Consider the following 54,756-nt stretch of genomic DNA (forward strand, 5'->3'; position numbering starts at 1 on the left):
ACTTTTTTGATGTGGGCTTTCAGACGCCCCATGAAGAACAAACAAATGCAAATTGGGACGCATCTTGTCCCCTTCGTCTCACAGTTCTGAAAGTGTGAAATTTAATCTTACATCACCTCTCAACTTAGAATATACAATAAGTTAATTAGCACTATAATTACTAAACAAAACCAAGCCTATAGGATTTTACAAACTGAAACCCATTAATCACTTTTAGTTAGTGTTTTACATTAAATTAATCATGTTTAATCACTCAAGTATTTTGCAGAAATAATGTCGAATTGAGTAGAATACTTAGAAGGTTTTGAGTTAGAAGTCTAATTGCATGTTTTATCCAGCCATATGTATTAATTACAATATTAAACAGTTTGTTCAGACTTGTCTTAAATTGGTTTACTTTTATTAATTGTGTAAGCTATAGACACGTGTGTGTGTGTGTTGGGGGAGGGGTATTGGATGTGTGGGTGTCAACTATTCCCAACAGGACAGATGAAGACATTTGGTGTTCTGTTGATGAGTGCACATGGGGCATGGTGGGACACGAAGGGTTAAATCGGTGGGGAGGGGAAGTGACAGCAAACCAAAAGAAAAGGGGGATATAAAAACACCAAAGGCTTCGTGGGCACGAGTCTGACTGTGTTTGTGCTGCTGGACTAAAGACACGGAACGACAGAAGGGAACACACGGACGCGCGCACACACACTAGTATTGAGCTGTGGTGTCGTGTGTTATTTGACAGCGCGTTTTAACGCAGAAGGTGTATGTGGATACTCTTGCGCAAGAGTAGCTCATACACCCTCTTGAGGAGGACAGCTCAGATGAGTTAGTCAGCGGAGGAACATTGGCTTATAGTGAACTACACTTCATCCCTAAAGACGCAGTGGCATTTGGAGAGGATGACAGCACTTTGCGCAACGCATAGGAGCGCAACAATGTACCCAAACCAGAAGTTTTATATTAGACGTGAAGGACAGACCACGAGAATTTGAAGTTGTTTGAACTGGGAGACTTTGTGTTTTTAAACATAAGAAGAATGCTTCAGGGTCTCAGACTTGTGTACTTGTGCCAGTGTACCTGATTTACCTGCGCACAAGTAAAAGTTTTTCCTCAATGAAAAAGTACAACTTTGTATCTCAACATCTGCTTGCTTTTCCAGTTTATACTAATGTTAAAGTAGAAAAGTAAATACCTCAATGGAATCGTACACACCTTTGGAGTTTGTGGAATTTACTTTTCAGTTTTTTAAAGGTAATTCAAGTTATTTCTGGATATCAGGATTATACCACATTTAAGAACAGGAGCTATAGATCCCTGGTCCGTTTTCAAACGTGGAGTGATTGGGCTTCTTTGAGATCATTTCTAGGCAGTTAATCTTTTTTTCCCGTGGGTATTGCTCTTCTGGACCCCGCGGTGGCTCCGCAGTGGTGTGGCGTCTCCTCGTCCGCGGCGGATCCGGAGATCGGATTATCTGCAGCGGCAGGAGGCGGCAGCGGAAGCCCGGCAGTGGCGGCGGTGGCGCAGAGTACTAAGAGCGCGCGAGTGAAGAGAATGCTGCGGCTCGCGGCGGAGCTGCTGTTGCTGTTGGTACTCATTCTTCTGACGTTACACATCACGGTGTTGCGAAGCAGCCCGCTGCAGCACGGAAATGACACTGTGAGCTCGGAGCAGGACTCGCGGTTGGCGGAGGTGAGTTAATACTAACTCAGTACGGGTTGAATTGTATGAAAACACGTCCAGATCATATGTCTCTCATATGATCTTGCATTAAGAAAGTAAAATCTATTTGCAAGACCATTAAGGTTTTTCAAATTTATTTATTTAATACCATAATTTGGGTTAATTTCAAGATAAATTCACAAAACAAAATAAAACACTCAAATAAATATCTAAATGTACTGTGTCGCCAGTACGAAAATATAATTTCATTTGACTGATTAGTTTATGTGCCTTACAGTAAATAAATGAAAAACATCACTTTTACAATCTCTGAATTGCATCACTGCATAGATAGATAGATAGACAGATAGATAGATAGATAGATAGATAGATAGATAGATATATAGATAGATAGATAGTAAATCAAACATAACATAATTATTGGTTATGTTGCACATTCATGCATTGTTTTTTTTTTTTTGTTATCTAGTTAGGTTTTGAAGCATATACTGTTGAAACTGAACCGGGGTTCAGACAAGGTCAGCGATGGTCTCTTTCTCTCTAGTTGACTAGCTGGAGGCTATCGTTTATCACCACTGGTCCATCAGTGTCACTCAAGCATCCTGTTATGTTCTTGCTTTAAACTGTGCATTTGCCAAGATTAAAAAAGGGGGAAAGCCAAATATAGATCCTACATGTTCAACGCATTTGGTGCACAGCATGATTGTGGCCCGATAAAACAGAGCAGGGTGACTTCAGAGCTACAGAAAATATTCTCAAATTTAGATTTGCTTTAATGCCGTTAGCCGAGATTAGACCTGGCTTTAATGAGTCTGTGCAGATTTCAGCTAAAAGAGCTCTGCCATCTGTTTACGGTGTAAGTGCAATTCTTCCAGAGGCCAGACCAACGGTCAAGAAGGCTTTGAGATCAACAGGGCTTTGTTAGGTGCATTAAAAACCCTGCGGATGGCTTTCTGATGTATTTTTAGCATGACACTGAGATGCTTTTGTCAGTCTGCAAACATTGGCATAACACCATGATGAATGTGTGTTTATCTATGGTGGCTCTCTTGAAGTGGAATATCAGCAGCAATGAGATTAAGCCGATCAGATAAATTATGTCTCTTTTATTATTATACAATTATTCAACAGCTGTCTGACTATTCAGAAGCTGAAACCCAAATGTTTGTATTTCAACAGTCTGTTCACTGGTTTTACTGAAGTCAGTGGCTGCTAAAGGAAGTGAATGAATCCCGAGCGAGTCTTCACAGTTTAGCCCCGGAGGTCAAGTGTGTGGTTTTGTGTGGAGTCTTGGGACAGAACTCACTTTTCTGGGAACACGTTTATGACATACACGGCTGTTGGAAATATGTCTGGAATGTACACAGACTCAAACATAACCAGGTCTGAGGAGAATTGGGGGGAGCAGTGAGGACCGGAGGCAGAAGAGTTTGGTGATGACCAATTAAGCCTCACTGTAGATTCTGATCTTGAAGAACATAATACACAGATGCAGTAAGAGAACCATCAGCAACAATGCAAATCTTTAAACAGTCGCCCTTTTTTAACTATTTAATCTATAGGATTTACAGTGTCATAGGCAATAATGTAATATTTGATGATAATATTTGGATTAAGAAAAAAAAAGATAATAATAATTACCAGAAATTAAATATATTGTATAGGCTAATAGATTAAATATTAATACCTTTTATTTTTATTTTTGCAAGATTTTTTGCACATCATTCATATTGAGGGAGACACGTCCTAATTAGTAGTCCTAATATTCACAGATCAGAGCAGGGTTTTCAATGACAATTTTTTTTTTAAACAAGAACCAAACTTGAAAATTGGGTTAAATAATTGTCTAGACAACAAGAAGGTGTGTATTTCCTCGCAGATGAAGTCAGAAAAACTAATATCTTACTACTTCATAAAGGTGTCGCATTGAAAAGCCAATGCAGTATGTGTTTAGCCTTCGTTTCCTGTCCAGTCTCCTGGGAAGACCTCCTGAGAAGCTCCTAATTGAAATGCTGTCATGCTCCTTAAGCAAGGGGAATGAAGAGGAAGCAGGTGGTGGAAGTAGTCTGCAATGTGACAGGGGCATCTGGATGTCAACCTTGTGTCTGTATTCCTAGTTAGAATCCCATGCGGTTTGAAGAATGGCGTGTAATGTCTTTGTAGGAACTGTAAAATGTTCTGTCATGACTACAGTTGTTCATGGTATCTTAGGTCCATTTATTCCCTTATATATAAAAATAATCTCCTGCAATCTGATATAACGGTATATATATATAATTTTTATTTGATCTTTTCAGTTGGATGGTTGTCTTATTTAGGCCACACACAACTGGCAAAGTTGCAAAAGCATTGCTTTAACAAGATGATTGATTAACGAAGTAGATGTTTTTTTAATGATATCTCGATGGCTTCTTGTTTTTTATATGTCTGGTAACCATCTAAACATAAATATTACATAAATGTCACTGACTTTCTTAGAACCAGCCCTTAATCCATTACCATCATGCTATTAAACACCAAGGGTATATTGTTCATTATTTAACACGAACATGCCCATGTTGTTTTGGCAAGTTTAGTTAAATGAACCAGTTTGGAGAGCGATTCAGGATTCAGGATTCAGATTTTTTTTTTTTTTTGACCTGAGAAGCTTTTTTTTCTATAGCTACTTTTTCAAAAGGGTGGCTTTACAGTAGTTAAACCACTTTAAAATCAAGTAGCTTGGAAAACAATAGTTTCAAAGTAGGTTCCCCAAAACTGTTGTACGATGTTTGTTTCCTTTACCTGAAGCGAAATGCATTCTACACTATACTACTGCTGTACACAGCACTCAGACAGCCAAATAAAATGGCTTGAGTGAAAAAGAGGGAGGAGAGAGAGACAAAAGATGGATGGTGCCCTTTGATCTTATTGTCTAGCTCAGTATGCATGATTACAAGCTACTTATAGCTGTCCAATTGTGGAGTAATTGCCCCCTCTGTGTGTATGTGACAGCAAACACATGCCTTGGCAGTCTGAAGGGAAAACAATTACAAACCTCTTTGACAGGGAAAAGCTTATTTTTTTTTCAGCCAGTGAGGCGCACAACAATTGTGCAATATGGGCTCCGCTCTATTTCTATTTCCAGACTAGAAGAGTGCTGGACTGCAGCCAGAACTCCTCTCTCGAGGGAAGACAGAAACTAGCCTTTGACATCTCTTCAAAACATACTAAAGAACTTTTTATTTTTTTACTTCATAAAACAGACAGGAATTTTAATTTTTGTTTGTTTGTTTTTTAGCCTCTGATCAGACAAGTGGCTGCACATATGAAACACAACAGAGGTCATGGGGGCAATATTATCTGTGGTTACAGCATTTATGTGGCCAATTGTAAATAGTTTACTTAATAATTAAAATTCTGTCAAAATTTACTGGTATTTTTTAATGTATATACATTTTTCAGGAAAGACACATTAAATTGATCCCAAGTGACAATTTATAAATTCTAAAGATTTACAAATGTTTCAAAAAGATTATTTCAAATAAATGCAGTTGAACTTACTATTTATTCCTCCAAGAAAAAAAAAAAGCATGGTTTCCAAATAAAATATTAAGCAGCACAACTGTTTGGATATTTCCATACTACAGGAGTAATAACAAAAAAGAAGCATAAAAATATCATGACAGTAATACTTACGATTCAAAGCCTTCTGAAGCAATACTCAAGCTGAACTCACAAAAAAATAAAAAAATAATAATAAAAACATTACAATTACAATAAATAATGATTTTTTTTTGTATATATTCTTTTAAGATACCAGGTCAGGCTTTTGGTGAATTGTCCCCCTGTAGACTTTAAATGGTGGGCTATTATCATGGTGCTCTCTCAAGAAAGTCTCTGTTGTGTGTGTTTATGTTATGGGGTGATAAGGAGCAATGTAGCACCTGTGGGTAATTAGGCCATTTGAGGTGAGATTGAGTGAGTGGAGCTGCTAATGTCTCTAATCTCTCTCAGTGTAAACAAACAGTTCTGAGCTGAGCTGGATCAAACCAGTATTGTTTCCCTTGATCTCTGTCTGTAAGGTCTCTTTTGTGAACATATGGCTGGTTAAAGGGGTGTTAAAGATAAAGTCTAGGTTGCAATCGCACCCTTCAGGTGGAAAGAAAACAAAGCTGGTGTTTAGGTAGTCATATGTAAAATAGTAAGTGTTTCTTGTCATTGTCGAAAAGTTTATATCTTAAAGTCCTTGATCTTCCTGTTGATTAACTTCCTGAACAGATTCAATGAACAAACCCTCCTGAAAAATAAAATAAAAATGTTGGTTAATTACTGGTCCAACGTTGTCTACCAGCACTAACCAGGGGTGCATTCCCCAAATGCAATTATGGTTGCAAACTCCGTCATTAACAATAGAGTTCAATGGAACTTGCGACCATAATAAGCCAATGATGCTTTTTGGGAAACGCTAAGGTTGGCCATGACTTTCAAAACCCAGCTTATGGTCAATTTTATAAAACATCTAGAGCAACTAATGATCATAGATGATTAGCTTGAACTAGCTTAAGAACACCATTGCATTCTAATGCACACCTTCTGTCAATGCAATCTGACTGAGGCTTGCGTGAATTGAGCATTAGCCACATTTAACCACCATCATCCATATTTACTCTATGTCGGGAAGGTGCTTTTTTTCTTGCTGGAAAGTTACACAGTGTAAATATACTTCTACTCTGAGTCTGACATCAATTGTAGAATTTCCCCTCAGGTCAGGGTGGAAACAAGCTGAAAATTGAGATTAATTTTTGAATCCGTGACAACAAAGAGTCAAGAATTATATACAGAGGGATGATTCACACTCAACAGCTTCCTTTGACATTTATCTTTGTTCAGAAAGTCTTTGATTATCTGCGACCCAGCTGGTGGGTCACACAAAAACTGGGTCACAGGTTTGTTCTGATACAGAAGGGAAGAACTAAATGCAAATAAAAACAATAAAATGCAACTTGCATATATAGTTAGCATGATAAAAATCATTCAAAATGTAAAATATATTTCTGAAATGTCGGGGGAAAAAACAATTGGTCTAATTTTTCTATGGTTTCTGTTATTGTTTTATGCAGAATAATGTCAATGCAGAAAGCAGTTCCTCAGTTAAGTTGGGACTGGGTGACAAACAGTCCCGGGTGCCTCATATTCCAGCGTCTCAGCCCTGGGTTCAGAGTCACGGGACAGGGGGCAGCCTGCAGAGAGATGGACCAGGGGCTTTTCTGCTGGACCTGCAGAAGTTCCCTGATCTTTCCAAAGCTGATATAAATGGGCAAAACCCCAATATTCAGGTAGGAAGATGCTCAGAATCCATGTGTTTTCCTTAGATTTACCGAATCACTTGCAATTTTCACACCTGTCCACATAATATAATATTTAGTGTTCATGTATTATACTTTTTTTCTCAGCACGTAATTAACACATTGTGTAGGTTCTGTGTATATTCTATATGTCTTGGTTAAAAAAAAAAAAAAAAAAAAAAACAGACCGTAAGACAGTAATAACAATAATATTGTGAAATATTTAAATTTAAAATAACATTACTCTATTTTCATATATTTTAAAATGTTTTTTTTTTTTGTGATGCAAAGCTGAATTTTCAGCATCATTACTGCAGTCTTCAGTCGCATGATCCTTCAGAAATTATTGTAATATGCTGATTTGCTAAAGAAACATTTCTTATCATTATCAGTGTTGAAAACATTTGCTGCATTATATTTTTATGTAAACTGTGATTCGCTGTCATTCAAAAGTATTCTTTTATTCAGCAAAGACACACTGAATGAAACAAAAGTGACAGTAAACAAACTGAAATGCTGTTCTTTCTATGAATTAAATAATTCTGAAAAAAAAAACGGATAACTTTTTTCAACATTGATTACAATAAAAATCATTATTAATAATCGAGCATCTATAATAATGGATAAAATCAGATTTTTTCCTATCCCATTGGCAAATAATTTTTAAGCACAAATCTAACAAAATAACTATTTGCAACTGAGGTAAGGAATAAACTTAGAATTTGGGTAAATTAAATGTATATAAAATTTAAGAAAACAAAATACTGAAAGATACTGTATATTCTCTAATTATTTTACACATTTTGCTTCTCAAAAAATATATCTAGGTTTTAACCATGGTTAGATTTTTAGATGTATTAGACAACAAGTTAAAAATAATTGTTAAGAAATGTTTTTTTTTTTTTTTTTTTTTTCTGTGGACAAACAGCGACTATTAAATGAGACATGGCTGACCAAGCACAAGTAAAATCTCAGCAAACAGAAAGTTTCAGAAAGCCCTGATGCACATCAGCACTTCTTTTCAAGAAGAGAGCCTTTTGGTCCCCCTGCTTTCTCTCTCTTTCTTTGCACACACACACAAACACACAACCTCTAGCATTCACCTAGCCGAGTCTTAGTAATCACATACACCTGCACAGCACTGGCTGCCACCTAATCCACCACAGGCCTGATCTACATCAGAAGTTAAAACGTGAATCGTAACCAGTAATGGTTAATATGTTTTAATATGGTTAATGTTTTAATATGGCCGTGTGTGTGTGCGAGAGAGAGAGTCTCGGGGGTGGGGGGTGAGGGTATGGGTATCTTTGATCCAAAGCATCATCTGGCTTTCATGGTCTTAAGGAGGCTGAGAGGCCCTTTGAACTTGATGTTTAGGTTGAGAGAGCGAGAGAAAGAGAGGCTATAGAGGGGAGCCCACCCCTTGCCCCAATCTGGGAGGCACATGTGTTATTGGTGGGGTGTTTGGTGGGGGGGTGTCACTGCAGAGTGGCTGCTTCTCAGAGCGAGTCACGGAGCATGACCATGACCTAAGCCAACGTCCATCTGGACCTCCAGAAGATCATACTACCCCTCACTGTTTGATGTTCCATAAAACCCTCTCTCAGAACAACAAACACCCTTGGTCTGTATGATTATTCTCAACATGTGCAAGTAAACAAATTAGATTCGCAATAAAAGGGACCGATGCAGACCGCAGTGTTTGATTTAGTTTTATAACACAGCATGAAATTACTGTTTTGAAATGTGTCTTACAAAAGGAAATTATTGGAGGTATGATAGAATCAAATGGTACTACCATAGTACTTTATGTATTTTATTTTTTTAAAATCTCTCAGTAAAGTAATTGTATACACTTGAACAGCCATGTGTATGAATGAATACATTTATTTAAATCAAAATTATATATATGAAAATATTATTAGACAAATCATAAATACAGTCAAATCAGTATTAATATTTCTCAGTTTTCTCTTATTTTCCTATGATGTAAAAGATGAATGTTCAGCATCATTACTCCAGAAATCATTCTGATATACTGTTAAAACTTCCTATTAAATGTTGAAAACAGCTGTGCTGCTCAATATTTTGGTGAAAACAGAGTTTCTTTTTTTTCAAGATTCCTTTACGAATAGAAAGTTCTAAAGAACAGCATATATTTGAAATATATATATATATTTTTTGTAGCATTATTGATGTCTTTACTGTCACTTCTAATCAATGTAATTTGTCCTTGATGAATAGAAGTATTCATTTGAATTAAGGATTATTTAAGTAGGCATGAATATCTTAATTCATATTATATATTTGAGGTTATAAATCCCTGCAATAATAATAATAATAGTAAGTGAAATTTGCCCCATTAAACATGTCTAATGATGGTATCCTTTAAAATCTTTAGGTTACCATAGAAGTGGTGGACAGCCTGGAACGTTTGGAGCCAGAAAAGGGAATACGCAAAGAAAACAAGCCTGGCAGGGCAACTCCTAACTGGAGGAACTGGTGGCAGCACTCGTCTTCTTCGTCCTCATCTTCCGCGTCCACCCCAAAAGGGCCCGACGAACAGGATTACCCCTACGAGAGCAACACGGAGGACAGCAACTTCGTCAAACCGCTTGGAGACTGGGAGCGCAGAGGGTCTGCTGGCACAGGGAGCAGATCCCAGACTGAATACGGTGCGTTGCAGACAAACATGTGTATTTCTTAATGAAGGGCTCTGCAAAGCATAAAAATGGGATGCAATCTGTAATTTGCTTGTCAGAAGATTTACGCTGTCACTAAAACAAGGACATTGCTTCTTAGGGAGTCAGTGATTGTAGGGTGCTTCCTGTAAGAGACAGATTCATGTGTGGAAGAGTCTGTCTCCATGACAGAAAACACTCCTGAACATCAAAGCAGGAGAGAGAGAGAATCCAGATCTTTCCTTCAGTCTAATAGCTGTTTTTTTGTCTTTTTTGTCAAAGTGGAGTTAAATGAGTGAATGTGTGTTGCTGTCAGAGACTGCACTTCCTTTCAAACGCATTCTTACCGTGTCACCACTTGCCTAAACACTTTTGCTTGAGAGGAACTCTCTTTGAATTATGTGTTAAGGTAAACCCAATCCAAAGTTAAAAATTCTCTATATAAATGTTCCTCATGACTAACACGTGGTCTTTTGTGGCCGTGACTCATTCTTGAGGGTTTGCCATATCTGCCCTTGACTGGTTCATTCGTTTCCATTAGCGGTGTGTGGGGAGCTGTGGCTCGTGTGGGTTTCAGACATGTTGTTGCATGTGAGTTGGCCCGCACTCGACTGTGACCATGCAGTTTAACGGTGCTGAAAGCAATGGTGTGTTTTTAAGACCAAAGGTCTTTGTTTTTCTCTCATCAAGGAATATAGATTGTGGTGGCTTGGTTGGTTTGTGTGTATATACACTACCAGAAAAGTTTGGAATTATGTAATGACCAAACGAAATGTTAAACAAATAAAAACTTCCTTATAATTTAGTCTTTTCAAAGTAGCCACCCTTGGTTTGTCTGCTTTTCTTTCATTATCTGATTGAAGAAAGAAAAAAGTAGTTTAAGAAGTTTAAAAAGTAGTTGGAAATTGGCTTGGCTTATTCATTCACCCACTCCCATGTGTATGAGTCAATTAGAGAGGTATGCTAATGGTATAGGCCAGCAGACAGAGTTTGAGTGTCTCAAGTATTTGAAACATAAGGTCTGTATTAGATCCTATGCAATGGGACAGTAGAAGATAACCTGTAATTGAAATCAGGTCATAACACTCAAGTATCAGTGAATGTGTGAAATGTAATATTTTTAATCGCGATTAATCGCACGATTGTCTGCGATTAATCACATTGTTTTGTCACAAAACTAATGCATGCAAAAGTAGTGTATTGTGCACTTCTTTCATTGAAAAGAAAGCCTACTGCTTTATGAACAAAAGAGCAATAACATTTGGTTTGCAAACACTACACAAATAAGGTGCTTTTTTACAGCAGTATTCCTTTTACATAGTAGCAGTTAAAATATTTAAATTCTTAACTTATAACATTACATTTAATATTAAAAAAAGCTATTTGTCACTGCCAGGACAGATTTTTTTTAGAAAATATTTTATAGTTTGTTATAGAAAAACAAGTTATGCCCAGAGTCCAGAGCCTTGATCATAACATCATAACAGGCACCTTCCTGTTAGAGACATACAGGATGTTTTTAAATGGTAAATGGACTGCATTTATATAGCGCTTTCAACAGACCACATGGCCATCCAAAGCGCTTTACAAGTTACCTCACATTCACCCATTCACACACTCATTAATACACACCCTGGTTCATTTAACTAATGTGATCGCTCTGTTTAGCGATCCCTGGCTCGGCTGGAAGAGGTGGGCAAGAGCACGGTTCAGTTATATCTAGATCAGTGAGTGTGAACGCTAATCGTGATCTTCTGATAAATGCTGCATGATTGCATGAATATTTCTGAGCGGTAAAAGCAATAGATGTGTAAAACAATATATTGTGAGAGGGCCGTGTGTTACCCAGCATCCCATACGACTCAAAATAATAAACCACAAAATACACTCCACTGTGCTGAGCAAGCTATTCTCTGATGACTTCACGTGCTGTCGGAAACTTCCTATTTCCAATTTATCAATTCGTGATTACAAGCTCTTTTGCATTCTTTTCTGTTAAAAATAACAGTGGACAGTGGTTTGTGAATGCTAATGTTTAGCCTAAATAATTTGATCCCCTCCTGTGATCCATGATTTGTCTGTATGTGTATACTGAGCCAGTGAGCAAAAGATTTCCATAATAATAACGCGTTAACTTGCCCAGCCCTAATATAAATATATTACCTCTATTATAGACTACATAGACGGGGACGGTGACTGGAGTGGTTGGGCGCCATGCAGCGTATCCTGCGGAAACGGCAACCAGAAGCGGACCAGATCATGCGGCTATGCCTGCACAGCCACAGAGTCACGGACATGTGACATGCCCAGCTGCCCAGGTAAGGAAGGCTTTCTTTGAACCATCCTTTGGAAGTTATACAAGCAAAGTTCTGTTCCCAGATAACCAAGTGGCATATGCAACCAAAACATACTTTGAAATAACCTCACTGAATGATCCACTTTCTTATGTACAGGTATTGAAGATGCTTTCAAGACAGCAGCGACAGAAGTCAGCCTTCTCGCTGGCACTGAAGAGTTTAATGCAACTGAGCTCTTTGGAGTTGGTAAGTTTTTTGTAACTTAACACCACCTGGGTAACCAGTCACTAAAAAGCAAGCAAAACAAGTTCCTAACTCTATAATTGTACCCTTTTAACCTCTATATTGTGCCAAATTCAGGCAGAGAGAAAGCAATACATATCAGCTTTCTAATACACCAATAAAACCTACTAGCTTACTATCCTAAATGTAGGAAAACCTATAATAAATAAGATTTCTTGAATTGGTAAATGCTTCTTACATACCACAATGTTGCTACTGCATCCACAGTTCTACTGTTGTAGTCTTGCTCGTCAACAAATGAGCCAAACAGCACAACTTGTGCAATTCATACATGAATATGACCTCACTAGTTGTACTGTATGGTTTTGATTCATTAAAAAAAAAAAAAAACTCATAAGATAGGTTCATTCAGGAATCTTAAAAATTGTATGTACTGTTTTAAGTCAATCAAAACCATAAAGCATGACTAATGTGTTCCAATTCCCAATCAAATAACTCTTTAAAGTGCCCCATTATGCAATTTTCAAGGTTCCTAATATTGTTTTGGGAGTCTCCTACAACAGGTTACATGCATGCAAGGTCAAAAAACACTAGTTTTCTCATAATATACATTTCAGTTCACCACATTTATCAATGATTCATAAACTATTTGCACAAAGCAGTTTCTAAGATTCAGCCTTTCTAAATCCCTCCTTTCTGTGAGCAAACTCTGCTCTAATTGGTCAGATAGCACAGTCCTTTGTTTTGGACTAGCCCATAGAGTGCTTGTCAGAAATGAAATGCCCATTGCCATAAATGAATGATAGCTCCAGAGAGAATATATAGAGAGAAAAGATGGTATCGATTTTACCTTTGAGCCCGAGTGTGATGATTAAACGTCTAGTTGACCAACCTGACACCGATTGGCATGGCACGACAGGAGCAGTTTGTGGTATTGTCATTGTCGTCATTTATATAGGTGCACATGTGGGGACTGTATCAGAATGGTGAAAACCTCTGGAGTGAACTACTGTGGTATTGTTGAAAAAAATTGTTAACCACTGATTTTTTGCAGCCTCATCATTCGGAAGTGAAAATAAAAAGTTTTGCATCGTAGTACAAAGCATCTTCTCGACATGATGTTAACCACATGGAAATCCTACACTATTTGAGTAGGGGGCCAAGTTGTTTGCGGCAGGCCAACGTAGAAACATAGGTGGGCATTAGGAAAATGTGTTACCCAACGACATGTTGCCCTTACAAAATTTCTATTCAAATTCCTGATTTCCGGATGACTGAAATTTTTGTTTTTGTTTGTTTAACATTTTTTTATTTACAGTGCATTATTGGCTTCACAACTTTAAAGATAGCTTACATTCACATACAGCTACATTATACACTGGATGAAAGGCAAAATTAAAAACGGCATTATAGGGGCACTTTAAGCACAAAACATACTTTGTTTTTGTATGCATATGCTAGCGGTTTGAGTCAACACATGTACTCACATGTACATCTTTGTCAAATGTAGCAAATGCAGTCTTTATAAGCTTTCCATTGAAAAACAGCGATCTGTCGTCGACGCTTGAGGCTTAGATCTTTATAATGATACATAGTTTGTCAAGATTCAATTTGTCCTGTTTCATTTAATCTATTCATAAACACTGACACGTGCGAGTTTAGGGGTTTTCAGGACGAGGGCGTCAGGGTGCTGGCTAAGAGGTTAAGCAAACTGATTTATTTCATCCTACAATAGTGTTGTAAAAGATGTCTGTGTTTTACCAAACTCTCTATAAAGAACTAATGTAATTATTGGCATTAAATATTTCTTCATCAAAAGTACTAAGCGAATAACCATCGGAACTATTATGGAATTAAAATTCCTTTTATCTCTAGCCATCGACAGTACTGTATATCTGTGATTCTGACTGAGATGTTGGATATCTTCCTCAGATACAGACAGTTGTGAACGTTGGATGAACTGCAAGAGTGAGTTCCTCAAGAAATACATGAGCAAAGTGGCCAACGACCTGCCCAGTTGCCCCTGCTTTTACCCAACAGAGGTGGCCTACAGCACCGCAGATCTCCACGACGCCACCACAAAGCGCAAGTTCCGCTGGAAGGACGCCAGCGGACCAAAGGAGAAGCTGGAGATCTACAAACCCACTGCTCGCTATTGCATCCGCTCCATGCTAACGCTGGAATCCACCACACTGGCAGCCCAGCACTGCTGCTACGACGACAGCATGAAGCTCATCACACGAGGCAAAGGAGCCGGAACGCCCAACCTCATCAGCACAGAGTTCTCCGCTGACCTGCATTACAAAGTGGACATCCTACCATGGATCATCTGCAAAGGTGACTGGAGCCGCTACAACCAGGCTCGAACTCCTAATAACGGACAGAAATGTGCAGAGAACCCTCAGGATGAGGACTACTACAAACAGTTTGAGGAGGCCAGAGAGTTTTGAGCTGATGATAGTATGAACTTTCTAAAACAGAAGCAGAACTCATTTTGAAAACTGGCTGTGTGATTAAACAGGACTTGCTATGAGAAACAGATGACACAGCCAACAACAAGCACAGAAGATCTTCATCCTCCAGAACCTATGGTTGGTCTTTTCAGGGTGTTTTCATGGAAATACTAATACCAAGTAAATAATTTGGTTCTCTTTGTATTGTTTATCTATAATACTTGGGTATCAGATTTTTTTATAAGGAATAAAAGGGGAGAAAACTAAATGGAAGTCATATCAGGAATCACCCAACCAATGATCAGCTGACAGCGAGAGAACATGCAGTGGGAAGCCCTCTCCTCAGGATTCTTGGACAGATTCAAGGATATCGCATACAGTATTAAGGTTCCTGTGTAAACATGCATATATTTGTCTAGTTGGATGAATAGAGTTTCTATATAATGTCCTGTTGTATCACTTTTCCTTTTTTGCTAAAAACAACAGTCCTGAATAATTCTTGCTAAATATTTATTGAGTCATAGTTATGTGTCAATGGTAGGGTTTGTGCATATAGATGTATGGACACATTTTGTGTGCTAAATAAATAGTCACATTAACCATCAAATGTCACAGACCCTCAATGTGTAAGACTTGCAGGAGATGATTCCATAGGAACTGCATAGGTTGAAGGGACCTTCTCTGACAGTCAAATAAGATCCGTCTTCAGATATTAAATACTAAGCCATTTCACAAGACTCTTGTTAGCTCTATCCAGAAACAGACCTAAGCTCCGCTTTTGATGTCGGATGCAAAATACCTACCCATTTAAACGGGAATCAAATTCTTTTTTGAAAGCATAATCATATTCTCATTTTTCTGACTATGATCAAGCAATCACATGAATAGAGGGCTGCAATCTCAGGGCCAATGCTGAAACTTCAGAACATCCCTTAAGATGTTTGTATCAATGTTTCACTCTTTTCTGCTGGACCAATCCTAGGTCAAAATTTGACCCGTACAGTGACATAATAATAGACATTTAGATTTACTTTGCCTTAAGGATTTATATATATATGCACTGATAAAACAAAAAGTGCATTGCTTGTTGGGTAATTTATATATATATAATTTATGTAATTTATATAATTATATATTTTTTTAATTATAATTTTTGTAAAAATATAAATATAAAAAGGAAACAAAAAAATTATATTATTTTAAATATAAACCTACATAATTGTGTATGTGTATAATATATATATATATATATATATATATATATATATATATATATATATATATATATATATATATATATATATAATATACATTTTTATTAGATTTACAAAAATATAATATGCAAAAAACATAAACTGTAAAATATAAAAGATGTAAATAATAATAATTAAATAAATAAAATCATACAGATATAATAAAATAATATTAATAAATTCATAAACACACATTTATGAATAAAGAAATCATGTTTCTGACATGTTTCTGATTTCACGTCCCTGCTTATGGTGCTTGGCAGGTATGGCTGAATTTTGATGCATGTTCACAGTAAGTCAAATTATTAAATGATGCATTAACAGGTCAATCTTCATCCCAGCAGCCCACATCAGGTGACATTGAGCACAACCGCGTCATGAGTGTCAGAAGACACGTTCAGCAGGATACAGATCAAGAGGGTTTGAAGTTATGTCTGCTGTTAGTATCAAGTGAATTCTCATGGTCTTCTCCCATCTCACCATAAAAGCACTTTGGAGTGAAGGCTAAGCTTACAGCAAGGAGTGGGATCAGCAGCAGTGATCTTTATTGAATCAGACCGTCTGCTACAGAGGCCCCTTAAACATCAAAGCCAACAGCCTGCTTTATTTTAAAACATCAGGCATGTGTTAGAGCGGTGGCAGATCCTGCTCCATACCAACTCTATCTCTCACACAATCCTCATGTCCTCCAAGAAGTTACACCACTTCTATTTACTTCTGCCTTTACAGGTGCTGCAGCTGGATGAAGTATTAGCACTTACAAATTGTAGGCATTATTTTAAACCATTAGAGAGAAAAGATGATGATATTACCATTATATGATATTACTGCTGTATATTGGACATTAGTAGACAAGAGTAATGGTTAGATAACTTTACAATTACAAGGAATGACACAACACTTAAAAGGCCTAAAATTTGAAATGCTCAATAAGACATGTATACTCTACAGTGAATGGGTGCTGTCAGAACTATTCTTTTCAATAAATACATAAAAATTTGGCAAATTGTGTATTTTGTACTCAGATCAAGCATGTAGAAATTTAAGCTCCAACTTGAAATTACTAATTTGTAGGCATGATTCTACCGTAAACCTATATTAGATATAATATGCATTGTGGAAAGCGCTATAAATGTAAACACAAATTGAACTGAATTATCAGTAAATATGTAATTATATTCAATGATTTACAATTTATATATTTATATTGTATCTAAAGTTTATTTTACTCCAAATGCTCAAAAATGTAAATGAATCATTCATTTGTTGAAAACTTTCAGTGGATAGATTCAGTGAATCAAGTTCAGAAAACCAGTGTGAATGATTAGTAAAAAAAAAAAATCACATTTAGTTTTCAATAAACTGGTCACAATTGTAAACAGCTCGCTAAAGTGGAAAATTATAAAAAGACACTATATAAAAATTGAGTTATTGTATGGTTTTAAATTATTTTTATGCATCTGAAGCTTGAAAGCCAAAAGTAATGGTTCACTCCACTATTGGAGACAAGTGGGAAAACACTCAGGCCTAAAACATTTTGCAATGATGCAGAACCACTATTTGGCTTTTATATAAGAAATCCCACAGTGCAGCTGACCACCCTCTTCTCATGTTATTCGCCCTCCTCTGGGTGAGAGGTGTAGAGTGGTGGTTTCAAGCGAGGCTGTTTTTAGAGCAAATCCACTTTGCTTTTGCACTCTTTCTCTCAGCTCTGGCACTTTATGGGCGGTGTAGCACATTTCAGGAAGTGTCTGGCCCGCAATGCCGCAAGGGCCGCGGCTGCTTGGCGGGCTTAATTAGAAGGCAGTCTGTGCTGCGTGGAACCTGGAATAGCTGATCTGGACTGCCAGGTCGCTGTTTGGCAAGGAGTAGCTTGAATGCCTGGGCTCATAGGGAGAATGCTGCAGTCAGTGGCGTATTATCTGGCCCGGTGCCTGACCTAGAGATGGCTTGTTGGCACAGGGTGCACAAAAACTGGGGGATGGTTTGGGAATGAAGGGCATGCAGCTGAACAAACAGGTCAAGTAGCTGACAAACACCTCAAAAGGCTCTAGGGCTCTGATTAACCCTTGCAAGGGCTTACTCGTATAAGAATGGCTGAAAATGCACACATGACCTTATGACACTAGCCGTGACCTTAACCTTTCAGCTCACAAGTGAGCAGCCTTGCAGATAACAGGACACAAATATGGAAAAAAATATATATATTTAGCAGATTTGGGTTTTCTGCTAAAACAAAAAAACATATTTAAAATATTTAAACCTGTGCTAATAATAACTAGAATTTCGATTGATTATATGAATGCAAATGATTTAATCACTGCAAATACAATTAATCAGAAGCATCAATATTTGTTGAGAAATATCCTCAAATAGAGAATACAAAAGGCATTATGATGAACAAAAGCTCTAAATAGGTAAAAAGTAGCTTTTGATGACAATATTTTATGTTTTATTTTCATACAAGGCAAGACACTACAGGTGAATAGGGTAAAGAAAAAAAGATGTTTGCATTACAGTTTCCAAAATGTTACGCTGAAATATGCAAATGTTATCTAATTAAATATGCACTCATTTGTCTACATCTATAATCTAAAAATTACATAAAGCCAGACTCAAAATGTTTTCTTCATTTTGTTGACATATTAAAAAGTTTTTACATAAGCGATTTTTAATACGACTTTTTTATCACTCCATAAATCTGAAAATACGGTCAACAACTAGAAAATAAAATATTCTTTCATCAAAGAAATGAACTTATTTGCTTACTTTACTAGTCATTTACAGGTAATTTGTGAGTGCAAATTGTTTCACCCCAACTATTTTTCAGTGCATGTTGGCTCTGAAATTAGACATTGTTTCAACCACCGACAATATAGTAAATTAGTCACAGAATAAAAGTTACGCCAAGTTCCCTAAACTTCTGTCTGTCTGCTATTTCCAGCACAGAATGTCCTTGACGAGTGAGGCTCTTTGAATGTGACTTTGTCTCTATACACACACTTCAGATATGGAGCAATAATATAGTGTTCTTGGTGGCGGAGAGCAGTAGTGTGAGTTGCTATGTTCAGAAAGACAGGCCACATGGCAGCGATTCATTCTGTCAGGAGAGCTCAGCATGTGTAGACAGCAGGCCGTGCTGGGGCCACGGCAACGGCCGCACTCTTTGATCTTCGCTTGCACTGCCGTCTGTTTCGCATTTTAGATACACCTTGAATGTCGAGGGGCACTAACTTCTGTGCCTTGCCACCTCTTAAAGACCAAGTATCTCTTTTCAAAGCTGAAGGGGCCCTCTGCAACCCCACAAATAACATTACGCTGTGCAAGCCATAAAAGTGCCACTGAACTGGAGGACTGAAATGGAAAGTGACACAAGGTATATGCTTGTGTTAAGTGTTCAAGGTGAGCTGTATTATTGAGTAATATGTTTATGCTCATGCTGTGAAAAGCAACAGGTGGAGGACGTCTTCAATAACAAAAATGCAGACATATTCTTTTGTACACTTTCATTCATGACTTCTACCATTCTTTGAATGCTTGAGTGACATAACTTATTTTTAATCAAATTCACAATAAAAATGTATCAAAGCGCCCCCATAAGGGAGCTCAATTGTATAGTGTTTTAAAAGGCTTTATTACACGGCTCTGTGGAATATTTGATTCTGGAACTGACTCGAAAGAACCCATGTTATTCATGTGGGGACTCTGTCATTGCAGTGCAGAATCTATATTTGCATACTTGATTGACAAGCAGTTTTTTTAAGAAAACTGATTTATCTAATCCTACAATAGTGTTGTAAAAGATGTCAGTATTATACCAAACACTCTATAAAAGACTAATGTAATTATTGTCATTACTGGAAACAGCACAAATTACTCAGTGTCAGCCAATGAAAAAAAAAAAAAAACATCACTCAAAGACAGTGAAAGAAACCAAATGTCAATGTGGCACTGACCACAAACACATTGGGATGACTATAAATCCAGACACCCTGTAGGACAAATTTCAAGACAACATATGGGATAGCCACAGAATTGTTACTTATGGATCTTAAAGGAAAGCGCCATTAACCCAAATCTTTCAAACACTAACCATAAAACACTATCAATCCATGATTTGACATCAAACAAACAGTTGTGAGTCCTTTCATTTTCCAGACTCTCTAGAGAGCTTCTATTTTCACCCCTGGGTTATTGTCGAGTGTGTAACTTATTTCTAGACTGTAAATCTTGGGCAACCCAGAGTTAAGATTAGAAGAAGTGGGGAGTAGAAAAGGCAGGGGGAAGACAAGATAAACTTTTGCTGTCTGCTAGAGCCTCAAATACAAATAGAGCAGTGTTTCTGTCTGGATAACAAGGGTTCATGGGAGATAGAGACTAGAGTGAAAACAGTAGGCCCCCAGATAAAGAGAACACAACAAACTGTAGACAAAAAAATTTAGCCAAAGAAAAAAAATTACATTATCTCTAACACAGGAAGCATTCAAATGGTTCAGCATTCAAACCTCACAGTTAAGGGAAATGGATCAAAAAGAGATAAGTTGCCTTTTAGTGCTCTTCAAGAGCATTGTAAAGTAATGTCTTGGTTTCGGTTATATATCCTTCATTCCCTGAAGGAGGGAACGGAGAAGTTACATTGACACTGAGGTTAGGGGTCTCACTTGGGCGCACCAATCACCTCTGAGCATTACGTGAAATGGCCAGTGATAATTGGTGAGTGGAATTTGCATGCCGAGGCACTTCCTGTACTTCCAGGTATATAATATGGAGGCGTGCATTCACTCATTAAGGTTCGTGCTAAGGAGCCGAGGAAGCATGCCATTTAGCACAGTTCACGGTTGTGTCATGAGGGACATAACGTCTCCCTTGCTAGGGAAGACACAGGTTTAACAAAGGAAACCGTACCGTGGAAAATATACAGGATTACCAATGTAATCTCATGTATGGCACCAAGTCCAGTAAAAGGGGGTGACTAATGGCATGCAACCCGAATACAGCAATAGACTCCTCCGCTTAGTCTGAATGCCAAAAGGGTTTTGGAGGAGTCGACCAGGATTCACCAGACAGGGAACTTACTGGAAGAACAGAAGCGCTCGTATTCTAGCCAGAGGAATGGCGCCGCAAGCAAGACACTGAGCCAGAGCTCCTGCATATTACCTGTTTGTACCCAACACATGGGCAGAAACTGACTCTACCCAGAGATTATAGAACCTCGCATAAGTATTAGGTGTTGACCAGCCCGTAGTTCTGCAGATATCTGCTAGAGAGGTGCTGTACACCAAAGCCCAGGAGGAGGTTACGCCAAGGCGATGGCATCCACTAGCCAGTGGGCCAACCTCTGCTTGGAGAGTGCCTTCCCCTTCTGCTGTCCTCCAAAACAAACAAAGAGCTGCTCGGAGCGTTCACAAAGTGAACAGCTCTTAAGCAAAGATGAATGAGTGTATGCACGCCTCCATTTTATTTACCCATATGTACGGGGAGTGATTTGGCATGCAAATTCCTCTCGCCAATTGTCAATGACCATTCCTTATAATGCTCAGAAACTGATGGGGATCCCAAGCGAGACCACTAACATCAGTTCCGATATAACGTTGAATGTAACTGACTGAAAGGGAACCATTTTTTTTTATTTTATTTACCTATGTTGATGTAGATCTTATTGAAATAGTAAGTTTGGGCGGGACATACAGAGGTACCAATGAATATGGTTTAGTTACATCACAGTCGTGGAGCATGATTTGCTATTTGCTCCTCTGGAGCAGGTGGTGTTTGAGGGAGGGACATAGCTGGACAAAAAATCTGTAGTGCAGGATGAATCATCTATATTTTTCAACTGATCTCTCAGATGACAATCTTAAATGTATATCTTTTTTCTTTCTCTGGCTTTGTTAGTCTTCATAATCAATAAGGCTGTCTTAGGTTCACTGTTGCCCCCACATGTCCTGAAGAGACAATTACATTAACATGTTTTTTCCAAAACTAACACTCCCACAAAAAAATCAGAGCTCAAGGTAAATTTAGCTTATGTTTGTGTTTATTTGCTGAAATTTCAAAAAACAAACAAACAAATAAACAAAAACAGGATAATGCGATGAAACTCATTATGACAATAATAGGGAGACCCATTTTTTTTTCATGCCATTGATATGACTTGAGCAGTCTCATCAATCATGAGACTGCACATTATTGTTAAAATATTAGTACTATTAATGTTGTTGTGCACAATATCTAAAAAATGTATAAGGAGGTTAAGAGGCAGTCAATGAACAAATAAATCAGCACTTACAACTGCACACCATTTCTCAGTTTTATTAAGCATTACAATAGCAAGACGTTAATAAAATCTGCTGTTGGAAACATTTACAGACATTTCATAAATGCACGGTCATGTAAAATAAAATATATATATATATATAACATTTTTATATTACTGCATGAGTTTTAACTAAAGAAAAAAATCTAAAATGCATAACTTAAAATATTAGCCCTGCCAAAAAAACATTATCAATGTAATAACCTTCATTTTATTCAGTGTAATTTATAAATACGTTTTCGAGATCCTCTCATTTTTTTCTGCCATTATAAAATACAGACCTAAAATATATTTAGCTTTTTCAAAGATGGACTAACAGTCATTTTTTAGCTTGCTTTTTCGGGTATCATCTACTGAGCACTATACATGGCATTAGAAAACACACAAAGCTGTTCATCTGTTATTACAGCTCAACCACAGAAGTGCATGATGCAGCTTTCAAACAAGGACAAGTAAACTCATAGTACACAAAAGTAATGCATACTTGGATTATGTAACATGCGCCATGTTCTTAGTACACTTACGAGCAGTGCAGGTTGTCAAAGTAGTGCACTTATTTTGTAAGACGCTGGGCAAAAGTGCGTGTGCATCTAGTCTCGTTAGAAGATCTTTCTGAGATCCTACTGCCATCTACTTTGTTTTGAAGGTCTAACATCCATGAATTAACTTATTTTCAACAGTGCATATCATTAGATTTGAGAATAATCTCACTTTTTTAAGGTATAGTTCACCTACAAATTACTCGCACTCATGTCATTCAAATCTGCACAAATATTTTCATTAAAAAAAAAAGAATTTTTCCATGCAATTTCAAAAAAATGGGGACTGAATATTTCAAACTATAAAAAGGACACAAAAGCATCCGTCATGTGACCTGTATGCAAGTTCAGTATGAGTTCTGAAGAATATAGTGCACAAGTCATGTGGATATTTTTCTCATACTTTGGTTCTTTTTAATTGTTTTAAAGCTTATTGTTTGAAAAATAAAAGCCTGAATACTCTTAACGAAATCAAGTTCTTCTGTACAGAAGAATGTTAGTTGAATGTTAGTTTGGAATGACATGACAATGTGTAAATGACAAAAAAATATATATTGGGTGAACTATTCATCCAACTGAAATGCTATTAAAGCTTAAAAAAAGTCAAATGAAAAGCCAATTATTGTAATTTCAAAAAGTATTTTATCCTGTGTACCACACAGTGTATGCATTGCAACTCAACCAGACTCACTGCAAGCACACGTGTCAAATCAGACCTTTTTTCTAAATCACTAAACTGAAATTTTGCACAAAACAAGCATCTTGGCTATATATAAAAACATAATAGTAGAAGTAATATTACATATATATATATATAAGTCAAGTAAGCAAAAAAAATCAATAAGCCATTTATGTCAATGGCCACCCTGTTTCAACAACCCTTAGCTTATTTACAATGATAAGGACGGTGCATATTGTTTCAAAGAGGAATAGAAATGAAGCATCAAGTCTTGTCCAGCACATATTAAAAGGTGAGTTTCTTGGAAGCCCACTAAAACCAGAGCAGCACACTAGTCCTGAAGGTCACTTGGCATGTTCTTTTCTTAGCAGATGCCTTAGGCAAATTACCCTTCTAACCATGTACCCCCCACCCTTCAAGTAACAGTAAAACAGTCTATGTGAACAGCGTGAAAGTTTTGCAAAATTATTGATTAAATAATAAGATTGGGAGTAATTGTGAATAAATGAGTAAATGTGTTTATAACTGTGTAATAAAGAAAAAGATGGAAGAAAAGTCATATTGCAACATTTTTGTCCCTTCATGTTTGTGTCCTAGAATGACACAATGTCAAGCTCTTGCTATAAAGATCCCGGCACTGGCATATTGCTGCAGAAATAGAGGGTGATTTCACCCCACTTTAGTCACTGACAGTCCCGAGTCGACAAACTCCACCCTCGATTGCCAGTGACTGTCCGGCCACTGCCCCAGGAGGAAGTCTGGATATGTGAGTCTGGCAAACAGAGAGAGAGAGAGAAGTGTGTTTATAGGGTAAACAGTGAGTGTGGTGGGAAAGCACACAGCTGCTGGACGGTGGGAGTGAGGTGTCCTCTTTGCAAACAAAGGCAACTGCCGCCCGCCTATGGCACACGCCCTGGACGCATTCTCTGATGGGCTATGATAAGCGGCCCTTGGGGAACCAAAACCAGACTGTTTCCTGTCTATGAGTGAGGAGAATGAAAGCCCTGGTATCATCCCAGAGTGTCCCAGGCCACCTGTCACTAACACTGGTCCATGACAGGAGGACACGCATACAGTAAAAGTCAGTGTAAATCTGTGACCCCTCTTGGCACATCCATGTGTGTCAGTTATACTACCATAAAGATCCATATCTCACTCTCACACTCTGCGTGACTTGCTAGCACAGGCTCAGGCAGATTATTGTAGCTAGGAGACCTCAAAACTAAATAAAAGAACTAAATAAATAACAGAATACCACACAAACACAAGTAAAAATCTACTCTGAGAAAAGAAAATGAGTTATAAAAGCATCAGGAAAAAAAAAGAGAATAATAAAATTTGAAAATAAATGTAAATATAAATAAAAAGTATGATATAAATAAAATATCAGGCAAAATTAATTCTGCAATTCTGAAAACATGGAAGGAACCATGGATTCCAGTAATAAAAATGGAATTTACAGTAAACGGTAACAGAATTTGGCAAATTTTGGATGAATAAATCAAGAAAAGAAAAAAACAGCAGGAAAAAAATACATTCAGAAAGATTAAATGAAATGGATTTTCATAAAAACCCTAAAAATATTAATATGGTCAGTTGAACAAATATTTTAAAATCTAGATAAAGTACTACAAAACTAACTCAGTTAAGTTTCTGCTAACCACAAACACAACCATGTAATGATAAACACATTCACATTTGGAGAATGTAATGCATTAATTGGCAATTTGCACGGACGGTTCTTTAAAACCTTGATAAGCCGGCTAGTAAACTTCCAGTGAAGCGTCATTTGATGTTGTGGTATATATAGGTGAAGACTCTTGAGACCCTCACAGAAACTTATCCTGCCTCATAACTGTCAGAAAATGAGAAATAAAATAATTGCAAGACCATAAATAATGATAGCGGCATTAACATACAGTTTCATGTTACTTAACAAAATATATTTTTATATGCCGAGGCTGGTAATCCCAGGAGAGTACATAGACACATAATTGTACATTGAATTGCTGACAACTAAACACTATCATAACGGTTATGGCTAATGTTAGCTAGTTAGCGATGCGATCTCGTTAATGACATGTCGTGGTTAGAAAGCTTGGTTGAGCGCATCAGACAAGATGACGACGCAGAAGAAGTGCTGCTGCAGAGATGGGGTGAATTCCAATCGGCTTTTTTGCGCCCTTCAAGTGCACTTCGGGTAGAGGACGCCATTTGTAGAGATTATTACAAATTAAAACGAGCACTGAATCCCTTCACAAAGTCTGTTAGCGAAGGGAACATGTGACGGTCACTTCACGGAAGTGATTTCTGTTTTTGATCATGTGATTTTCAGTTATGAGCTCTTTAAAGCGAAGTTGGGGTTGATGTAGACTTCACATAAAAACTAAGTAGAATAGGCTGGAGAAATGTGTCTATTTTAATGGGATACAAAATATTTTTGTCAGTAATAGAAATATGATTTAAGATGGTAGTGTAAGCATGTTTAATTTGAAAGAGTTTAATAGTAAATAAGACACAGTGAGGCAATATATAAAATGATAATAATGAGAAGAATTTTTTTTGCAACAACTGATGGAGTGCAGAATGCTGCATGCACGCTCTGTGTTGTCAAGGTAATTTTTGGTCAGTCATCCCTTCACCAAGGGAGTTCCAAATGCTTATATGAGACAGTAATGCCCTACACCCTTAAAAGAACACAGGGATGCTCACTTCTGTTTGGAATTAGCCCTTAGAGCATCAGAGAAAATGAAGAAGAACTGCTGTAGGGTCAATTTTTCAGCATGTCTGAAAAGTCGGTCACACACGATAATATATAATATATTATAACCCCAATTTTCTATCGCATTTTACTGAGGACAGTTTCCACAACATGAGGGAGTACAGTGCCGCCAAAAAGAACTGAAACACAGTCTAAGCTGTTCACCAATCACAATGCACTGGGGCAGCTAACCAATCACAACATTTCGTTCTTCCGAAGGCAGGCCTTCATCAAACTGACCGGAACTAATCAAGCCGTTTGTGCCAGACTGGGGAGAAAGGTACTTTAATAATATTAATTATGTGAAAGATAATGCATTTTTTTGAACCACCAAGCATAAGAGCATGTTCTACTACACCCCCAAAAGAGCATAATAGGACCCCTTTAAAGATTATATTTTTAATCATAAAGATTACATGAAACAATGTTCCAAAAATGTCTCCTGGCTGAAAAAATTAAGATGAAATTGACATGAAAATATCATTATAACTATTAGATGACAGCAGAGTATCACTCAGGTCCCATTTAAATTCTTTTTGTCCACCTCCATATCTTGCTTTTGGATTTATTATGAAATGACTATTATAAAATGTATATATGTAGTGTACTGAAGTATAAAGTATAGTAAGTGCAGGAAGTCACAAAGTATCATGTCATTTAAAAAAAAAAAAAATAGATAAACCCTGACACCAACAGCCTAGAAGGGTTAATTATTTAAATACTTAACTAGTTGACTACAAATTAAATAAGTTAATTATCAATGGTACAACAACTAAATAATAATGCATTTCATATTTTGAAATACTTTTAGATTGTTTTATACTTTTAAGTTTTATCTTTAACTGTAGAAGCTGCAAAATACATTCAGTCAACAGACTTGTTGCTGCTGTAGTTCTGTTACTCTGAATTTAGTCTGAATCACTTCCCACACAGCTTTATTTTTGACATCAGCTAGTCAGCTGTAGCATAACTTTTATTTTTCCCTACACTTGCAACCCCATGGAATGTTGTTTCATTGCTGATTCTACACACAGATATTTTCCGATAAAATGTTCCATTACACTGAATAATTACATGGCCCAGATATTCTGGACTGTAGAGTTCCGTGATTTTTGCATCAGCATTCTTTTTTTTTTTTCTGTGAAATAAATTTATCTGATACATTCACATTCTGAAAGCTCAAAACATTCATGTATTCCTCTAGAAAGGCTCTTAAGTAGATTCTCCACCACAATACTAGTGGTGGTTGTGACAGTGAGTTTCTAATGTTTTCTGAGTGATTTTTAGCACTACTATGTGGTTACCAGTGTGTTCTGGATGGTCACTTATTGGTCCAAATCTCCATGATATTGTGATCCTTGACTACATGGCTTCAACAGACATCTATGCCCCCCCCCACCCTTTCTTTCTTTTATCAATCTAAATTTTTTTTCCAGTGGCTTAAAAAAGTAACTGGGATTCATATTCAAAATAAGTAATAGCAAGTAAAAAAATATATATTAAAATAATAAAAACAAAAATTCCTACTGAGATCATGCTACATAAAACATGACAGTAGATTTATTGTGTTGTCAGTTGAACATACCTTGAATGAGGAAATGTAAATTCACCTCCAATCATCAAGTCTAAATCACACTGATTCTTCTTATAAATGACAACAGTGTTTTAAAGTTGAACACATTTTAATCTACCCGATGGTGTTTTATCTGGAATGGTTCCCATGTGGTTGGAATCACCGCTGCTGGAAATAATTATGAAGTCTTAATGCAACCTGGAGATTAGACACAATTCTGTGTGGCAAACCAGAGATTCACTTACTTCGATGGACATCAAGACTCAGCCAAAAGTTTAAGCAGTTGGAAATAATCAAAAAATGGCTTTATTTGGGAGACCAAAAATATGCCATTAAAATTCTTTCTTAATTGCCATGTAAAAAATGTGTGTATGATGTGTTAAAGAGCTGAAAAACAGAATACTGGGCCGCAGTGTAAAAACAGATCCATGACAATGACCGTGCTTCAGCTGCGGTTTTCACATACAATTTTGTTCTTAACCACAATGTGCCTTTCCTCGTTTCGAGAGGCTAAATGGAAGAATTGAAAAGCGAGCAGTGGCACAGATTAGTAAAAAACCAGAGCAAAAAGCATAGGACACAAGAAGTCTAGTTATTCTTCAACAGCATTGATGAGTGTGGATTTGAGAATTTAGCTGGAAGGTTTCAAATCTTACCATTCCATTGCTCTAGCAGAAAAAAAAAAAAAAACATGTAATCCACCTTCCAGACTACCGTATTTTCCAGACTATAAGTCACACTTTTTTTCACAGTTTGGCTGGTCCTGCGACTTATAGGCAGGTGCGACTCATTTATCAAAATTAATTTGACATGAACCGAGAGAAATGAACCAAGAGAAAACATTACTGTGTATAGCCTACACTAAGCAGCATATAGCGCCCTCTCGCGGCTGTAGACGATAATGTTTTCTCTTGGTTCTAAATAAATGGGACTTTTATATGTTTTTTTTCCTCGTCATGATGTATTTTTGGACTGGTGTGACTTATAGTCCGAAAAATACGGTATCTTTTGGATAACATGTTTTTCTGTATCCTATGTGTACACAATTTTATGGCCAGAAATATTCTGTAAACATCAATCATTTTATTAAGTTATAGGTTTTATGAAGTCTTGGATCGGATGGGCATCTTACATAATTTTTTTGAATTTATGGATTACAAATTAAATTAAATTAAATTACTTTTATTATAAAGTGAAAGGAAACAACTGAAAGAAAAACGGATGCTTGTCTGTACATTTAATGTGTGCAGCTCTGAAAGTGACAGCAGACTAATTGTAGTAAACATGCTGCCGGTTGTCATTAAAGGGATAGATTTAAACATTTGAAACAATATGTACATTTGTAAACATTTCCACACTTCGAAACGCAATGAACGAAACAACTTGGTTGTTTGACATGTTTGACATGTCTGTCAAATGGCCTCATGGGTGGGCCTTGGCCAATGAAAGCTAGGTCCCCACTGACTTGCATAGTGTTTTTTTATTTTATTTCTCCATACTATGGAATTCAATGGGGACCAGCAACTGAAGGTGAACTATCACTTTAATCTGTTCATTTGGTTTTCATAATTAGATACCGAGATGTATCATTAAAGGATTGTCTAGCAATATATCAATTAAAGCATAATTGCTGTATTGGGGTATTATTGGTACCATGAGCCATGTTCTGTGTATCATATTAATGTCTTATTGTGAGGTACCCGTGATTCCCACCCCTACTTGTTAGTGTAAGAGATTCATCAATGCCAGGTATGAAAAGCATGAAGTAACAGAGAGCCACCACTTCCGACAAGCCTGTGCCAACAATAGTCTGGATAAAGAGTACACTTGTTCCTGCAAGAACTGACTAGAGCCCCTGTTCAAAACACAAACCCAACAAAGGCTATTCTAAATTGGGTCAATGCACACTTCCAGAATCGCTCTGAGCTACTAGCATGAATAGAAATGGTTAAAACGGCACATACTCCAAGAGCTCGCTGAGCTGCCAATCAGTTCTGGCCTTTCATCTCATCAGACACACACACATACGCAGCAGCACAATGCATGCAGGAATGATAGGAATGTTTCTGGAATGGTACAGGAAAGAGCTGGTGTCTTTTTTTCTGCAAGGTTTCTTTAAAGTCATCGGAAGAAATAGTCGTCATAATTCAGCAATTCAACTTAATTTTATAAGTACCTGCTACCAATTATATACCAGAAACACATAGACTAAGCAGTTAAAAATATAAAAGACATATTAGTGGACATTTTCTGTGTTCTTACCACTTCTTGGACATGAGGACTACCTAAGATAACTTTTTCTAACTGACTGCCAAAGCTGAGTGCCAATTTGAGTTTTGGTAATACTTGAATAATACATTTGAGTAATAATACTAACAAACATTAATAATGATGACTGTTAAGTCAAGCATCACTATTAGTATTGCTCACACTTGAACAAACCCTTTACCCTAAAGATGCATTCACAAAAAAGGTCCATTGTTAACAGTGTAGCAATGAAAAGCCTATAACAAGGGAGATCAGATGGAAGAACTTCTTACCCTGGCTTTACTGTCCTGGGCAGACATGTATCCCACACACATGCTCTCTGTTGTATGGCTCCATAGAAACTCCACTGTGAATAAAAGAGAGACACAATGACTGTGAAATCCAGCTATTAAAAAAGTCCTTACAATATTACACTTTCTATAAACCTAAAAGAGAATTAGAACACCTCCAGGAATTTCAAACAGATTTTTTTTTTTTTTTTAAATAGATTTTTTACAATTTGAATAAAATGCTCTGTTTGTATAGTTTAAAGAAAGTGAGTGACGGCTAAGTATGAATTTGTTCTGTCTGTTTACTATAAACTCATTAATACAATTAGATACTTGTTATACACACAATAAGTAATGAACAATGCTTATTTTACTCATTTCTGTAAAACAACTATTCTAAAAATTCTATTTAAAATTCCAAAGAGAACCCATGGCGAATTAACCTTCTGAGTTGGCCTGCAAATTGAAATCAAGATTGAACAGTTGATCAACACAACAGACAAAGATTGATAATGAAAAAGCACATTTCATATCAGTCTCAGATGTTTTCTTCCATTGAGTGTCGGCCATAATCATAACAGTGCCTTTATTCTCTGAGGCCAGACCACACTTTCAGACCGGTTTATTCTGTTATTTGTGAATGCAGGGAGCTGCCATGTTTATCCCTGAATGTTTAAAAAAAAAGATGCCTGTAAAAATAGTCAGCATCTTTAGACAAGAATGTGAGGCATCCATCCATCCATCCACCATCCATCTATCTATGGGGACAAATAACTGGAAAAAAAGTATATAACTTTATATTATTCCTTTCCATTAATTCTTGTTATTTTTATTTAACTTATTATAGCCTGACTGAGGATTGCTGCATTCACTTCCATTCTTTCTGAATGTTTTAGACACAATCCAATCGTCTTGATTTGAGATGTATTTGATTGAAGTTATGGCAGGACAGAGGAGCACGTACCCAGCAGAGCCTGGATGTCTCCAGAGCGCTGGGCTTCTCCACATGTGCAGCACCTCAGAACGATCACCCCACCCAGAACACAGTCTTCGCCAGCAAGGAACGGCGAACCTTAAACACAAACAAGCCAACTGCATTTCAACCATGACCCTCTTTCTGATGTGAAGTAGAAATTAAAGCATGTTTGAGGCATCTAAGAAAATCCAGCGATTCATTCGGTCAATGATTTATTAGTTCTGTTCTGTTCTGAGAAGTTAATGAAATGAGCGGAAAAGCCATACATTTCTGTACTTTCCCCTGCCAACCTAAACAACTGAAAACAATTATTCTTTCCAATGGTTTTGTTTTATTAACCAAATGAGAGAAATTGGGAGCAGAGCCACTTTTCGCTACTAAATAGGTTAATGATGGAATGAGTTATTTCTGTAACCCCTCACGCAGTCCTGAAAAAGAGACTCTGTTGAGAAAGCATGAATCTGCTCATACTTTTCCAAAGAGGGAAAAAAAACGATTTTGAGCTTCGAAACAGGCTTCAAGTTCATTCAAATGATCGCATTGCAAAATTGGCCGCAGAAGAGGTCTGAAGCACTGAAGCATAACATCAGTCCACAGGAGGAAAGAGTTTAAATTTCACCTCAGAGAGATGCTCGATTTCATTAAAGCCGCACTGATAATATGATATGTGATTTAAATATCATGTTGTGTTCAGCTTGTTTACACAGATCTTTTTCTGACACCTCTCAATTAAAACCTGGATGGCCTTCACACAGAACATGGTCTTAAAACCACACTTCAAAATACACCTTAAAACAGATCTTTATCAAGTATTCCATTAAAAAGCCTTTTTTGAGCATGCTGACTGGTTGAGTTCATGCAACATTGTGACTTCAACTCGCAAAGTCTGAACTACCGAGGATGCTGTCCTAAATTTGCGTACTTGTATTGAGAAACGTGTGCAGACCTGCATCACCAGACTATTTGCCCAATCTTCACGGTACTTTAGACCGGGGTGGAAATGCAGAAAGCAACAGGTCTGGGGGGAAAATAGTTATTGGGAAAAAAAATTCCAGGTAATTTTGGTGGAAAGATCCACATTTTCTGCCTAAGAAATGTCTGATATTTAATCAATAAATACAATTGGAATATTAAGACTTTTTATTGAGTGGTTACCAATCAAATGAAATCACTAATAATAAAATTAATCTTTGAGCTGCAGAAGTGGCACAGTCTTAATTACACAGGAATTATAGATATATGATGAAAGGTGGCTGGCTGCAAATCACTTAATGAGCGAGTCACTGAATCTTTCGTTCAAAGCAGCTGATTCATTCAGTAACGAATTCCAGTTGCCTGGAATGACAACAGTTCTGCTATTGGTTTGTTTGAAACCGTTTTCACTGGCGAAATAACAAAAACTTGTAAAATTGTGGCAAAAATTTAATTGATTTAATATTATCTTGTTTGTTGAACTTTTGCATTAAATCAATATCATGTTTGCAATTGTGGTCATATTCATGAAAACAGTTCTCTTGCTCGTGATATTGCTAAATTACATGTCAATTATATTATATAATATAAAAACAAGATCTCATAAGAGTACTTTTTGCAATCATATCTTGAAATTTGGGGGTATTTGTATTAATTTTGGTAAAAGTTTTGACAATTTCTTTTTTTTTTTATCCTTTATTTTTCGAGGAAACTCCCAGTGACATTAAATAAATATCTTCTAACAGGGAGACCTGGCCAAGATGACCACAAAAAAAATTCACATAAAATGTCACAAACATACAACTCACATAACAAAATTATATAGAAACAAAGCAAAGCAATAATCATAAATCAGTAAATTAATTAAAACAACAGTTCATTTGCTAAACACTGCACTAAATTTAAAAAAATATATTCAAAGAAGGAATTGTTTCTAATTGTTTCACAGTTTGAATTTCATTCCACAACCGCAGAGCATAAGTAAGAGAAAGCTGATTTGCCATGCTCTGAATATAACCCGGGTATTTCTAATTGAATCCTATTTGATGATCTGGTGATATAATTGCCTTTTAAGTTCTGACAGGGCACAGCAGTATCACATTAAGTTATTTATTGCATATGAAGCGTTTGAGACGCATACAAGACCTTAAATTCTTTTTCTTAAGACCAAGACCTGTCTTAAGTACTACAACACTAGTATAAACATGGTGGCACTCCACAGTCTCTTTCATCTTTCAATTTAAGTTGTTAATAATTTTGTTGTTCAGTTTTTAACCGATATTGCTTAATGGTCCGGTACTTTAACGGTATTCTTATCTGTACTTTTTGTTGTGTTATTTTGTGTTGTGTTAGGCAGTCAAAAACGTTGCATTTCTCTGTCTGCACATAATGCACTTTTGAAAGATGCTTTGACAGATTGCTTGTGTTTCCGTCCCCTTACATGCAAAAGTTTTGTTGCACTTATGACAACCATACGTTGTCTGCATACACTCTAGTGAAGTATAACCACACTTTGAAACGTTTTACAGTCTCCGCCATCATCACTCTTTGTTTTAAGCAGGAGTTTTCTTACTGTAAGGGGCCGTTCATCACTTCATCACATATCACGTCTAAAAACGCTAGGCGCGCCGCTTTCTGATTTTTTTCCCCCAAAGCCTTCGGACACTTGCGCTCCTGAGGAGTCTGCCGTTGCTAAGTAACCATGACCTGTTCTCTCCATGAAGACGCGGAAATTTCAGCAATGAATAAATGGATTTGCAGCACAAAAAACTACTAGCAGAAGCTCTGCTACTAAATTAATTTAAAAATCCACATACATCTATCAGCTGTTCCTTCATCTTGGCTGAGCTTTCAAAGTTGTTACGGAAAAAGTGAGGAAGTTACATGACCTGGGGTGCGCTTGCGGCATTCTGAAAAGTTGAGATGTGTCTGCGGTGCGTCCCTTCCATTATGAGCGCGCATACCCCACGCCTACATTTGAAATAACGAACTTGAGTGCGCAAAAGACGCGATATGTGTACGGCCCCTTATGTGTGTGTGTGCGCCGCGCTCGTTCTTGTTGTGTGTGTGACTGACAGACAGCCTCCACTGCGCGCATGAGAGATCTTGCAGATTTCACAGACAAACGTCTTATTAATATAGCGCAAATTAGAAATGTTTGGTAAGATAAAATGTGAACGATAACATTATTAAGCAAATCTCTTCGCCATCGTTACTCTTTATTATTAAGCAGGAGTTTTCGTAATGTGTGCATGCACCGCGCCCGTTGTGGTGTGTATGTGTGTGTGTGTGTGTGTGACTGACAGACAGCCTCCGTGGCATACATGAGCGATCTCGCAAATCTCACAGACAAACGTCTTAATATGATCGCACATTAGAAATGTTTGGTGAGATAAAATGTGCACAATAACATTATTAAGCAAAAATATTTCCCCTCCAGTACAGAAAGCAGAACTGATACCGTCAGATCTTACTGATACTACGGTCTTTCATAATTTAGCCCCGGGGCCATTTTAATACCGGGTTTCGGTACCCATCCCTAACTCTTACTCACACATATTGTGGTAAAGTGACGCTAGCCTGCTGGAAGAGAGAGCAAGGGGAAAAAAAACTAAACATCAAAACAGTGACAGGGAGGGAAAGAGAGTCCCTAAGAATCACTCACTGATGAATTTGTTTTGCATAGCCTCCAGTAGGGCCTGGTGTGTGTTTTCAGCCTGCATGGCAGTAGAGCACTCTCTGGCCAACATGGTGCGAATCAGATGCTCTCCAGAGCCTGCAATAGTACACAAAAGACCCACATTCAATTATTCAGAATTATTTATCTGACAAAAAAAAAAAGAAAAAATCTGAATATGATTAACATAATCTGATTTATTAGTCCAAAATCACTAAGACAATTTCATGGTTCTGTGTTCATGGTTTTCCATAAAATGCTTCATACTAAATTGCAACTGACATGTATTAGCATATTAAATTGCAAGTGCCGTTTCTTCATTTGCATGCTAAATTGATATTGATCTTCCAATCTCAGTGTGAAAGTCTCTGTCACTTTTGACCAATTTAATGCATCACTGATGAATAAAAGTATTAATTTCTTAAAAATAAAAACGAAGTCTTATTGACTCAAAACCTTTGAATGGTAGTGTGCAAATTCATATAGCATATATATTAAATGGATTAGTCAGAGTGATTTAACCCCAAGTAGAGTTTATGAATTATCTTGAAAAATTTATTAAATGATAGTGACGTGACATTCAGCCAAGTATGGTGACCCATACTCAGAATTTGTGCTCTGCATTTAACCCATCCGAAGTGCACACACACACACACACACTGTGAACACACACCCGGAGCAGTGGGCAGCCATTTATGCTGTGGCGCCCGGGGAGCAGTTGGGGGTTCAGTGCCTTGCTCAAGGGCACCTAAGTCGTGGTATTGAAGGTGGAGAGAGATCTGTACATGCACTCCCCCCACCCACAATTCCTGCCGGCCCGAGACTAGAACTCACAACCTTTCGATTGCCAGTCCGACTCTCTAACCATTGGGCCATTTTACATTTTAAACAAACCTTTTCCTATAAGATTGGCTTTAATATGCTAAACTGACAAAACAATCAATCTTTTGAGAGGTTTGACAGGTCACGTGTGCCCACATGAACTAGGTTCAAAGAAAATGTATAACAACAGTTAATCTCACTGTCAAGACACTAAAGACTTTCGCAGTCATTTGCCTTTCAAAGGCAAACATGTATAGCAGCCAGTTTTTAAAAGGGAGTGTAAAGAAATGCCTTGAACACAAAATGTCTGGCAGCCATTCAATCCTAAGAAACCATAAAGCCTAAAGAAAATAGCCGTGTTGTTTCTGTGAACCTCGTAAAATATCAGGTAACTACAACAAAACTCTGTGTGGGTTTGTTGCCATGAAAATTAGATGCTAATTTCTTTTCTTTTGTTCTTTTTCGTTGTTTTAACAAAAGTTTGAACGAACGAACAAACGACTGGCTCCACCGTTGGCTCACTATTTTCAAGTTACCGTAAACCCTCTCGTTTTCTCTCTCGAGAAATGGATGTTACTGGCAACAATACCACATCTTAACAGTTAATTTAACAAGCAAACAGTGCCATGACAGTGCAAACTCAATTTCCAGTGGAAAGTAAATAAAACACAACAAACCAAAGATGACAAGAAACATGCAAATGTAGTGAAAGGAATCAACACTAACTCGCCTTTCGCCCTAAGCGAAACCACAGCGAGCGCTGCACAGACTAACAGGGTTGACCTGAGAGAAAGTGAGCTCTTTGTGTCAGTTTGAAGCTAGAGTGATTGTTTTTCTCCTCCTTTTGATAGGGACGCCTTTTAAGTTGGGAAATGAAAAGCAGGTGCACTGCTGGAGTGCACACTCAAGCTGCCTGTCCTTACCGCCATGCGTTTTCAATTTTGAGAAGGATGAAAGAAAAATGCAAGCTGAAATGGCCATGGGGGGAGAAGGTGATAAAATGTGTGATTCTGCTTTTGTTTTTAAAATGGCGGACGATCAAAAAGGCGCAAAACACAATGCGAGTTTCGTGCCTATTGCACAGGAGTTTGTATTATTACAAAGTAAAAATGTTAACAGGGAGCACACATGCAAAACAGCGCTTAATAAACCAGTCAAGAAAATGTCTGGGTAATATTTTCTATCAAAATCAAGAAAAAAAATATTTATTGGTGGTGGAGGGGAGCCTGTTTTAGGTAAATTTAGGATCAGAGCTCAGGTCATTCAAACATTTAACAGGACAGGTGTCCCCATGGTTTAAAAATACTTCATGACATATAAAACAGCGTTTGTAATATATCAGACCTGTTGAATTAGGCAGTAGGGTATATCTCAAAAAATGTGTCAAGAAAATGTCTGGGTAATATTTCCTATTAAAATGAAATGAAAACAAAATTAAATATTGCATTTAAAAAGCCTGTTTTAGGACCAATTAGGATCTTAAGCTTTGTCGCATAATGGTTTCATCTACATGACAAAAACATATATAAATGTGCTCCTTTATAATATTAATTATAATCCTTCACATAAAAAAAAAACATTTAAAACTTTTTATTTTATTACAGTGATTAGAACATTTGGATAATTGTTTTTTTTTTAATCTAATATATATATATATAAAAAAAAAAACTGTGTGTGTGTGTGAGTGTATATATATATATATATATATATATATATATATATATATATATATATATATATATATATATATATATATACACACACACTCACACACACACAGTTTTTTTTTTTTTTTTTTTTTACTGAAGATACCATGGTACCATTAAAAAACTCAAGCCACTGTGCAATAAATCAACACACAAACAAAAAAAACATTTAGGCTACAAAGGACTGAGAAAAATCTCTTAAAAATCATGTGACCGACAGCACCGATTTATTTTCTTTTTTTTTTTTACCAGAGGAAGCCATACATGCTGCACCCCTCTGCAACATGCCAAGCTTGAATGAATCCCAGTCCCTCTTCAATGGGCCAGGTGTGTGTTCACTGCTGGACTCAGGTCAGGCCAAAGGTGCTTTCACACAATGCTGCCGCAGGACAAATGATGAAGGAGAAGAAAATAAATATGGCCTTCAACATAGTGTAACACTCTTTAGAAGTTGTGTAAGTGATTATGGCACAGGGAAGCATATTAACAGAGGCTACAGTTTGACAATTCAAAGCCAAGCAGAGCTTTTTACAAGCTGTCTGGTTGTTAAAAGCAATGTTGTGCCTTGTGAAATATTACAATAAAGTTACAGGTGCAGTTATGCTGAAAAAGTAATTGTACCATGTCGTGTGGTTACCTAAGTAAGTGCAAGTTAACTGGACCAAGTAGGGAAGTTAGAATAAATTAAACGTTAAATACATGCAACATCAATGTAAAGCACAATAAAAGACAGTTAATATAACCATGGTATAATAACCATCACTGTTTAAAAGTGATGTCAGTAAGATTTAGCTTTGGTGATGACTTCTTTCAAAAAAACTAAAAGTAAGTAAAAAATACTAATGTTGTAATATATTATTGCAATATTAAACAACTAAATTCCATTTTCATATATTTTAAAATGTAATTCGTTCTTGTTTTGGCAAAGCGGAAATCTTCCACTCTTCAGTGTCACATGATGCTTCAAAATTCATTCTAATATGACATTTCAGTGCTCAAGAAACATTTATTCTTTTTTTTTTTTTATGTTGTGCTGCTTAATATAGAATGGAAACAGAAATCTTTTATGACATTATTATGTCTTTGTCACTTTCACCCATTTAATGCATCCTTGCAGAAAAATACATTTTAATTTCTGACCAAAAACTTTTGAAGGGCAGTACATAACCTAAATAATATTTAATAATACATTTTTGTCTGAAATTGTATTTGTAAATCAATCACCCCTAAACATGCTTAAGATTAAATCCTGCCCAATTTGCAAAGAAACTAAAGCATGTCTGACCAAATCTTCCTATTAGTAGCTCAAAGAATATTCATATCCAAAAAACATATACTTTACTCACATCAAAAATAGTGACATGTTGTGATGTGACGTATAAAGCCAAATACAGATTTAATCTATTCTTTAATCCTGACCTGAAGAGCTCTTATAGTATTCTATTCAAACACAGTCATCTTGTCCTCTTCCATGTCTAGCCATGAATAAAAATCTGTCTTTCATCATGACTGCTTTAAGAAATCCAGACATCCTCTATGTGCACAATGGACATGCGTGCTTGTATGTGCTGTATGGAGATGTGAATCATGTCTGTGGCCCACTAACTTGGGCACACAACAATATAAGTGAGAACATCTCGTTTTATTCATGTGACAGAAAGCATTAGTTTTAAAAATGAATAGCACAGCCTTGGGTCCCACTCACAGCAGGCATCCCAAGTAAAGCAGAAAATCTCCTTTTATTTGCTCTTTAAATATGTCTCTACTAAGCAGCTAGCTAATGGCATTCAAATGTTGGAGGAATGGATTGACATCTACATCAGGGCCAAAGAAAGGACAGAAATTGCAAAAGTTTCAAGCTACAAATTCGATTTTCATTCGCACTGTATTTGTGCAGTTTTTTTTTTTTTTTTTACAATTAATGGCTGACAGAACCTGTGCGAAACCTGTCAAAAAGAAGTAAATGTACAGTGACTTCACACTAGTATGACTCCGGTGGTTTTGATACCTGAGGTACTCGCAGCTGTAGAGTAAAGACTGATGTCACGGGCGTTTTCAGCCCAGCAGCCACAACCATAGTGAGCAGCCTGAGACAGAAACATGTATTAAAAAAAAAAAAAAAACCTTTTAAATCAGAATATATGCTTCTGCGGTTATAAATAAAAATGTTTAATATAAAGCATGATGGTAAGATAGAATATGACTTAAGACTTAAGAGAAAATCAAAGGTCACCTGTCCTACCCGACCCGGGTGTTTCATGGCCAGACCTCCACTGGAAACTGCAGCCGCCACATTCCCTTCCCGATCCAATACAACCGCACCAACGGTGTCCAGAGACGGCAAGTTATTCTCCTCACCTTCCACCATGATGTCTCCTACAGGCTCCAAGCAGCCAAAATCATTCTCCTGAACACAAAATTGCCATTCAATTAGAATTTCCTATTGCTCACAAAGAAATTAACCTGCACTTTCATACAGTCTAACATCCTGAGTTCATTAACACAGTGAAATCAAAAATAAATGTACGAGTCTATGCATCTTCATGCTAAACCATGAGCCAAAAAAACAGGAACAAAGAGGCTGTGGTTATTGGCAACAGCTAAAAAGCCACATTTCCAGCCCAGAATAATACTAGAATAAAACACATTGAACATTGCTTCTTTTGTAATGTTTTTTTCTTGTCTGTGAAGTTGGCTTTCAGACCCAGCTGGCTACCATAACCAAACTTGAACTTTCTGACAAACCTGGGAACTGTAATATGTGTCGCTATCGAACTTGGGCAAATAAAGTCCAAATTCATATCAGCAGCTGAAAAATGATCCTCATGCTCTCATTTATAATGAGTAAAGTGGTCATTTCTAAAGGACTGTTTTCATTTGCTGATTGCTGTGTACTTTGGAAAGAACATTGATGTGGATCGAAAGAAAGTGGTTTGATAAATTGGCCTTTTCTGAGAAACTGCGGAAGGGGACAGGATGACTTAGAATTTATTATTCCATCTTCTCATGAACAGTGTCACTACTGGGCCATAGATCTTCAGACCTCAGCTGATTATTAGGTGCAATAACCTTCTAATATATGAGCAAACAGGCTAAAACTGAATGTTATTATTACTGATCTCACCATCAGCGATAAATCTGTCAAAATCAACTCCAGTACAACATCTGCTCACAGACCTTTTCCAGAGACGAGCATCAATTTTCCTCATCTCTATGGGTAGCTGTTTATATAACCTTTATACCGTAATTATGATTCTGCTTTGTCTCTATTTTGGTGTGTCATGAAAGTAAGTTTTAATAAGTCTGCAATTAAGCTGAAATGTTTCCATCATTTTCTGTATAAAAAAAACGAGTTGGTCACACATTTTTTTTTTCATTTTATGGAGACTTTGAGCTAATAATTGTATAATACATTGTTGATTTTTAACAAAACTTATCATTTACAGTATATATTAAGACTTCATAAATAAATTCCATGATACTTCCAAGCCTGAAAACATGGGGGGCACCAGGTCCAGGTTTCCGGGGCAAATGCCCTGAATAGATTTAGTCAACCCCCAAATGTTATTAATCACAATGTTATTAATCAAGTTTATGCCAGGCATTTGAGGTTTTTGCAAAACTATTCTAAGACACAAACCTTACCATGAACCTTTCAAACCTCTGCAAATCCAGTAAATTTTTTTTCAAAAGCCCTCATCGGGGAAACTTCTATAAATCAAAACTACACTTAAAAACTCCAGGCAAGATGATGATATAAAACACTTAATTCTAAAATTCCCTAATATTCCCAAGTTTCCTAAAACTGTGGGAAACTTTCAATGCTATAAATCACGTGTGCACCCACCCACATAACAGAAGTTACAGAAAGATCTTAGCTCTGCAAAGCTCTTAAATGCATTACAAATGAACAAGAACCCATAGACCCCAGGCTATCCATGCCATACTAATGCATTTCATCCACAGTAAAACATTAAATATGGCACTTATAAAATCAAACAAACCACAGGCCACTTGAGAAGAGACTGGGGGTTATATTGTTATCTTAATGACCTTTTAATGCATAGCTCTGGAGAAAAGTCTTTACTGAACTAAACTGAAGGAAGAAAGACCATGTGGCATCCCAGAGGCACAGATCATTCATGCAGACAGCGCAAATGGCAATGGCTTACTTCAAACTGATGTTATCTTAAAAAAAAAAAAAAGAAACTTACAAGGTTCGAACACTGAACAAGAGTACCACATATACCAAACCAAGTTGGACCGCAGCGTATTTGTCTTTCCTGTCCAATAACATTTTTGCCCACATTTTCAGACACTGTAATTTGCAACTAATGACCCAGGAGTGACCCACGTTTCGCTTTCTCTTCGGGACCACACAAGCATCACATCGCGGACGGATTTGCGCTGGAACCCATTTTCCCTCACCACCTGCATTCCATGTGTACCTGTCAAATCGCTTCCTTGAAAATCTCCCAAAAAAGTAGGAGAGATGCTAACATGTTCAAGCACATTACAGGAAATAATTCGGTGAAATAACTTCAAGATGTAGGCGCGGGAGATCGGGCGGCAGGGTGGAGATGGTCTTATGTCGCATCAACGATTGTAACCAAGACTTTAAAATAAGATGACTTGTCCATGCAGGGTTATTGTAGTTGCCTAAAACTGAAAATAAACTAAACATAAAATAAACATTTCTCATTTTAATTCAGTTTAACTTGATGTACTAAAATAACTAAACTGACATAAAAATTAATATAAACTACCGTATTTTTCAGACTATAAGTCACACCTGAGTATAAGTCGCATCAGTCCAAAAATATGTCATAATGAGGAAAAAAACATATAAGTCGCACTGGACTAGAAGTCGTATTTATTTAGAACCAAGAGAAAACATTACAGTCTACAGCCGCCAGAGGGCGCTCTATGTTTTCAGCACCCTCTCGCAGCTGTAGACGGTAATGTTTTCTATTGGTTCATTTCTCTTGGTTTATTTCTCTCGGTTCATGTCAAATTAATTTTGATAAATAAGTCGCACCTGACTATAAGTCGCAGGACCAGCCAAACTATGAAAAAAAGTGTGACTTATAGTCCGGAAAATACGGTATATACTACAAATGACTAACAAAACAAGAAAATTAATAAAACTTTAAAATGAAAATATAAAACTATTAATTTTATTACTGTAAAATTCAAAGTAGCATAATAATTTTAAATATTAATAAAAACAGCAACAGTATCTTAATGAACTAAATTATGCATTTGAAACTACCCCAGATTAAATGGATAAAAAGACCATTTCAAGTTGCCATTTTTATGTCTACCTGCTGAACTCATGCTTTTCAGGGCAGCAGCAAGAAGCTACAAAAGAGCATCACAGGACTGTGTCACCCAAGTCAAATTCCTTGTGTGCAGTGCTATGTCAGCAGTGCAGTAAGTATACGCATGTGTGTTTCCTGTGATTCTGAGTATTTGAGGTCTACACCCCCCCTCCAAGGTCGTCATTACCGATGGTTTCCTTCTCTGGGTATATGTGGCTGTTTAAATTAGAGGACTGAACAGATCCAGATCCTGTTATCAGTAGAGTAATAATGTCAGAGCAATGCCTCCACTGCACTGTGTTTAAGCCTAATTAAATGTGTTAAACTGAATGGAAGGGTGGAAACTTATACATCAGGGAGAATTTATAGAAGGAAGTTGCATATTTAGTTCAGTCTTTTTTTAATCAGGGGGTTTAAAGAATGCCAATGCCAAAAATCAATGGCATATCCTGAATGTTAAAGTTGTCTGTTTTAAGAAACTCTCAACATCAAATCTGAAACATATCTGACAATGATTGGTTTCTATTGGTTTCTATTTCTGAATTTCAAGATTTAATTTTTTTGTGGTAAGTGAATTTTTCCCAACCAGCATACATTTTTATGTTTCTGTCTGCATGACAATTAGATCACTTATTGTAATATAAATAGTTAATAATTCATCCCAATATATGTGACCCTGGACCACAAAATATATTATTTGTAGCAATAGCCAAAAAAACATGTATGGGTCAAAATGAATGATTTTTCTTTTATGCCAAAAACCATTAGGATATTAAGTAAAGATCATTTACCATGAAGGTATTTTGCTAATTTCCTACTTTAAATATATGAAAACCTAATTTTTGATTAGAAATATGCATTGCCAAGAACTCATTTGGACAAATTTAAAAGCATTATTCTCAATATTTTGATTTTTTTTCACGTTAATTTTAGTGTTGTCAAAAGACGCTGTACTTCGGTACCAAGTCGATACTAAAAATATTTTAATGTGACGGTACCAGGTTTCTTTAAATACCGGTAGTACCGAGGTCCCGTTCAAACCCGGTTCAGCGGTATGATTTCCGCGAAGCAGAAAACGAGGACGGTATCTCAAAATCCAGTCATGAAAATGAAACATACATTTTAATATGGACAGTCATGGAATTTGTCAAAGTTAGCATAAAAACAAATCAAATCTCCATATTGACCAGTATCTGTAAATGTTAAGCCGCAAAAGTTGTTTGAAATTTGAATCAGTGTTCTGCGCATCTCTGTGTGAATTAATGAATGGCAGAGACGTGCTGGTTTGTTTACTACATGGACTGAAGCGCATGACGCTTGCATTAATTTCAGCATCTGAGCTTCAGAGTTCTTTCTCCATCAAGCGATCTGAACTTTTCAGTTCATCTCAATGGACGCACATCGCACCTGTATTTTGATGCTCTGTAAACTCTTTGGGAAGGCGCATGACTCACCGTCGCTTTACTGATAGCGCTGTTTCTCACACATGCAAGGAGAGAGAGAGCGAGAGTCTTACCACGCTGAATCGACACAATACATGTAAACTATTCTTTGTTGTCTTCTCCTATCAAAACAATGGAGTTCATTTAGAATTATTCATATTCATTTTCGAACAAGCAGAAGACATACTGGTTTCTCCGGTAGTGAGCGGAGCTAAGGCGCAAATGGCAATTTCATTGACTGGCACTGATAGTTTTCAGCGCATCAATTCATAGTGCATTGTATATACATTAGTATGATAGTAGAATTAGTAGTAGTATTATCTTTTAATAATAATAATTAATAATTAAGTTCAGTTAAAATGACAAATATGCATTCATTAGGCCTAAAAGTTAATTTTTACATAAAGGCATTGTGGTAGAAATATTACTATTATTTAGTAAAATGTATGTGATACTGCTACTACTGTTAAAAAAATTTATAAAACTTAATTTTTTAAAGAAATAAATCACAATATTTCTTCCATGTTTTAATTTTAATAGCAAATCCCCTCTATTTACCCAAAATAAAATGTTTTTAAATTTCATAAATTAAAAGAAAAAGAAAATTTGGGTGAAAGTTGTTTACGGTTTTTCATAAGTATGTAACTTGTAGAAAAACTTTCAACACAATTGTAAATAAGTATAAAGAATGGCATTGGTTTTATTTTTAGTGCTAAAAAAGTGTTTTTCTTTTTAAATTAGCATATTTTTGTGTTTTGCTTTGGTACCGAGAACCGTGGATTTTCACTGGTATCGGTACCGAATACTGAAATTTTGGTACCGTGACAACACTAGTTCATTTATAAGCTGATGTGCCACGAAAGCCAGTCAATTTGTGTGCAGGTGAAGAGGAGGATGAAGATGACTATAAGAAAGAGAGCAAAGTTTTTTAAAGGGGTCATATGTGATGCACAAAACTCAGAATCAAAGTCAGAAATACCTCCTCTCATAGATTCACGAAAAGGTCATCATATGACCCCTTTAAATATTTACAGTAGGATCCCTTAAGTTTAGCTTGTATAGCGCTGTCAGTGTAATACGCAATAAAATAACACCACACGGTCTCTCCGCTGACTGCCTCCGCCAAGACCTTCCGCCATGTAAAATCATTGAACTTGCTCCTGTCAGTGCGGAATAATGACGAATGTCAATCTAGAATGATGTAAAAGTTGACTGAATTCCGATTATGACTGTTCAGACTGTGGTCGCATTGCAAAACATTCAATTCTACAGACCACAAGCGCTGTAATTGGTCTGCTAGAACCTCTCTCTCCCTCCCTATGCACTTGATTTTTATGTGCGTTTACGTGCACTTTCATATATTTTAATGTTACACCTTCTTATATAAAATAAAACAAAGCAAACAACAAGTGTCTTATCGTTTATTATACTACATAGCATTATACATCAATAGTTGTCTGCGACAAACAATGTTGATCTGCCATGGTACAAGTGTAGATGGAAAGAATGCCATCTTCTGCTCCGTTGTCTCCTTTTTTTGTTTTAAATAATGATTTGCCTTATAAATCAGGCTTTAGATTCACTCACATGTTCACGTGGTGGTCTTTTCCTCTTCGTCTCAACCTGCTCCGCCAGCTCCATCTTCCTCTTGTTCCTCTTGTAGCCTGACAAACTGAACTCTGTGAAGTGTTGAAAAAAAGGTGTGCCAGTCAATAAAAGATATTACTCTACTGCCTATCAAAAAAACTCTGGGTGTGTGCCAGGGCCCACTAAATGCTGACAACTGTTTTGCTTCTGTAGCCTTATTGCTTTGAATATTATTATTATTATTATTATTCATGACTGCATAGTGCAGCAAGGGTGTGCGTTTGGTGGGGGAGCCTTTATTCACATAATAAATCAGTCTGTTGGAGGAAATGTGGTTGAAATCCTCAAAGTCTTCCTTAAATAATGGGACATGTGTTGGAGTGAGGTCATGGTTTTGGCATCAGATCGTTTCCAACACTGACAACACACACTCTATCTCTGTCTGACACACACTGGGAGTCGGCATGGGGCCCTCTATTAAAGTATAGAAGCCATTGTTTACACTGCATTCCACTACTGTAAATTTCTTTATCAAAGAAAATGAATCAATGAAATGGGCACAATTAAGTCATTTTGCTTAATTTAATGGAATGCAATTAGAGCTGGTAAAAATAACACTCAGTCAGTGAATTAAAAATACTCCAGCAGATGAGATCACATGCCTTCCTGCCAATCACTATTCAATAAAATGATTACATGCCATCAACCTACAACTGACATAAAAGGCAGTGGTTTTGGTAAAAGTCTGAACATAGAAAGCTTTCAAGCTATTACTCATCTAGTATATTTCAATAAAAACTGTAACCCGATTTTAATAACCTAAAGGAAAATATAGGAGCTTGCAATAAAACGCTGTATCATATCACGTTGTTACTGTCACTGAGAATTAGTGGGTGTCTTGTTTTTAGTTAGCTGCACTTAAGACTCAACATGTGGCTAAATTTTTAAATATAAAAAAGGACAGAAATCAATTCAGTTATGCAAACTAGTGCTTGAAATAAGACAAATCACATTTCAGCATTCAATTTTCACAGTTGCATCATTGCAGCCAGTAACAATTTCATTGCTGAACAATTACAACAATTGCTGCTGTTCATAATGTACATACAATCCCTACATTGCATTCCTATTTATATTCTGTATTTACTCTGCTGAATACTGTATATAGCAACTCCACTGTACATTCTGTATACCATAGCTGCACTTACTCTGCATTTTTATGTATATAAAAACACTATATTCTTGCACTTCTGATTAGATGCTAACTGCATTTCATTTTCTCTGTACTTGTACTCTGCATAATGACAAATAAAGTTGAATCTAATCTAATATACAACAATTGTAGACTTTTAAGAATAAAGTTAACACAAAACCAAAACAGATAGCACACATAAGGCTATAATTTAGGCTGAATAAAATGTAGAATTGTTATAGGTAAAATTAAGCAATACAATTATTTTAAACAATATAAATGCTGGATATTTTAAAACAGAACAATCTTAAATGTGGATGTTGGCAAGTATTCTACATAATTATGAAACAAATTTCACTTCCAGTGTACATCTAAATATTCGTTCCTCCTTGAGATGGTTCTGTTCATCCAAACACACCATGCGACCACTGTCATTGAACGTTTCATGCAATAACTGGAAATGTTTTAAAACAATGACAGTATGACACTTTATCCATATTTAGCATCTGCTTAAAAACAGTGATTTTCTTTCATCTTTAGCATTATGTGACAGAAATAAGACAGCAGGAAAAAAAAAAAACAAGTTGCATACACTAAGAAATATCTCACTAGCACAAAAAAAAAAAACTCCTCAGTATAAACACATTTCGTGTATAATAATTATATATTAATATAATTAATAATTGAGAATAATATTAGTGTGCATTAAAACTGATTTCAGTAATAGAGTACACAGAAGAAAGCAAAAAAAAAGTAGTTACTGTGAAAGTGAAAGCTTTTGAAGTTGTCCAAATGAATTCTTAGCAATGCATGTTACAAATCAGAAATTAAGTTTTGATGCATTATAACTAAGAAATGAGAATATAAGAAAAAATAAGAAATTTACAAAATATCTTCACAGAAAATGACCTTTACTTAATATCCTAATGATTTTTGGCATAAAAGAAAAATCTATCATTTTGACCCATACAATGTTTATTTGGCTAATGCTAAAAATACACCCCAGTGACTTCAGACTGGTTTTGTGGTCCAGGGTCACAGATAATGGGATTTCTTTTACCAATCTCCAAAGACATGTCCTGATTTTATTAATGCAGAGAAATCAAATAAAAAAAAAAAACACTGCAGTCAAGCATGCAGCTGCAGCTGAGAGGGGATTCTGGGTGGTCTGATACTCACTGGTGGTCATCTTCTCTGTAGGGCATGCCGGAATACCATGGCTGATGGCCCACTGTTCTGCTCCTTTGCCCACTAAAAAACTGACAAAGAAGAGATGTGATTTACATGGAAAAACAGCTTCATCACAGTACAAATCATTGTACTTTCATGACTGTTTCCTGCCTTATGTTTGAATCGTATAAACATGCACACTACTCTATAAACCCAATTTCTTTCTTTAAAATAAATTAAAAATTGTATTCAGCAAAGATGCATTAGATTGATCAAAGACATCAAAGACTTTTACATCATTACACAATTCTATTTCAAATAAATGCTGTTCTTCTTCAAATAACACTAAAAAAAATACATGAATTCCTCAAAAATATTAAGTAACACAAGTATATATATATATATATATATATATATATATATATGCTAATAATAAGAAATCAGCATATAAGAATGATTTCTGAAGGTTCATATAATATTGAACACTGGAGTAATGTCTGCTGAAAAATCAGCTTTGCCATCACATTAATACATTACACTTTAAAATGTTTAAAAATAGAAAATTATTTTAAATGCAGCCTTGGTGCCCATCAATGCTGCATGAGTAAACACTTTTTTTGTACTACTGCAATCTACAGAAAATGTCTTATTTTAGGAATGGCACTTATTTCCTATAGCTTACAGAATACATTTGCAACATTTGTCAGAATGCCAGAATGTTTTGTCATGCACCAAGTTTGTTCAGTTTTGCTGCATTACATTCATGTATAATAGTGTATTCTCTGTATACTGCAATTGAGATGTCGATGTTACTTGTTTTACAGATGTATTTCCCCTTAAGGAAATACTGGCAAAAATGTTATAACCTGAATGCACTGTAAGTCTTTTTGGATAAAAGCATCAGCCAAATGCATAAATGTAAATGTAAATGTTAAGTTTCAATAAAGTATGTCAGTCCATCTTTATGTCTAAGCTGATAGCCAGGAAGCCAACATCAGAGAGCTTGGCTCACCAGGGAGGGATCCTGCCAGCCGAAAGCTTCCCCTTCTGACTTTCACTTAATAGTCTTCTGGCCACCAACACCGGGTTCTTGATTCCTGATAGAAAGAGCAGCATTAGTATCACTTTCACTCAAGACAGCTTTGAATACAGTATAAGAAACCATTTGGCATTTTCATGCACTTCTGTTGAAGGATAATGCAGTTCATTGGAGTTCAGATGCAGTACATTTATTATCTAAAGTCAACCTGTGTTTTAGACTTGCATTTTTGTATTCTTGCATGCACAAAAAGCATTTAGCCACATTCTCATAAAAGCCTGTGGAGGATGGAAGTTGCCTTTATTTGTTATTTGTGCCTTTACCACATGATGAAAAGCTCCAACCAGCCTTGCCAGAGTTTGTAAGAGCACTCACCACTCAAGGCTCCAACAGCTCCGTAGTTTAAGGACTTCCCATCCATGATGCTGGCATCACACTCAATCTCACCTGAGAGGTTCAGGTTGGAACCGGTACCCGCATTGGTAAACGGGGAATCCTGTAAATAAGCATCAACCTTAAAGACAAATTTCTGTGAGCTCAACAAAAAGTTAAACAGGAAAATTGGTGTTATATAGATCTCGCTTTCCTATACTAGGTTAATGGAAATTGCCATGTTTGAGCGGTCTGACACATAAACTAATGGCATTTTAGTGCCAGAAAACACTGGAAAAAATACTAGAAATGTGTGTAGACTTTCTGTCCTAGATCTTAGTCAGGTGAACTACAGTACACATTGAATTTTACACAGACTAAAACAAGGCTGTGAAGTACAGTGCAGACTTTACGATGGCAATCACTGTATAAAGGTCCAACATCAAAAGTCATTTTTCACAATTCTAAACTTACAAAATTTGATTATTTATTTATTTATTTGGTCTACTGAAGGTTTTTTGGAAAGATGTTTCTTCAGCAGAAAAAAAACTCACATCAGCGATATGACTGTTCACTAAACTAAAAAACTGCTTTCATGATTGAAATAAAGCTTAAATTAAATATACAATTAGATGAAGCACTTAAATTTAAAAACCTGATGAAAAATGAAAATAAGTGACAACTATGAAAACTAACTGAAAAACTTCAAGTAGTAAAAATGACTAGTAAAGACTATACAAAAAACAAAAAGACATACAATTATTAAAACCAAGCTAAACTTTAAAAAGTGAAAAAGCAAATTCAAAATATTTGTTGTAGATTGTTGAATTTGATTTCCTTGCTATCCCATTAATATCGGTTAAATTTACTAGTATGTTTTCTATGTATATTTTCTCTATGCAGCCATAACCAGAGTTGAATGTGTGGTTGTTGTGATCTACTATCACCTCTAGCTCAATAAGAGCTGCTGTCACGGCCTCCAGCGCCATTCCTCCAGCTCTGAGCCTGTCCACAGCCTGAAACACATTCAATCACAACTGATGACAGCAACCCCACTTCAACTCAATGTGCATTCAGTGTTTATTTTCTTCTACTTAGGATTCAGAATCTTTATGAAGAAAAGACACACTAAAATAATCTAGAAAATTATATCATTGAATTGCCATCTTGTCTACGTGACCTTCGGCAGAGCTATCCTAAGGTTACAGTTCAAAGCAGAAGAATCTTACATTTTGAATGAATAATCACATGCAACTCACTCTCTGGCAAGCTCTCTTGCACACATGTTTGTATTCCTTGGCTTTGGATTCTGAATGATACCCTGCTCCTGAGGAGGTAAAAATCATCAAATATTAAAGAGATGCATTTAGTTTGTTTCTTACAATGAGTTTTTGCCTGTCTTACGAAAACCTTTTTATAAGCTATTTTCTTACAGTTAACGCGACTTATATAAATGAAAAGTCTTTATGATCCACGAAATTTCCCTTTAAAGATTAAAAAACGGTCATATACTGACTTACGTTTGTGTAGTCTTCAGAAGCTATACAATAGGACGTTATTGACAAAAATAGTCAAAGCTCTAAAATTTCATTCATCAGGATTGACGTCTTTAATGTCAAAGGCCAATGTTTCTCATGTGTGTTATAACTAAAGGTGGCAAGCTGGGTTGAATATGCAGACTGATGAAGAATGACATCTGAGAGCAGCAGCAGATGGAAAATTATCAGTGAATAAGAGTTTAAATTTCTGCCTGTTAAGCTTTTGTGGGGCTAATTCTATTCCAAAACACATTTATGCAGAAATGGATAAAGGTAAAGTGCTTTTTCATCATTTACTAAGGCACACATATTCACCTGCATGCACCAGCACAAACCCCATAGCTTTGCCATCACAACGGGAGACAGTGCTGTTCAGTAAAGACCCTGAATTGTTTAGTGAAGACACAGTCTCCTTGCAATCTGTCGAATTTTCTAGATTTTCCATGACCCGTATTCAGTGTAGCTTGCATTTTTACCCATCATTCAACTCCAAAACATTTCTCCAAGTCCTGAAAGCCAAGAAAGAGTCAAGTTAAAGTTAGAGTTATCATACCTTCAGAATTTACCTTAAAGACAGTGAGTTATTATAACTTCAGAATTCAACTTACACATAAAGACAATTATATTATATCTAACTCAAATTAGTAATAATGACACATTTTGACATTTACAACAATGACAGATTCGTTGTATTTTAATGCACCCCTTTACATCTCTCACTTTGAAAAGTAATACTCAGATCAAAAACATAATTAACCAAGTAACTAACTGTTCGTAACTGTTGTAATGCTATTTTTACATGCATCAACTAACTTACTGACAATTGCAGTCCTCTAAAAAAACAAATGAAAGGGTAAAGATTGCAAAACTCACTCGAGAGAAGATTTCAGGTGCAGAGCGCACATCTCCACAATCATATGCATGGCTCAGCATCTCTACTGATAATACACACGTGCAGGTTAATCTAAATTACGAGTGTAGTAGAGTGCTTGCTGCATGATTGTGATATGATGTGATGATAAGCGGCGCATGTGCTCGCGTCACGCCAAAACACTTCCTGGTTCAGTGACACACGTGACCGTGTGACTGCAGCAGCGGCCCCCAGCGGCAGAGCCATGCACTGCGTTTCCTCGTATATTAAAACAAGGGAAAAGGACAACACACGGATAAACGTAAAAATGAATATTAGTATAAATATGAATTTATAATATTTTTAAAAATACAGAACTGTATAGTATAATGTAATATAGTATAGTATAGATTTTCCAAAGAGGAAATACTTACCTCCTGCAAATCATCAAAACAATCATATATTTGACAGTATGTTTAATCAGTGAATTATATAAAACATCTATATTTGCTGTCTATTACTGTCTTTCAATATTATTGACGCTGTAGGCTACTTAAAGTGTTGTTGTCGCTCAAATCTTTATAGTCTTAATATATAATATTGCCTATATGTATTATTGTAATACTCTACTTATAAATTCTTATGAAGAATATTGTATTCCCTAATCTGCTAATGGTCTGTTGATATATCAAGATAAATATTTGTCTGTAAAATCTTCAGGTAAATATTTTTCATTTTCTTGTCAAATCAGAACTAAGGGAGGGAATCACAGGGTAGCTCACAAAATGATATGATGATGCCCAATACATGGCTCACAAAACCGTTAATATCACGATACAGCAATTCTGTCAAAATCAATAAATTGCAAGACAATCCTATAATGGTACATCACAATATTTTTTATAAAATAACCATAAACTATAAAAACAACATGACTGTGAAAATAAAGTACAAAAAGATTAGAAAGGTATTTTTTTTTAAAAGAATAGAATTAGAATAGTGAGTGCCAAGGTTAGAGGGTCAAATAAAGATTTACAAAAAATCTTTAGACATAACTAACTATGTTTATCTAAACCTTGTGTGTTTTGACAGTATTAGCGCAATAAGACGCGAAAGATACCTTAATCCAGTAATCACATCGAGCATCGCGCTAGTTCAGTCAGGTTACGTTAGTCACGCTTGCATCAGCTGACAGTCAGCTGTTCCTGACGTGTTCCAATCCGGTCTCAACACCTATCACAAGCGGTCTATTTAAATTCCCATTCTGCGCCTCTTCCATCGCATCGCTGCTTTCAACTCCCTCCACCAACCCTAACTCCACCAACTAATCTGTATTTAACCTGACCTCGTTCTTCTTTACAGTTACTCATCGGAAGCTTCTCTACCATGTTTGTTACAATACATGTAATTGTGAATTGTAATTATGTATGCAGATAATGTTTCTGTTCTGTACCCCAGGGGGGTTTAACTTGCTGCTCTCCCCGCTCTGTCCAAGCATGGCTGCATGGACAAGCGTGTGGATTGTTGCCCAGAACATAACCATACCGCCAACACTAACTGTATGCAGTATTACTGTAATAAATATATATACTTGACGGAAGTGGTCCTGATTGAAATACTGTTTTACAGGCTTTTTAGTGTGTGCGTGCTTCAGATGTATGCTCTCGGAAAAAGCACAAGTAGAACAGCACACAAATGAAATGTTTAAAGGGAAAGGCTTTAAAGCACATTTTAATAATGCAGTTCTTGCATATCACATACTCTTAGTCGATTTTGTGGATTGTTATTTCACTCACACTGTCCACCATCTCATTAAAAACATCATTTTCTTAGGCTAGTTAATCCACATATTTTTTCCCCACCCCTAATCAGAACGGAAAGAAAGATTAATAGAAGACAGAACAGATTGGCAGATAACATAGACCTCTACATATCTGATATGTGAGGATTTATGAGCACAGTTTGGTGTTATTTATGCCAAACAGATGGTCTTACTGCCATGTCAAGTAAACCAGCATTGGCAGTGGAATTGAAAACACTCTTGAGACTATAAGCTTACATAAACATGTCCTCCAACTGAAGTCAAGTACAGATGACTCCACTGTTAGAAAAAATAAAATAAAATGATGCCAGCAAAGAAGTTGCTTCAAGGTTATATCTTTTTACTCCCTTTGTTGCTCTTTGGAGGGAAAGCAGAAGCACAACATGTACGAGACTCACGGGGTTTCATATTAAAAAGCCTTTAATAAATTAGTTATATTAAAAACAACAATAACTGCATTGTGGCAGATAGAAGAGTGTGTCTCAAAGTGTGGATTTTACCACAGGAATATTATGATAATAAATAAATAAATAAATAAACTTTTTCATTTGTAATATCGCTTTACAATTTGGTATCACATCAGTCCAGGTTTCTTGTATTCTGACATGAACAAATCAACAAAAATAACATTTAAATACAAGTTAATGCCATGCATATCAAAGAAAGACATTGCTAGACTGAGAGAGAGAGACAGCGAGGGAGAATGAGAGAGTGAGCAAGTCAGCTGCTTGGGCTGTTTTATTTCTGTCAAATGAATCTATCATCTTTTAATTCAGATTTAATCATAAAACTTATTCTGTGATACACTACACACCTTTTAGAGCTATAAGCCTCTGGCCTGTCAGAGCAAAAGCAAATGCATTCCTTATGCTGTCCTTATTATTTCTTTCTACAATGTAATGTGATGCATTTCATTCTGGCTGTGTCTTTGTTCTGTGAT

At 36.5% G+C, this 54,756-nt stretch overlaps 2 protein-coding genes across 2 annotated transcripts; one reads left to right on the top strand and one right to left on the bottom strand.

The window, feature by feature from the left end:
• The first annotated feature begins 507 nt into the window (after positions 1 to 507).
• LOC113112517 (isthmin-1-like) lies at positions 508 to 15,277 on the top strand. The gene is made up of 7 exons (XM_026278166.1): positions 508 to 1,248; positions 1,423 to 1,686; positions 6,777 to 6,992; positions 9,403 to 9,676; positions 11,857 to 12,000; positions 12,136 to 12,225; positions 14,155 to 15,277. Exons 2-7 carry the CDS (start codon positions 1,549 to 1,551, stop codon positions 14,670 to 14,672), a joined length of 1,380 nt encoding a protein of 459 aa, XP_026133951.1. The 5' UTR covers positions 508 to 1,248; positions 1,423 to 1,548; the 3' UTR covers positions 14,673 to 15,277.
• Positions 15,278 to 23,334: 8,057 nt separating this feature from the next.
• On the bottom strand, positions 23,335 to 52,187 carry LOC113112518 (threonine aspartase 1-like). Its single transcript, XM_026278167.1, has 14 exons — positions 52,018 to 52,187; positions 51,460 to 51,653; positions 50,866 to 50,933; positions 50,554 to 50,622; positions 49,610 to 49,730; positions 49,208 to 49,292; positions 48,205 to 48,284; positions 45,834 to 45,925; positions 39,717 to 39,890; positions 39,492 to 39,570; positions 34,944 to 35,054; positions 31,295 to 31,402; positions 30,334 to 30,407; positions 23,335 to 24,231 (listed from the first exon to the last, which is right to left on the bottom strand). Exons 2-14 carry the CDS (start codon positions 51,587 to 51,589, stop codon positions 24,139 to 24,141), a joined length of 1,284 nt encoding a protein of 427 aa, XP_026133952.1. The 5' UTR covers positions 51,590 to 51,653; positions 52,018 to 52,187; the 3' UTR covers positions 23,335 to 24,138.
• Positions 52,188 to 54,756: the final 2,569 nt, after the last annotated feature.

The sequence above is a fragment of the Carassius auratus genome, chromosome 13 (genome assembly GCF_003368295.1).
Source record: "Carassius auratus strain Wakin chromosome 13, ASM336829v1, whole genome shotgun sequence".
NCBI lineage: Eukaryota > Metazoa > Chordata > Actinopteri > Cypriniformes > Cyprinidae > Carassius > Carassius auratus.

Bases quoted from the DNA above. Each gene is read 5' to 3' on its own strand.
- LOC113112517 (XM_026278166.1), top strand. From the start codon at position 1,549: ATGCTGCGGCTCGCGGCGGAGCTGCTGTTGCTGTTGGTACTCATTCTT. The intron at 6,993-9,402 runs GTAGGAAGATGC...TAAAATCTTTAG, and splicing joins GGCAAAACCCCAATATTCAG to GTTACCATAGAAGTGGTGGA. The intron at 9,677-11,856 runs GTGCGTTGCAGA...CCTCTATTATAG, and splicing joins CAGATCCCAGACTGAATACG to ACTACATAGACGGGGACGGT.
- LOC113112518 (XM_026278167.1), bottom strand. From the start codon at position 51,589: ATGGAAAATCTAGAAAATTCGACAGATTGCAAGGAGACTGTGTCTTCA. The intron at 50,623-50,865 runs GTGAGTTGCATG...AATGTGTTTCAG, and splicing joins GCAAGAGAGCTTGCCAGAGA to GCTGTGGACAGGCTCAGAGC. The intron at 35,055-39,491 runs GTATCAAAACCA...GTACTATTGCAG, and splicing joins TACAGCTGCGAGTACCTCAG to GCTCTGGAGAGCATCTGATT.